This window comes from Eublepharis macularius, chromosome 6 (assembly GCF_028583425.1).
Source record: "Eublepharis macularius isolate TG4126 chromosome 6, MPM_Emac_v1.0, whole genome shotgun sequence".
In the NCBI taxonomy this organism is placed as follows: Eukaryota; Metazoa; Chordata; class Lepidosauria; order Squamata; family Eublepharidae; genus Eublepharis; species Eublepharis macularius.
Window position 1 is genome coordinate 104672207 of NC_072795.1, and position 51920 is coordinate 104724126.

The 51920-nt window shown below is 44.1% G+C and overlaps 1 protein-coding gene across 1 annotated transcript; it reads right to left on the reverse strand.

Annotated features, from left to right (window-relative positions):
• Positions 1 to 21004: 21004 nt before the first annotated feature.
• On the reverse strand, positions 21005 to 50309 carry LOC129332714 (lipase member M-like). Its single transcript, XM_054983940.1, has 8 exons — positions 50211 to 50309; positions 47579 to 47672; positions 47034 to 47051; positions 43082 to 43280; positions 39844 to 39953; positions 38326 to 38462; positions 25257 to 25322; positions 21005 to 21043 (listed from the first exon to the last, which is right to left on the reverse strand). The coding sequence occupies exons 1-8, from the start codon at positions 50307 to 50309 to the stop codon at positions 21005 to 21007; spliced, it is 762 nt and encodes a 253-aa protein (XP_054839915.1).
• Between the last annotated feature and the right edge of the window lie 1611 nt (positions 50310 to 51920).

A 51920-nucleotide genomic window follows, 5' to 3' on the forward strand; every position in this document is an offset into this window, starting at 1 on the left:
TTGCTCCCCCTTGGACAGAATTCTCGGATTCTGACCTTGGCTTAGCTTTTGGACTTTCACCTGCCTGCCTCTCTACTGGACTGACTTGCCTGTGCTTTGACCGTGACTGTTGACTTCCTCTTGGACTGTCTTGCAAGTGTATGCCTGACCAGCTGGTGAGCTACCTTGTCTCCCAGGCGCCCAGGATGAGTGTCCTAGACCTGAGCACAATATTGAGGTTCTGCAAGCCTCTCTGCAACAATAGGGTGAAGCATGTACAAAGGAAATATTAAACACCATTAACAGTTACACATTTCAGAATTTTACACTCACAATATTAAAATTCAATCTTTTACAAAAATGTTTACATATATGCATAATTTGGTTCAGCAAAACCTTAACCTTTCATAGGTTCCTAGAGAGTGCACCTGCTATGATGTTCTCCTTTCTGTGAATGTATATAATGATGAAATTGTAATCCTGGAGTTGTAAGCTCCGCCAAATTAGTTTACTGTTAGTGCTCTTTACTTGGTTCAGCCACCACAAAGGCAAGTGATCCACGTACAAAGTGAATTTTCTTCCCCACAGGCATGGTTTTAGTTTCCCTATGGCCCATACAATGGCTAAGCGCTCCTTCTTGATAACTGCAATAACTGCAATTTACCTTGTCTGGTAAGAATTTCTTAGTACACTCAAAGAAAGGTGCACCGATAGAACTGAAGTGAGGAATGAGCCTCCTATAGTAATCTATGATCCCCATGAACGCTCTACTTCGTCTCTTATTTGTGGGTCTAGGCCACTCCTGTAGTAATTGAATGCTCAGCCTCTGAAATGTGGTTGGTTTATTCCGCAGACCAAAAGCTAGTACAGTGAACTCAAAATGTACCTCCATGGTTACAAGTGCAGTCTTTTATTGGTCTTGAGGATTCATAGTCACTTGTCAGTAAACTTTAGTCAGATCTATGGTGGCAATAAAGTGGGCAGCCCCAATTGTTTCCACTAATTCATCCACCTGTGGCATTGGATATACATCTGGCACAGTGACTTGGTTTAACCTCGGTTGTCAACACAGAACCTGATGATGTCATCCAGTTTTGACACTAAAATTTCTGGAGAGGCTCAAGGATTTTCTGAGGGTATTATGTAATCTGTGCTCTGGACAAGAAGCTACAATTAGGACAGAATATGGGGAAACAGAATGGTTTTCAATTGGCAAGGATGTCAGACAAGGATGCTTATTATCTCCCTACCTGTTCAACCTCTATGCAGAGCATATCATAAGGAAAGCTGAATTAGATTCAGAAGAAAGTGGACTGAAAATTGGTGGAACATTAACAGTTTAAGATGTGCAGATGACACCACATTAATGGCAGAAAATAGTGAATATTCCTCTTACTATAATAGTGCAATCCTATTCATGTCGATTCAGAAGTAAGTCTCACTATGTATAATGGAGCCCTGAAAAGTATGCATATGATTGCAGCTTAAATCTCTCAAATACATTTCCTAATGCAGCCATAGAGGCATTCTTGTAGCTGACTCAAAATAGCCTTTGTTTAGTTAAAGATTTCAGATTTTATTCCTCTGGTACATTGCTTTAGTGTGTTCCACCACACATGCACATTTGCATGTAAAAGGGATTGCCACTCCACTTCAATGTTTGGGTGAGCTCTGAGTATGCCTTCATTGTTCATGTTGGCATGAAAAGGGAGGGGTTTATTTCAATGTTCTGCATAAACACAGGAACTCCTGTCTAACAAAAGGAGTTGTTAGCAGGAGTGCTGAGTTCACATGTGCATGAATTAAAAAGAAAACTGAACCAGGAGTTTTGTGGTTCATGGGTTTTTCACAAACCATGAACTAGCATGGAACTGGCCCAGTTACGAACCAGTTCGTGGGGGTTTAAATACCCTTTTCCAGCTGCTTAGCAGCAGCAGGGAAAAAAGCATTTAACAGTTTAAAGGGCCCTTTCCTGCCTTGCAAGTGGCAGCTCCTTTTAAACTATCAGCTGGCAGGCAGCAGGGGGATCCCCCCTTGCTGTTTGCCAGCTGATAGTTTAAAGGGACCTGCCGGTGGCAGGTACTTTTGGTTTTGCACAGTTTGTAAACTAACAGTGCAATCCTACGGTGAATCAGTGATCTTAAACTGGATTAACTCTCCACAGGATGGCACTGTAAAGCTTCTCAGTTATCAAAGAAGAGATACTTATTCCCTGAGATCATAGTTGGATCATTTATAAGATCTATTTTCCATGCACAAAGTCACTCACATTTCATTTTGTCTTGTAACATGTGCAACTTAACTGAATTCTCTAAATAAACTTACAGAGGACATGTTATCTGATTTTGCTCCTTCTGCCAACTGCATCTACTGTGAAATGATCCCAAAAAGTGGTTGCAAGATGAGTTACCTAGGTTCAGAAGTAGTTTTCAGAAGTAGTTGCTGAATAATGGAGTTAGAAGGGACACAGAGACACCTAAGAAGTAAATCTCAACTCAAAAAAACTTAATGCCTTTTATTTAAAAAAGCAAACATGACAAAAAAAAAACCACAGTGTGCAAAATTTCAAATTCTCCAGAAAATTTCATCATGTTGGATATTAAAAACAAAAAGTGGGTGACAAATCTCTGAGGTCTTAAGGCCTTCTTGAGAACTTGAAAGCTTACGAATTGGTTTTTGTCATCTTATTTAGTCTTAGTAAAAAGTCTTATATTGCTTTTATTTTGGGATTTTTCAAGAGCTGTCCTCAATTTTATGTACTTTGTAAAAATCATTTTGGAAAGTGTTCAAAGAAGATGTGTGCATTTGTAAACTAGGTGCTTATTTAGATCACAGTCCTATGGCATAGTACATAATGTATGTCTTCACTAATCTAATCACACAATATAGAAAAATAATCTGTTTGCACACAAACCGTCAGCAATGTTTCAGGTAAATGTAGCAGCTGCAAAATAGGACTTATATTATAATGAAGTGTACAGTATGTACAGGTCCCAAGGCAAAAAGCATCTTAACTTTTGAAGCAAGTTGAGGCAGTACAGAAAATGTCAACAAGACAGGAAAAACAAGGAACACTCCCCTTGGCACGCTTTTACAATAAATAAATAAACAATACACTAGCTTAAAAACTCAGTTTAACAATGTTAATGTTCAATGCAAAAAATATTCATGTATGAGGACTGAAAAATAGAAATATCTACTGCATACAGATTTTCAAATGACTCTATCAGCTATTGACTATCTTGGTCTGCCAAAATATGCAGAAGCCGTTTAAGAACTGGGATAGCCAATGCTCCACTGATCCAGATCTTTGGAGTACAACAGACCTCACAACAGTTCCTCTCTCTTTCTACTACCTTTGATCTATAGTAATAATGAGTAGGGTATAGTCATAGCCAGCAACTGATAAAACATTCTTTTCCACACAGGTGTATGCTCTTCACGTATCTATGGTGCTTCCCTCAGCATGGGAAACACAATAGATTTTTTTTGTCCACTTTTCTACAGAATAAAACCTGTTAAGGCTGAAAGACCATAGATTCCCATTTCATGAAAACTAAGAACAAAAACAAAACTAGAGAGCCTAGTATGTAAGAAATGCATTCCTGATTTTTCTTCAGACACTCCGTCTCCAGAAAGCACCAAAGAATCCTATTAATATAACAGAAAAAGATGATTAAGCAGATTCCTACAAGTTCTCATAGGAAGTGGGGAAGCAGGTTTTTCCATGACACCCAATGGTTTCTGGCTGCAAGAAAACAGATTAAAGTAGCAATCAAATAAGCACATGTAGATTAGTTTAGAGAAACATGGTAGAGCCAAATTGTACAGCTTACCCTGGAACATAAAACATTAGTCTTTAAGGGACAGAGGCCACATGTTCCAAAAACAGTGGTTAATCTTATCCTCTCTCCTTCATATGCTGCTTTTGTAGATAACGTTTCCTCAGATGAACCCTCTAATATGAGAATCTATCTCCTTCACTTACGAGATCCTTAAGTTCATATAGCCCAGAAAGTTTTGCCTCTATTTTCAGCTTTTGCTGACTGAATGAAGTGGGCCGTTGCCCATTAAACTAAATGTAGCTGGATTTCTATTTTGGGATGCTTGTGGAGAAACATTTCTATATTGGAAGAGGAGATAAAGAGAGGAAAGGGCCTGGTGACAGAGGCCTAGTTGTTCACTGAAGCCTCTGTCCCACAATTAGGCTCAAACTCTGAGTTGATTGCCAGGCACATGCCTAGAATCCCCAGGAGACTTTGGTGGGGGGGGGCGGGCATGGGGAAAAGAACATCAACAATATATCAATGTCACACCCAGATGGAACAAGGAAGGAATGTCACCTGTGCTCTAGGATTTTCCTCGATCTCTAGGATAAAAATCAGAAAGATCAGAAAGATTCCTAAAGAGCACCAGTGGGAACTAGGGTTGCCAGGTCTCTATACCTTTCCAGCGGGAGGTCATCTTCATGTGCGCTTTGCACATGCGCGCTCCAGCACTTGCATGATGATGTCACTTCTGGAAGTGATGTCATTGTGCCAGCCACAAGAGTGTTCCCGTGCACTGTGCAGGGCCAATTTGGCCCTACTGGGGCCTGAATCAGCTCCCAACGAAGCGTAGGAATGCTCTCATAGTTGGTGTTTGTTTGTTTGTTTGTTTGTTTGTTTGTTTGTTTGTTTGTTTGTTTGTTTGTTTGTTTGTTTGGTTGGTTGGTTGGTTGGTTGGTTGGTTGGTTGGTTGGTTGGTTGGTTGGTTGTTGTCTTTCCAGAGAATCTACTAAGGTTTTTAAGCAGAATTGCATTTATACATGCATGCATGCAATTGAACCCTCTGTAGTGAGCCCCTGCACTGCAGGGTTCCCAGGCACATGGAAGTGCATGCATGCATAATGGCTCACTTTAGATATTGTGCTATTTCTGAGAATGGGGACAGCAATAGAATCCTGCTCCCCTCTATACAAGTATTTTAATAATAGAACAAGACTGTGCTCTTATTTAAGGCAAAGACTATCTTCACACCATCCCTTCCTATTTCCTAACTAGGTACAGATTATTTGACTCACTGGGACATTTCCCACTCTCCAAAAGTTCCCGGTTCCCAAGACCGAGTGCTCCAAGTGCAACACTCACTGGGGCATAGAAGAGCAAACCTATTGGACTTTTAAAGCAAAATTCCTACTGATTTTCTATGTTCACAGCGAATAGGAAAAAAACTGTTGAGGAGGAGGAGAAATGTAAGAACCTTTCCTCTGACTGTTCATAGATTTTCCTAGAGATCAGATTTTAATCCAAAGAAGTTTGGCAGGGGAGCAACATTTTATCACAAATATACCGTAATAACATTGCCTATTTCAGTTGATTATATCAAGTTGTCTTGTGAGTAAGATTGTTACTCCATCAAGTTCAGTATTGTCTAAGGCTGTCAAGCCCCTGGTGAGAGTGGGGCAACCCCCACCTAAAGCTCCCATTGACCACCACAACTCCCAGCAGTGGGGGTGGGGGATAAAAAAGGGCAGTGGTGCAAACATGATGAGGAAACCCCCAATAGTGATGGCAGGTTATTTTAGGAAACAGCAAAAATTTGGGAGTTTACCATACAGTTTACAATGATTTTTCCTGAAAGTGACTTCATCACACAACAATGCCCCCCCACACACACACACACGCCTCAACCCCCAACCATCCCATCAGTTGACAGGCTCAGCCAGGCTCAGCACTAGTATTGTCTGACTGGCAGCAGATCACAAGCTCATTCAGAGACAGTCCTCCTAAATGCCTCTTAAATGAAACTTTTCAGCCAATGAACATCTACATGCAAAAACCATGATCTTCTTCAAGTGGGTCAGTAATTCTCTTGCAAAAATAGAAACTTGGTATGTTACTTCTCGTATATTTTATTATTTGACTTTATTGATTTTACTTTCTTCAAAGAGCTCAGGGTAACATACGTGGCTCTCCTGCAAAACAATGCTGAAAGGCTTTTAGTAGCTGAAGGTCACCAAGTGAACTTTTAAAATGGTTGGGTCAATTTGACCCATTTATGTTTCTGTGGGGTTTTGATGTTTTTTAATTAGGGGTATTTCCCCAATTCCAAATTTTACTCTTCTTTGTCCTGCATTGCTGAAGAATGTTTAGGCCTGATTTTTCTCTTAGTAGCTAATGCCATGATTGAGAGTAGAGATGGGCATTTGCCTATGGACCGCCAGTTCGGGGTTCGTGAGCTTCCACGGATCATGGTCCACGAACTTTTAACAGACCAGGCCCGGTTCAAGAAAAGGTTCGAGTCAGAAAAGGCCTTGGTTTTCCCACAGATTTTCACTTCAGTCGACTTTCCCCACCAAAGGTTCTCATGTAATGCTCCTCGATTATCACTTTTCCAAAGAGACAAACAACAACTTCCCCTCCCCTATTCTGACTGACCCTTACCCACCCTTGGGGGAAGGAGAGAGACTTGTGCTCCTGTCCAGGAGAGGTGGCTGCCCACAAAACCCACCTACATGGGGCTGCATCAACAAGAGATGCCCTCCCCGGGGGCGGGGAGACCAACTCCCCATGATGGGAAATGAATGGATGTACTTGAGTGAAAGCCAACTCCGCAACAGGATCATGTAGCAATTCAAAGGCCCCTTGCTGGAATGGAAGGCACGGGAGGGATGGAAAGGGTGTCTTCCACACCTTGAGGGAAGGAAACTTATGCTACCCTGTTCAGAGGGAGCCTCTTTGGGCAGTGGACAACGAGTCCCACCTTAGTGACGTGGTGTGTCAGCTTGCTTGCTATCAAGCAAGCTGACTTGGGCCACTGTCCTACTTCTCACTGGACTTTGGGGATTGACCCTCAGAGGGGCCCTTGCGCTCGCAAGAGCAGGACGGTCGCCGATGAAACCCACTTCACCGAACGTGATGCAGTCCATCAAGGAAGCTCATCATGTGCCTTAGACTGTTTTGTCAGCATACAAATCATATCAAGAAAAAGAGGAGGTACTTAGAAGGTGCCAGGGACAGGGCTTGTCATCGGGAGGAGGATAATATATGTTTGTAAAGCTCAGTCATCATGTGCCTTACACTGTTTCGTCAATATACAAATACAAATCTACTATTTAGGGAGTGAAAAAGGCTTAGAAAGAAGTGAAGCAGACAGAGCCCCCCAAAACCTGCTGGCGGTCATCAGAGAGTGGGTGTTTCACAGAGCCTAATAGCACTCTCCCTCCACTTGCATCTCATCATCAGCCAAGAAAGAACGTGGGGGAAAGAAGACAAGAACTCAGGCAGACAATGCCCAAAGCTGCCTTGCACCCACTGTGGGTCTGTGAGTGGGTGGCGTCAGAGCACAATAGAACCCACCGGCAACCCAGAAAAAAGGAAGAGATTTGGGGGGGAGGGGGGATTAAGCCTGAGAAGAACCCAAGGACTCGAAAAATGCAGAAAGAAAACAGAGTAACCCGATAGTGTGGTAAAAGAATTTTTTTTAAAGTGCTCTCAAGAAAACTAGAATAAAAAGGAGGAGAAAAAAATTAAACAGGAATGGAGAAAAGAGTAAGCTGTCTTGCAACTGAAGCCCCAAAGCACCAAGGCACAAGTCGCGCTCTCACAAAAAAATAACCTTCCCCACAGCAAGCAGTTGCTAAGCTAACTCGCGTCCCCGCGCCGGCAAAATGGAGCGGAGCTTCGCGCGCTTTGTCTTTTATGCAGAAAGGCTGGTGATCTCTGTTTGGCTGACAGAGCTGCCAATCAAGGTTTCCTGGGCTAAGATTGGTGTGTTCCAAATGGAGAAGGTGGCTCCACACCGCTGCCGAGGAAATTGTTTGAGCAGGAATCCTGGCATGACTGGCCAATAGGGATGTGCGTTTCGGCATTCCGAATGCCGAAAGAAAGCCGAAACAAAAGTGTTTCGGCTTCTTTCGGATAAGCCGAAACATTTCGGCTTAGCCGAAAGAAAAAAGCCGAAACGTTTCGGCTTTCTTTCGGCTTTCTTTCGGCATTCGAGAATCGCCATTTTGTTTTTGCTAGCCGTTTGCCTTAGCAAGCGGCTAGCAAAATCCTGCTGGAAGCAAAGGCTTCCTGCAGGCTCTTAGAAGAGGGGAGGGGGGGAGAAGGAGTGAATCACTCACTCCTTCTGTCACCCCCCACCCCTCTTGCAAAGGAGGATAGGGAATCCTGCTTTGCCTTGCAAATGCAAGGTGCAAGCATTGCATTGCACTTTGCATTTGCAAAGCAGCAGAGATTCCCGCCAAAACTAACAGGTAGGGGAGGGGGAGCAGGAGGAGGGTGACTCTTGGAGTGTGGGTGGGGAAAGGCAGGGGAGGGGGGACTTTAGGAGTCACCAATCCCTCTGCTGTATTTTCATGCCAGCCAATAGATTTAAATCTTTGGCTGAGGCTGCAGCAGGGGGTTTAAATTTGGAGCTAGACTGTCTGGAGCACCTCTGTTGCTGCTGCTGCTGACCGAGAGAGGAGAAGAAGAGAGACTGCACTGCACCTGGAGCCTGGAGGACATCTGCCTGGAGTATCAACTGTGCTGCTGGACATCCTGAGAGGACACCTGGTAGGCCTCTTTAAAATTTTTGAAAATTTTTTTAATGCTGGGCAATGTGCTGCTGTGGCCTGCCTCTGCAAAAAGGTGTTGCAGTTTATTCTTGGCATGGCCTGGGGGACAGGTTGGGCAGACAATGTTTGATGGTGGTGGGGGGGTTCAGCATTGGTTGTTGTGCTTGCCTTCTTTAAGCTTGATCTACTGTTTTAAGATTAAAACAAGAGTGTGCCAGCTTTGGGCCTACACAGGCCAGAAGCTCTGCTGGGTGTCTTTGGTGCCTTTCTTCTGGCTGGCTCTCACAGTTATGCTTCACAATCTGGAATGGTGTGGCTTGTTTTTCTGTGTCTGGTCCCCTGCTTGCAAGGATTCCCAACAGGCTCCGTCCTGATCAACTGTGCCAGCCTGTGGCCCACACACAGGTATGCTGCTTTGGCTTTGGTAACCCTTTTTTGTTGCTGGCCTGGCACTCACAGTTGTGCTTCACAAACTGGAATGGTGTGGGCTTTTTTCCTGTGTCTGGTCCCCTGCTTGCAAGGATTCCCAACAGGCTCCGTCCTGAACAACTGTGCCAGCCTGCGGCCCACACACAGGTATGCTGCTCCGGCTTTGGTAACCCTTTTTGGTTGCTGGCCTGGCACTCACAGTTGTGCTTCACAAACTGGAATGGTGTGGGCTTTTTTCCTGTGTTTGGTCCCCTGCTTGCAAGGATTCCCAACAGGCTCCTGAACAACTGTGCCAGCCTGTGGCCCACACACAGGTATGCTGCTTTGGCTTTGGTAACCCTTTTTGGTTGCTGGCCTGGCACTCACAGTTGTGCTTCACAAACTGGAATGGTGTGGGCTTTTTTCCTGTGTCTGGTCTCCTGCTTGCAAGGATTCCCAACAGGCTCCTGAACAACTGTGCCAGCCTGTGGCCCACACACAGGTCTGCTGCTCCGGCTTTGGTAACCCTTTTTGGTTGCTGGCCTGGCACTCACAGTTGTGCTTCACAAACTGGAATGGTGTGGGCTTTTTTCCCTGTGTCTGGCCCCCTGCTTGCAAGGCTTTCCAACAGGCTCCGTCCTGAACAACTGTGCCAGCCTGTGGCCCACACACAGGTATGCTGCTTTGGCTTTGGTAACCCTTCCCGTTTGCTGGCCTGGCACTCACTGTTTTGCTTCACAATCAGGTTGTTTATCGTTGGTGGACCTCTTCTGGACTGGACTGCACTTGGTGGACATCGGCCTGCAGATCTCTGCGTGGAGGATCAACATTGCTGGACATCTGTAGTGGTGGACTGGTAGGGTTGTTGTAAAATTTGTTTTTTGAGCTTATGTCTGCTGCTGTGCCTACCTGCGAGCATATGCTTTGGCTCGGTCTTTATGGCTTGGGCTAGGGGGGGCATTTTCTGGTTGGGCAAGAGGACATTGTTTGGGGGTTAGGGGGGGCCAGCATTGATTGCAGTGCCTGCTTTCTTTCATGTTTCATTTGTCAAGTTTGAGTGTGGGGTGGGCTTGAACTACTGTTTCACAGGACTAAAAAATGAGTGTGCCAGCTTTTGGCCTGCACAGGCCAGAAGCTCTGCTGGGTGGATGTGTTTTGTTTTGCTGCTGGTTGGCCCTAGCCTTTCAGGGGGGGGCTGACTTGGCTTGTGCAACGGGGCCTTGAATTTTGGGGGTTGTGTGTGCGGCTTGTGGTGTTGACTCTGTTAACATTTCCAATTTTCTTGACAGTATCGCGGAGGAGAGGAGGACCAGCTGCAAGACCGCCTGAACATCGCTGGACTGCAGGACTGGTGTTAGTGTGAGCGAGTCCGGGTTCACATTTGGGTGGGCTTGGGGGTGGGTTCTTGCTAGCTTGGGAGGGGGGAGGCTCATCTTCAAAACACCACATCCACACCCCACACCGACATACCACAGATACATTGGTCCCGCTAAATAGTGTCTCTTAGGTAGGTAGGCCAGTTGGTAGGTGATCAGTGGATAATTGCCCTCAACATAATTATTAGGGAAACCAAGCCTAGTTTTTTTTAAAAAAACTAAATAGGGACTCAGCAGGGAAAGCATTAGTGAGTGAGTGTTAGGTTTGAATTCTATATATATACATATATAAAAAAATTTGTAATAGCTGTCAATAGGCTTCCCATTAGTGCCCCCATAACTAGGGTTCCACTGCCCATCTCTGGCACCCGTGGTGGTGCCAGGCCGGCCCGGGCATACTAGTGTGTGAGTGTTTAAGGCTTAGTCACCTCTGTTATTGGGGTTTAGGGCCAGCTCAATTCCAGAGGAATTCAGCTGATTGGCAAGCTCAGGTTCCCTGACATAAATAGGGTTGCTTAAAAAGGCACTTGATTGTTCATCTCCAAGTCACAGAGCCACTAGAAGCACAGATTTAGAGCAGGTTAGTTAGGTCTTGAAAACAAAGTTGACCTTTGTTTTCCAAATCTTTTCTGATTAGTTAGGGTAGATTTCGGGAGGGGAAAGTATGTCAGAGAGGAAAGCAGAGAGGGGCCCCGGGAGAAAGGCTAGGGAGAAATCTAGAGGGGAGGAGGGGAGGGGGAGGGGGACTGCTGCGGCAGCCCCCCCATCTGAGCGGAGGAGGCCCTCCCCTGCGCTGCTGCCGTTCACCAGCCTGGCTTCTGGTGACAGGAAGAGGGTTCGCAAGACTCTCTTTCCTGAGGCAGCTGCTGGAGGGCCACCCCCAACCCAGAGGCGTGAGGCAGGTGCTGGCACTGGGCGGGGGCCTGCTGCTGAGGCTCCTCCTCCTCCAGTGGCTGCGAGCCAGCTGCTGGAGGAGGGGCAGCATGTGGTGTCTCCTGGGATGGGCGCGGAGCACATGACTTTCCCTGCGCTCCCGCTCACCCCAGGAACCCAGAGGATGTTGGAGGAACTGCCCGTGAGACCCCCCCTGGGGCGGTCCACCCCAGTTTCCTCTGAGGCCAGCAGCAGGCCTCTCACGGCTGTGCAGGAGGAGAGGATGCGGGAGGAAGAGGCAGAGACTGTGGTGGAAGAGCCCACATCTCTGCCCCTTCAGCCTCGTCCATCCCCACCTGCCCGGCCGAGAGTGGGACACGGTGTGTCCGGCCAGAGCACCTCACAGGAGGTGCCTCAGGGTGATCCAGAAAGCGCTTCTCCTTGGAAGCGTGGGATGCCCTTTTCCTCCGAAATCTGGAAGCACTTCCAGACAGCGGAGGATCCCCGAGCAGCCCTGTGCCTGCATTGTAGGCAGCGCGTCAGCCGTGGCAAAGATGTGCGGCATCTCTCCACGTCTGGGATGAGGTACCATATGAAGAGGCACCACCAGGCGGTGCTTCTTCGGGAGGAGGGTTCGAGTGGCGCCGCACGGCCGCCAGCTAGCCAGAAGGAGGCAGGCTCCTCTGGTGCTCTCCCCCTAAGGGTACCTGCAGGAAAGGGACGCCAAGCCTCTCTCCCGGAGATGCTTGGTATGCAGGGCGCTAGTGTGCCCAGAGAGGAGATCCGGAGGGCGAGCAGGCGCATCACGCGCCACATCGTCAATATGATAGCAGTGGATGGACAACCGTATTCCGTAGTTGAAGACTTCGGCTTCTCAGGGCTGCTCCGAGATTGCTTTCCCTGGTACGCCGTCCCTGCTCGCACGTCGTTGAGCAGATCGGTGGTGCCCTCGTTTTACAGGGCTGCCAGGGATCATGTGAAGGCACAGCTGTCCCGGGTTGCCGGGAGAACTGTGCACTTCACATCGGACATCTGGACCTGCCCAAGTGTGCAGCAAGCATACCTCTTGCTTACTGCTCACTGGTGGGAACCCGAGTCGGTTCTGGGTGGGGGCCGGGGGGAGGTGCCTAGCACAGCTAGACAGGGAAGGATGGGAGACCGCCAGGCCGGCTACTGCAAGGCCTTGCTTCACGCCGAGGTGCTCGACGTGTCCCACACGGCGGAGAACATCGCTGCCACCTTGCGAAGACAGTTGGACGAGTGGATAGGCCAGGGACCCGCCACCGTGGGATGCATGGTGACGGACGGTGGCAAGAACATGAGGGCAGCGGCGCATCTAGTGAGCCGAGAGAGCGTCTACTGTGCCGCTCACAAGCTTCACCTAGTGGTGAGAGATGCGCTGGGGTTGGGCTCCTCGAAGGAACCCGTGGATACCCGGACCCGTGAACTCCAGTTACTTATCCAGAAATGTCGGAGGCTCACGGGTCACTTCTCGCGCAGCGTGAAGGCCACGCACGAACTGCGCCAGACACAGGTCAGGACAGGTGTGCCAGAGCACGCTCTGATCACTGACGTTAGCACTCGCTGGAACTCCACCTGCGCCATGCTTGAGCGCTTGGTGGAGCAGCAGGCCGCACTCCACGCGTGGCTCTCCGAGAACCGCGGTGCGAGTCAGGTGGGTGAGTTCAGCCGGGAGGATTGGCTCACCGTCACCCAGACAGTGGAGGTCCTGAAGCCCTTCAAGGACTTCACTGTGGCGGTCTCGTCAGACACGGCGACCCTCGGTCTGGTCATTCCCCTGGTGCACACGCTCCAGAGGAATCTGGCCACCTTTGCAGACCGGGTCGCGCCCCGTGCTGACCTTGTTCCAGCGGTGCGCGCATTAGTGAGAAGGCTGCAGCAGGGCATAGCTGCCAGGCTAACTCCTCTCACTAAGGAACAGTCATACATGTTGGCGACCGTGTGTGACCCGCGCATAAAGGGAACTTTCGCCGAGCGGGACGGGAACCTCACCCAAGCCAGAGACGGGCTCTGCTCTTGGGTGAGGCGCAGGCAGGCCAAGAGGGGACGCCTGTCGACAGGGGGGAAGCAAGAGGGGCCCTGCCGTACGGGTCCCTCTGACGCCCCCTCTGCGCAGGCCCCCCCCCGCGGCCACCACCGGAGTGCCGATGGAGATGGAGATGCTCCGGTGGGCCCTCGTCCCCTCTGGGGTCGTGAGGACCATGAGAGAGGATCCGGCGGAGGCGATGGTCAGGGACTACCTCGCGGAGCCCTGCGAGTCACTCTCCACCGATCCGCTCAGCTACTGGGCCAGGAAGGAGTCGGTCTGGCCGGACCTCTCCCTCGAGGCGCAGCGGCTGCTCTCATGCCCTCCGACGAGCATGGAGAGCGAACGCGTCTTTTCACATGCGGGCGACATTGTCGGCCCACATCGCACTCGCCTTCTCCCATGGAGAGTCGAGCAGTTGACCTTCCTGAAGGTCAACTCTCGCCTCTTCGATTTCTCAGGACTGGACTTCCAGAGTGACTGAGGTGAGCCCAACTTGTGGCCTGCATCCTCTGTGAGTCCAATCCTTTGGAATCGCGCTCTCCCCTGTATAAAACCCTGTATATACAGTTAAAACCGGCCAGTAGAGGGAGGGTGGTTAGGAACCAGTGGCAAAGGGAAAACACCCAGCAATTTGAAAGCCCCCCCCCAGGGTATTCAAAACATCTCCCATCACTGAGACAGACCCTGTGGGACCAAATTTATTATGAAAAATAATGCCCCAGAAACATGGATTGCTACTGGAGGGAGAAACAGGTTAGATAGGGATTGCTTAGGTGTTTATCAGCTGAAATCTTTGTAAAAAAAAATTTGAAGAATTGTTGTACTGTTTTTTAAAAGTTGATGTGCTGTTCATGTAAAAAAAAGAAAAAAACTCAAAAAAATGTTGTGATTATGTTTTTTAAAAGTTGATTGAATGTTCACGTTTAAAAAAAAAAACCAAAAAAAAATTGTTGATGTTAATGTTGGGTTTGCATGGTTGGGGGATGCGGGAAGAGTGGTGGATGGGCACCGGCCAATGATGATCTCTCGCAGATGTTCCCAGGTAAATTCTGAGGCTGGTGTGGGGGTGGGGGGAGACCTCTGCAGAACTGCTCCAGAAATACCATTGTCCAGTGCCTTGGAAGTGCCCAGTTCAGCTTTTTGTGTCTGAACTGAAAGCACAGCCACAGGAAATGACATAGGTTCTGCTGGACCCTGTTGCAGTGGTTGCCCCCCATTAAGTCATGTTATGGAGGGAGAGTTGTATTAAGCTGGTAGTTATTATGATCATCTTGTCTAGTGTGGGCTTCTGTTTCCATGCCCTGTTGTGCCCGCTCACTATGTAACCTGTGGAAATGTTCAAAACTTTACAGATTGTCCATTTCAAAAGAAAAATTGTTTTTAAGATTCTCTGATGTGTAGTTAATTGTGTTGTGTTGTGCTGTGAGGGACAATAAGTGTAATATGTTGTGTGATTTGTTGACCACTTGTAATTTGAAAATGATAAAATAAAGTTTTTTTTAAACTTAATGATTGTGTGTCTGTGTTCCCTTCTTTGATGGGAGGTTGGTTCCCAGCATAGGGAACAATGGGGCAGGCTGGCCAGCCTGTTCCTGGGGTACTGGGTGTGGGGCAGCTGAGGGTGGTTTTGGTTCTGAGAGGGGCTGAGTGGAGGATTTGGGTCTGTGTGTGGCAGCTGGGGTGGGGGAACTGGGTTTGTGTGGGGCTGTAAGGAGTGGACTATGGGGGATGAGAGCACTGGTTGTCCTTTGTGCCCAAGTAGGCCCCTGCTACTGTCCTGGTGTGGGCTTCCATGCCTCTATCAGTTGCTGGCCCTCCTTTGCCATCTTTTTCAGAAATTTCCCTAGGGCTGCCAAACTCCTGGTTGGGCTTGAGTTCAGGTTAGAGAGAGTAGTTCCCTAGAGAAACTGGCTGCTTCCAAGGGCAATCTCTTTAGAGGGCAAATGTGGACCATGGATTCTGGGGGAGATCCCTACCCAGATTTCCCTTTCCACAAGTCCCACCCCCAAATTGCCAGTAACTTCCAAGGCCAGAGTTTGCCACCCCAGAGAGATCCCGTTCCCACCCTCTTAGCCTTGGCATGAAAGTTGTAGCCCCCATGGAACACTTCCAGGTTCCTGATTCCAAGCTCAATGACACCAATGTAAGACAATCCAGACCTCCATCAAAAATGGATTTTAAGTAGCAGTGGGATTGGGCTGCATTTCAGTCATTCACATATCTGGTTGTGTACCCAAACATTTAGCTTATGTTTTTTAAATCAGCGTATGGCACTTAAAGACACTTTTAAATGGTTTTAAAAACATATTTTTATTATGAAGTATTTAATGTGGCATTGCTCAAGGGCAGGCCTTTTGGCCAAATGAGCAGTATCAGTACAGTAAAATTTAGACAAAGCTCATAGGAAGAAAACGCATTCATACTGTGAAGTGGGAAGAAAGTTTTAATTTACATGTACCATGGACTCCGAAAAAGACATGTAAGTGGCATCCAGACCAAATCAGGCCTGCTTTCTCCCTTGAAGATATCAATTGATGATAGTGCTTATGTCACATCATGAGAAGACAAGGTTCACTAGAAAAGACAATAATGCTAGGAAAAATTGAAGGCAGTAGGGAAAAGAAGAATACCCTAGATGTGGTAGATTGACTTCGGTTTGCAATACATGGACAAGGTTTTTGGGATATTTTGGAGCTCAATATAATTCTAAAGTACAACATAAGTGATTTGAATACATAAAACATACAGACACATACACATAAAATGTATATACCCCCTCCCCACCAAATTAAAGGTTTATCTTATGCCCGGGTTTTCTCCCCCATGGGAACCTATAGTGGTTTACACATTGCTGTTCTCCCTTGATTTGTTTCACCCTCATCACAACCAGGCTAACAATAGACAGCTGCTCCATGCCTCACATTGGGAGTGACTACATCCACCGATGGCCTTCTTAGTTGTAGGAGGGGGTGGAGGGGGGGGAGGAAGGAAACAACGCACTCCAGCCCACTCTATCTGGGGCCTAGGTGACCAAATTGCTTGGCCTTGGCAAGGAGCCAGTGGTGGGGCGGCACTGGTTCTGGGGCCCCGTCCAGAACATTTGTCCAGGGCCCCAAAATCACCTAGACTGCCTCTGGAAAACACAACACAATTGTTTACTTAGGCTGAGCCAAGAACATCCATCAAGCCTACAAGGCACAGAATCAGAGTCTGCCAGATTCTAGACCAACACTCTAGCCATTGCACTACAGTGGATATCTAAAAATTGTTCATACCCCCACCAGCAACTTGAACATTTTTCTCCAAAAGGCACACAACTTGGCTGGGTCTCAAAAAGGACTATGATGCATGGGCCTGTCAATGCATACTGTTACTAAGGCTCTGGCCGGGGGGAGGGGGTCATTGTGCCAATGCCACCCTGGCTTTGGAAGGGGACAGTAAAATAGAAGAAATAATCTAGGTTCAGTGCCTCCCCCCCTTCTCTGTCTCTCTCTCTCTCTATAATGTGTGTGAAAACATTACTGACAGACTATACCATCACTGAAGCCTACAGGATACTTAGGGTCTGTTCACACACGCATGATCATTTCATGGCAATGCTCTGGCATGATGATGTCTGTTCTAGGAAGTGATGTGATCATCACACAAGGCTGGGGAGCACACACAATACACAGCAGGCAGATTTGGGCCACAAGGGATCCTGCTTTGGCCTGTAGGGCCCAAATCAGCCCACTGCAAAGCACAGGAATACTCTCAGGGCAGCCAGATGACATCAGTGACATCACGGCAGCAGCCCCAGGAGCGTACCTTGAAGGCTCATTCCCTGACTTTCCCCCTTCCAGCCAGGTAAGCAGTGACAGGGGGTGATAGGTGAGAGTGGGGGATCCCCCACCAAGGGGAAACGGATCCCTAATTGTGTCTGAGGTTGTGGAAATCAAATGGGTCATTACCTCCATATTGCTTCTGTCTTTGAGGGACTTACATGCACATTATATTTAACTCCAGATTTCTTGATTGTCAAGGAATGCATGTGGTGGGGGGTGGTAGGAAGGGTGGGAGAAGGGCCCCTGAGGGTAAGGGTGGCATTTGGCATGCAAAATGCCACCCCTTGCAAGACAAGCCTCCCCCAGCTGTCAGAGGTAGAGATGGGAGCACCTACTTGGGGAGGCCATGAAATGGCCCCCCCAAGTGGGAGCAGGCTGAGCCTTGGTGGGGGGTGGGAGGAGGGGTGGGAGAAGGGCCCCTGAGGGCTGGGGGGCATTTTGCATGCAAAATGCCACCCCTGGCAAGACAAGCCTCCCCCAGCTGTCAGTGGTAGAGAGATTAGAGCACCCACTTGGGGAGGCCATGAAATGCCCCCCCCCCAAGTGGGAGCAGGCTGAGCCTTGGTGGGGGGTGGGAGGAAGGGTGGGAGAAGGGCCCCTGAGGGTAAGGGGGCATTTTGCATGCAAAATGCCACCCCTGGCAAAGGAAGACTGCCTCTTCATTTTTTCCCCATAGGAAATAATGAAGAAAGATTAGCAGCAGCATGCTAACAATATGCTGCTCCTTCGCTTTCTTATGGGAGGATGGGGGACCTGCTTTGGGGGGCCATAACATAGCCCCCCAAAGTCCAATCTGTCTGAAACTTGGGTGGTTTTTAGAGAAGGGTTAGAGGAAGGTCCCCACCAATTTTGGGCTTATTCGGTGGTAAAATGCCTCCTCCAGGCGTCCTGGAAGACGGAGGCATTTTCCCATAGAAAAAGCCGAAAGAAAGCCGAAAGAAAGCCGAAAGCCGAAAGCCGAAAGCCGAAAGAGATTCTTGTTTCGGCTTTCGGCTTATTCGAAAGAGATTCTTCTTTCGGCTTTCGGCTTTCGGCTTTAGCCAAAAGTTTTTTCCTTGCACACCCCTACTGGCCAATGGACACACGGACAGAAAGTCCCAATGTTCGGTGGCTTCGTGAGAAAAACACGCGCCCACGGCCCACGTGTTCGCGAAGGACAAACTGGGTAAGTTCGTGACGAAATTAGGTCCGTTATGCAGACCGTGCCCATCTCTAATTGAGAGAGATATCAGGTTTCCATTTTTACTGTAATTTGGGGTAATTTTGATCCCCAATTTCAAAGTACTCAGTAGGATTTTTTTTCAAAATAGAGTTAATGGTAGAATGTGACTTTGAACATGGGTCTCCATGGGGCCTAGCTTGACTTTCTACCTTCCATGACACAATGACTGTCCTACAATTGAATAACATATTTCTACTGAAAGTTTGAGTTGAAGAATCTTCAATTTCACATTTGATTTGCATACCTAGAAAAACGAAGGAGGAGGTGGAAAGGGGGATCTTTTTCAACTCTAGACTTATATGGTCATGTGAACTATTTTTTCAAACAGAGAACCATTTTAGTGATTCAAAAATAACATCACATAAATGCCATTAGCCAACATAACAGCTGCCTGTCAAGAAAGTACACACTTAGTTTTGAATGAAGAGAATAAACCTATAATGGCATCCTGAATGGGATATTTCACTAAACTTACTTAAAATCCCAGAATTCTTTTTTGTCAACTGTAAGATGTTGGTGTCTTCTAGATCATGAAATCCCTCTGCTATTTTCAGTCCACACATCATACCCTGCATCAGCTAAGATGAAACCCTGGCTATTGTTGGGCAAGTTTTGCTGCCCAACTACTTCCCTCTAGATCTAGGGTATGCAGCAACAATATAGCAGCCTTTGAACCTGAAAAATACAATCAATATCCCTGCAGTGTAGTGTGATCAATGTCAAGATGGGTCCTGAAGTACTCCTGGAATTACAACTGATTTCCAGACTACAGAGATCAGTTCCTCTGGAGGAAATATTGGATTCATAGGGCAGATGTTATGACATCACCTTACACCTGATCTCACTTCTGAAAAATTTCACCCTTCCACCACAAAAAACACACTCACAGCACACTCCTAAGCAGATTTCAGTGGGCTTAGACTGGAATAACTCTGTTTAGGATTTCACTGTAACTGTGGCATGAAACTAGTATTCTCATCTAATTGTTTTCTGACTAGATAATTTCATGCATTGCAAGCAATTTCCCACTCAGGCTGTGCAAAGTAGGCACAGAATTACAAATATAGTGAATGCACTCCATTCTGCACATATAAATTAAAATTTGGAAATGTAGAGTGTCCAGTTCAGCATGACATTAAAAACGGCAACATCCAGAAACCAGTGGGAGAACACTTCAATCCACCAGGACATTCCATCAAGTACTTAAAGGTCACCATAGTTCAACAGAAACCTTTCAAAAACAAAATGCTCTGTCTTGCGAGACAAGGGCCCGGCAAGATTTGCTTGCTTTTCGCCGGGCCTGTAAGACAGAGCTATTCCACCAGGCATATGGCTAACGCTGGGCAATGCCCGCCCCCCCCCCCATGAAGGGGGGGTTAAACCATCACCCCTATGCAAACACAGAGGCATGTATGAACCACTATGCAGCATGAATTGTTATATTTAATGTTTTTAAATGTTTTTAAATGTATTATTTAAAGTTTTTAAATGTTTTTAAACATGTTTGTATTTGTTATCCGCCCTGAGCCTGCGAAAGCGGGGAGGGCGGAATATAAATATAATAAATTAAATTAAAATTAAATTAAAAATCCAATGGGAAGGTGCTGAATTGCAATTCATATGTAAACTTGACTCAGTCAGACTTGGATTGCATAGAGACTATGAATGGTTTTCTCATTATCAGAAGTAACTTCCTTTCAGGCATTCTATTCAGATTCAGCTATGGAGGGGAGGGGTCACACCCAGCCTGAACTGTACACTCCACCACTTCCATGACTTTTGAAACTGATTTGCATCTACTCTCTCCCCTCACCACCTATATATATCTGGCCAGTTTCTTCTTACCCTCCATGCATCTGACGAAGAGAACTGTGGTTCTCGAAAGCTTATGCTACAGTAAAGTTGGTTAGTCTTAAAGGTGCTACTGGACTCTTTACTTTTTTGCAACTACAGACTAACACAGCTAATTCCTCTAGTTTGGCATGTGTTCTTTTTCAACTAAGAAACAGAAATGTAAAATAATTGCTTTCTTTTGAGCTGTCCTGTCATATGCACTGACTTTCTCTCATTGGATTGGTGTTACTTACACATGAAGGGTGCCTGCCCTGTACAATATTTTTAGAAAGTGCACAGGTAAAGCACTTCTGCTTACCCTATGGATAGGAAGGTGCACATTTTGTAAAATACTGCCCATATTGGCACCATTCTCTTCGTCTCAGTCCCTGTTGCTGCCATTTCCCCTTTTCCTCAAGACTGGAGGGTTTTTTCAAGTTTTTTAAAATTAGCAATTGCTAGATCAGTTGCAGTGCAACAACTTTCAGGGCAGCTGAGAGAGGAGAACTGTGCGAACAAAATTTCCAGGGCCCAGAGTCAGCTTAAGGGCGTGAACTGGGGTTCTTTGACAGCTGACACAGTGCAGTTTAGTTTCTCTGGATTGTCTCTGATCTTCCAATTGCTGCTAGTGTGCTGTAGAGATGGATGCTGGAGGTTGACTAAGCTTCCCTTGCCTGCCTCCATCCAGCACCTGTGTTGCCAGCCAGCCTCACGTCTGGGCTGTGTACTGGGAAGGCAGCACATGCATCCTATGCTCCTTTTTGCTTGTACGATGATCTGCACAGCAGCAGCTAGTCCTTAGAGGTCATCCTCCTCCTCCTTACATCTGCCATGCAAAAAGCCCCCATTTCCTGCTTGTTCCCTGACGCATGTCCTCAGCTGCATGGAGAGGCTTCTCTACTCCAAGAACAGGATGGTCATCTGGTAAATGATCTCCTAGGTGGAGGAAATGGAGGAGGTTAGGGAATGGGGAGTTCTCAATTTATCTCAAGAACCACTCATTCAGAGCAGTCACTGACCAATGTGAACAACAGAAAACATTACAGTACTCTCAGGAAAAAATGAGCACGCAGAATCAGTAAGACTCCCCAGTAGAGATGGGCACGGACCGCATAATGGACCTAATTTCATCACGAACATACCCAGGTCATCCTTTGCGAACACGTAGGCCGTGGGCGCGTGTTTTTCTCACGAAACCGCCGAACATTGGGGCTTTCTGTCCGTGTGTCCGTTGGCCCGTCATGCCAGGATTCCCGCTCAAACAATTTCCTCGGCAGCGGTGTGGAGCCACCTTCCCCGTTTGGAACACACCAATCTTAGCCCAGGAAACCTTGATTGGCAGCTCTGTCAGCCAATCAAGAGCTTGTCAGAGATCACAGCCTTTCTGCATAAAAGACAAAGCGCACGAAGAGCCGCTCCATTTTGCTGGTGCAGGGATGCGAGTTAGCTTAGCAACTGCTTGCTGTGGGGAAGGTTTTTTTTTTTTTGTGAGAGCGCGGCTTGTGTCTGGGGCTTTGGGGCTTCTGATGCAAGAGAGCTTTCTCATTTCTATTCTAGAGCACTTTAAAAAAATCCTTTTACTGCACTATTGGGTTACTCTGATTTATTTCTGCATTTTGAGTCCTTGGGTTCTTCTCGGACTTAATCCCCCCCCAAAAAACCTCTTCCTTTTTTCTGGGTGACTTGGGGGGATATTTCCAGCCTGGCTTTTGAGGTGCAGGGAGAAGACTGCTACTGGCCTCGGTGAAACACTCACCCTAGAACCACTGGCAGCAGGTTTTGGGGGGCTCTGTCTGCTTCACTTCTTGCTAAGCCTTTTTCACTCCCTAAATAGTGGGTGACTTAGGGGGATATTTCCAGCCTGGCTTTTGAGGTGCAGGGAGAAGACTGCTACTGGCCTCTGTGAAACACCCACCCTAGAACCCCTGGCAGCAGGTTTTGGGGGGCTCTGTCTGCTTCACTTCTTGCTAAGCCTTTTTCACTCCCTAAATAGTGGGTGACTTGGGGGGATATTTCCAGCATAGCTTTTGAGGTGCAGGGAGAAGACTGCTACTGGCCTCTGTGAAACACCCACCCTAGAACCCCTGGCAGCAGGTTTGGGGGGGCTCTGTCTGCTTTACTTCTTTCTAAGCCTTTTTCACTCCCTAAATAGTGGGTGACTTGGGGGGATATTTCCAGCATAGCTTTTGAGGTGCAGGGAGAAGACTGCTACTGGCCTCTGTGAAACACCCACCCTAGAACCCCTGGCAGCAGGTTTGGGGGGGCTCTGTCTGCTTTACTTCTTTCTAAGCCTTTTTCACTCCCTAAATAGTGGGTGACTTGGGGGGATATTTCCAGCCTGGCTTTTGAGGTGCAGGAGGAAGGCTGCTACTGGCCTCTGTGAAACACCCACCCTAGGACCACTGGCAGCAGGTTTTGGGGGGCTCTGTCTGCTTCACTTCTTTCTAAGCCTTTTTCACTCCCTAAATAGTGGATTTGTATTTGTATATTGACGAAACAGTGTAAGGCACATGATGACTGAGCTTTACAAACATATATTATCCTCCTCCCGACGACAAGCCCTTTCCCTGGCACCCTCTAAGTACCTCTTCTTTTAATTGATATGATTTGTATGCTGACAAAACAGTCTAAGGCACATGATGAGCTTCCTTGATGGACTACATCACGTTTGGTGAAGTGGGTTTTGTCGGTGACCATCCTGCTCTTGCGAGCGCAAGGGCCCCTCTGAGGGTCAATCCCCAAAGTCCAGTGAGAAGTAGGACAGTGGCCCAGGTCAGCTTGCTTGATAGCAAGCAAGCTGACACACCACGTCACTAAGGTTGTACTCTTTGTCCACTGCCCAAAAAGGCTCCCTCTGAACCGGGTAGCATAAGTTTCCTTCCCTCAAGGTGTGGAAGACACCCTTTCCATCCCTCCCGTGCCTTCCATTCCAGCAAGGGGCCTTTGAATTGCTACATGATCCTGTTGCGGAGTTGGCTTTCACTCAAGTACATCCATTCATTTCCCATCATGGGGAGTTGGTCTCCCCGCCCCCGGGGATGGCATCTCTTGTTGATGCAGCCCCATGTAGGTGGGTTTTGTGGGCAGCCACCTCTCCTGGACAGGAGCACAAGTCTCTCTCCTTCCCCCAAGGGTGGGTAAGGGTCAGTCAGAACAGGGGAGGGGAAGTTGTTGTTTGTCTCTTTGGAAAAGTGATAATCGAGGAGCATTACATGAGAACCTTTGGTGGGGAAAGTCGACTGAAGTGAAAATCTGTGGGGAAACCAAGGCCTTGTCTGACTTGAACCGGTTCTCGAACCAGTTCTTGAACTGGGCCTGGTCCGATAAAAGTTCGTGGACCGTGGACCGTGGAAGCCCATGAACCCCAAACCGGCGGTCCATAGGCAAATGCCGATCCGTGCCCATCTCTACTCCCCAGCTGAGGGACTTAACTAGAACATTGCCATGCACTATAAATCGAACGTACCCAAGGCTCACGTCACAACTGGGAACAAACCCCATTGAATGTAGCGCGACATAACACATAAAGATGATTCTAAGATGGAGTGGGCAGGGCTATGAAACCTCACACTGTGATGATGGAAAAGCAAAAAAGCTTTCAGAATGAGCAGCAGGACTGAGGAAATACAGACTGGTGCCTCCGAAACAATGAGAGTTTCAGATAGGTTGCCAACTGGCCTAAGAAGAGGCTTAGTTTGCCCCTCCTCCTTTAATGAAAACCTGATCTACAGAAATCAACCATTGGAACTTTTGACAAAACAGAGCAAATGGTTATTACTCTTGCATTCCTGCAGGTCAAACTGCTGTTAAAAGGCACAATAGCAGCCAGTAAGAAAAAGGTTGGCAACCACTAGATCTAGGGATAATTGCTGGTGTGAGGGTTTGGTGTTGATGAATGTTGCTTTCAAAACACTGTGATGCTTAAGATGTAAACCCCCACCAGTAAGAAAATATTAGGAAACACAAATATCATAGTTAATCATATAAAATATTTATTAGTAATATTAGTATTAGTATTTTCCTTTATACGCCATCTTTCTCCCCATTAGGAACCAAAAGCAGCTTTCATTATTTTTTTCTTCTCCATTCTATCCTCACAATAACCCTGTAAGGTAGAGAGGCTGAGAGCATGTGACTGCTCCAAGGCCACCCAGCAAGCTCCCATGGCAAAGATTCACACCTGGATCTCCTAGATTCTAATCCTTTTTTATTATTTTTTAAGCTCAGGAAAAAAGATGAAATTGAGGCTTGAACTATGAAAGCTATTCAATAGCAGATAAACTTACACTTGCAAATAAAAAGAATATGAATTACAAGATGAAGCAAATAGGTTACACAATAATTAAAAAACAATGATACAATAACAACTTCAGTTATTTCTCCATCAAACTCAAGATTTCTGAGTACATTCTCTGAGGAGCATCAATTCCCCAAATAAAATCCCAAAAGTTCCAGTCGGTAAAATGCTTGTAATGGATGATATTTTTCAGTCGAGATCTTAACTCTTCTGTATCTTGTGGCCGGGAAATCCAGTCCTGACCTCCACTCCACATCGCTATTGGAATGGTGATCTCTTCTATCCTGTACAGGGGAGGAATGGTCTGGAAAAAAGACAAATAATAGAAGAATGAAATTGCTGTATTAATAATACCCAGGGTGAATCATCTGAGAAATTTTTGGAGAATCCAAAAGAGGTTTGATAAGATTATCAAAATGTCTCAGAGAAGTTCCGCACATAACTATGTGTCTATGAATCAACTGTGTTGCTTCATCCCAAAGCAAAATTTAAAGTATATTCGGAAGTGAAACATCTGAGGACATTCAAGGGAAGGCTTTTCATTTGACTTCTTACACAAAAAGGTGATCTATAAAGAACTACATGTTTATAGTAGGATCACTTCTCGTGTGGAGCAGCTCTTAAAGCTACAAAGTGACAGTTAAAATGAATGTGTAAAACAGCTATCTACAACTCAACACAGCAGCCACAGGCAGTTGTTGGGGTGGGGGGCACTAATGGCCCCTTAAACATTAACGAATCTCAAAAGAAATATTCACCGGTTTGTGCACCCTTCATTCAAAACACAATGCGCCCCCAATGTTTATTCATACCCCTCCAAAATACAAGCGCAATGATCCACTACATTCTTACCTGGTTGTATTTCTCTATGTTCAGTGAGCCGTAGTCAAAGTACCTAGGTTCTCCTGTTTTAACTAACTAGAAAATGAAAAAAAAAACCACTGAGGAAATATATTGAACGCTCATAATACAACAGGCAAACTTTACTTCATAATTGACAATTAAGATAATTTGTATTATGAGGGCACAGTTTATTCAGGCAGCACCTTTAACACAGATGTCAGTGTTTGCAGTCTTCATGTGACTGTGCTGCTGTACAGTTTATTTCTGCTGTTGAAGTTCTCTCCTTTACGAGATGGACACTTAGACAGGTCCAGTTACCAAGCAAAAATTCTATAATTGGAGTCTTTCATTATTTGGAACCAATATGCTTTTGGTAGGTACTACCTGTGTAGTGCATTTCACATGTTTGGGGATTCAAATTAGGCATGTTGGCCAAGGGGTGCTCCGTCCATCATTGTGCCAGTGATGATAATATAGGTTGGATCCAAAGGCAAAGGGATGAATTACTTCCAAGATAAACCAGTGCCAGATCTAGGGTTGCCCGCACCCGGGGCAACCCTAGGCTGACTTCATTGCGTGCGCGCGCAGCGCGTGCGCTCCCCATGCTGCATGATGACGTCACTTTGGTGACATCATCACACAGGACAGAATGGTGGAGGCAGTGTTCGGGGCTGGGAAGCTGCCCGTGTCATTCGTCTCCCCACAGGCGAATGGCGTGGGGCAGCCTTGCAGCCCCTCACACTGCTTTCGCCTGCCCTGCGGGACAGGGGGAAGCCGGCTTGCCGTGCACCCCCTGTTCTGCAGGGCAGGCAAAAGGCAGTGCAGGGGGCTGTGGGGCCGCCCGCGCCATTTGCCTGCCCCCTGCTGCCTGCGCCCTCTGGCAGCTGGCAGCTGGCAGCTGCTCCCGGCAACCCCTCCCTGGTGGCGCCAGGGGCAGACTAACCCCCTGCCCCCCCTTGATCCGGCCCTGAGATAAACTATTCTTCTCCAATTTCTGAGGCTGATGGGAACTCTGCACATGTCTGATATCTATCTGTGTGCATGTGTACTTGATTGCTTCACAGCCATCCTCATAAATGAACTGATTATTGTAATCAGATACTGTCTGTTCCTCCAGGATTTGTGCTCAGGTGTCTGTATTTAGAAATAGTAAGTGAGGAATCCACCTGGAGGGGTGGTAGGAATTGAAGTCCTGTTCCCCTGTTTACACCTCCCCACTACACCTCCTCTTTCCCTCTTCCAGACACTGCTCATATCTTCTCTTTTTCTCAACCACCAACCAACCAATTTTTTATCATTCCACCTCACAGTTTCAATTTAACAACTTCATTCATAATGCTTTCATATATTGTTTTCTTGTTTTCTCCATTTTATCCACACAACAACAAGTAGACTAAGCTGAGAGTATATAAGTTGCCTTAGTCCACTGGGTTAGGTTTTATGGAAGATTTGGGGGATTCCGACATGGTTCTCAGAAGACCCTATCTTCTACACCATGCTGTCTCTTAGTGTTCCTTCCTTTCCTGCCCCTGGCAGCCTTTCCCTGGGAAATGTGAGGTCAACATGCAAAAGTAATGAGATGATGAAGCAATGATTTGAACTATGTGGCTTTTAAATTTTATAAATTTCACAAATTTCTGCAAACTTGGAGCTCATGTAAGTTTGTAGAGAAATCTCCTGCTTTCCGCCCCAGCCCTTTTTGTGGATTAACAATGAAATCCTAAACAGAATTACTCCTGTCTAAGCCAATTAAAATAAATGGCTTTAGACTGGAGTAAGTCTGATTAGGATTTCACTGTTAGTGTGTTATACAGTCTAAGGAGAGTTTGGAAAGTAGATACTTAATGATGTTTTGGAATACAAGCTATTTATTCTGCTGTAAGAGCGCCTACTACAAAATAAATGCAGACATCTGTGCTCTTGTAGGAGGATAAATGGTTTACATGGCCATTACGTTAGGAAAGGATGATGTAGTCTGCAGTCACGACTAGAGATGGGCACGAACAGAAATATGAACCAAAATTAAGCACGAACCAGGCTGGTTCGTGGTTTGTGAACCACAGTTCATCAGATCCCATTTCTGATGAACCGCCACGAACTTTTAGGCTGGTTCATTTGGTTCATTTTTTGGTTCGTCACTGCAGACAGACTGGTGCCAGTCAATCAGTTTCCTAGGCAACAGGGGATGAACTTCCTGCAGACCTTCTGCTGACCCGGAAGTGAACTTCTGCTGGCCCGAAAGTGAACTTCTGCTGACCTAGAAGTGACAATTTTCTGACCTGGATGTACCGTTTTCATGAACCGGTTCATGAACCAGGGGCAGGTTTGTGAAAGTTCATAGTTTTGACAATTCAACAGATTTGACAAACCATGAACCACATGGTTCGGGTTTTTTCCAGTTCGTGCCCATCTCTAGTCACGAGAATTAGTAAGGGTTACTGTGGACCCTGTTGGAAATGTCAAAGCATGGACACAACAGCCAAGGCCAAGGAACCGGGAGGATCAGCAGGATCAGCGAGGGCCTGATGCTGCAGAGCCACCTGCTGACCACTCTCCAGCAGTACCAGAGGCAACGCGGTACAGGTCAGGCCCTGGAGTCGCTCCTGGACGTCTGCCCCGACCTGTCTGGGTGATCCACCAATTGTCCCAGGGGTGAGCCATCCATCATATGGCTGTGACCTGGCTGGCCTGGCGAAGTGGTGGTACAGCCCCTTAAAGCTCCCCCACATGGCTGTCAAGCTGCAGGGGGGACCGGCTTGTCCGGGGGTTCCCCACCAGAGCATCTGACCTCACAACTGGGCTATACAGCAGCAAGGCACTCATGACGGACCCCAATTCCCCACCAATGGGGATATGCCAATGGTGGTCACCGGCCCACTCAATTTTACCCAACTTCTAACCTGCCATGGGAGATTAAAACTTGACCCACCTTAGCCAAATACCCCCTCTCCAGACAGTGCAAGGTAGGTGGAAAATTCCTTCCCCCAATGGCAGAATGCAAGAAAGGAGAAAAAATTCCTACCTGGCCCTGATAAACAGCAACTGGCTAATCCTGCACTGAACTAAGGTGAGGTGGGTAGGCCAAGCACAAAGTGCAACTGAGAAGTTGGGAGGGCAGAGTGGCTAAACAGAGCTGCTGTCTCCACCCCCGCCGCATACCCAGATGGCTGGGAAAGCACTGCTGCCTCTCCCTCCTTCCAGGGCGGCAAATCTTGGCCCCTGGGCATAGTGGCTGTGGCCACTGGGCGGGAAGTGCTGCCTAGATTGAGCAGATAGGGAAATAAAATACCTCTTGGTCTCAACTTTTCTAATTGGAATCCTTTCTGTTTCTCCATGTTCTGTCTTAACAGTAACCTCTTGTCCAGAGTACAGGTCGCACATCAAAACAATGAGATGCTGTGGCACCCCCATTTCTTTTAACACCCTCCATAGCTTTTCATGGTCCATACAGTCAAAAGCTTTGCTGTAATCTATAAAACACAGGCTGATGTTTTTCTGAAATTCTTTGGTGTGTTCCATTAGCCATTGTAAATTTGCAATATGATCTCTAGTCTCTCTTCCTTTTCTGAAACCAGCTAGAACATCTGGCATTTCTATATATGATAAGAGTCTCTGTTTTAGAATTTTGAACAATTGTGCGATATATCCTTGAATCTCAATTAGAAAGGCTGACTATAAATAAACAGACAGACAGACAGATAAAGCACATTTCCCATTCTAGCCCTTTGGGGTCAGAGTGTTGTAAAGATATTTCTGCTATGCCTCCATTTTATTTGCGCAATGTGTTCTGATGGATATCAAAGACACTTCATTTTGCTGTTCAAGATGATTTAGCAGAACCCTTGGTATCCATTATGACTGTTCATGAAGAACTTTTAGTACAAGAAATAACTTTTGTCCATTCTGACTTGGCTTAAACAGATTTTTCCCTCAATTGCAGTGAAATGTAACTGAAATTTGCAACCAAAATAAAGTTGACAAGAAAATTCTTTTACTTCTTTCTAGTATCTTTGCTTCAGTTGTTTAAGAAAAGTTTCATTTTTCATTCTGGCACCTAACTAGTGGAATGCTCAGTTCAACCCTCCAAGCTTTTTTTTTAAAAAAAACCTTTGACTTATTTTGAGGTCTAGTAGACTCGCATATCAGACTTTTTTTAAAAAAAATGACAAGGGTCAAAAGTAGAACTGGATTCTGAACACCAATATTATTCTGAGAGCTAAATTGCATGTATTTATTTCATAGTATTTCTTACACCAAAAGAGTTCCTATCTCTTTTCTTTTAAATTACATTGATGCAGAAATATCTAGGCTCTTTCATTTATGTTTAGTGTTTCATTTCCTTTGATCCAGTCTATGAAAATAACACTCTGAATAGCAGGATACTGTCTAGTTCAATCTGAAATTCCTACGGCTGAATTTGACCATATTGCAATGAAAATCCAGAATCTAGAGCTGTAGGACACTTTTGATATTTTCTCACTAAACAAAATGGAAGTGATGGTTGTTGTGGGTTTTCCGGGCTGTATTGCCATGGTCTTGGCATTGTAGTTCCTGACGTTTCGCCAGCAGCTGTGGCTGGCATCTTCAGAAGAAGATGCCAGCCACAGCTGCTGGTAAAACATCAGGAACTACAATGCCAAGACCACGGCAATACAGCCTGGAAAACCCACAACAACCATCGTTCTCCGGCCGTGAAAGCCTTCAACAATACATAAAATGGAAGTGATTACATTGTACTAAACAGAGAGCCAATGTGGTGTAATGGTTAGAATTTTGGATCATGAAGGATATCTGGGTTTAAATTCCAGTCTGACTTATAGTGGGTGACCTTGGATCAATTACTTTCCTTCAGTATAAGCATCCAAACAGGATTGTCGTGATGATAAAATGAGAAAGGACTAAACTCATTAGTTAAAAATTTAATAAATGAATCCATTTTATAGGCAGTCAGATACTCAGATTTGTTCAAGAGATACATTCAGTAACCTACCTGGCTCCAATGGAGTATTTGCTTCACAGAAGAATAATCTGGAAATCGTGATAAATACACATCAGTCCGGCTCTGTAAGGAAAAGGTTATTTAGAATGGCTTTCAGGTCACATGAGCTTTTGTGCCAGGAGAGATAAGAAGCTGCACTGCAGTTTCTCATGTATTGCTTTTGGTTTATATAAAACAAAAAGATTAATAGCATTTATTTCAATCTGAGCTTTCATGAATCATAACTCACTTCCTCAGATTTTCCTACCCTTTGGCAATCATTTTGGTCTGTATGGTATGATTTTCTGAGAGAAGTCAGCTGTGAGTTGTGATATGAAGGCCACAGTGTTATTTTTTTTTAATTAACTGTTCAGGGCAATCCCTATCAGTTGGACCATCTTTATTGAGGAACAAAATATAATGGGGAATGCATTAATGTGTCATCAATTACTGGATGAGTCTGAAAAGAAGAGAAATTAACCACATGCACACAACTGAATATGATTAAGAGCTAGCTGTACTGAAAATAGTTCACAATCATATCAAAGCAGTAAATCTAAGGATCCTACTTCAGTTGAGCAAGAGCCGGCAAGTGCTCATAAATAAGAGGGAGGTCTTCAACAAGTCATCAGCCTCCTAACACCTGCAACTCTAACCAAACTGACAGGGAGATAACATCTCCCATTCACATTTAAAGCAGAGTGCAGTGAGGCAAAGGCCATTTCCACACGCTGTTAAAGAGACGGGCCACTTACTGAACGCTGGCAGTTTTTTTCACAAATTCCAGATGCCTCCAATTTCAAAGCGGAAGCAGGCAGTATGGCTTCCATTTGTTCAGCATCTTTTCTGAGAACGGGATTTCCCACTCTTTCCTGTGCCTGCTAAAACACGCTGAACAAACAGAAGCCAAACTGCCTGCTTCACTTTGAAATTGGAGGCATCTGGAATTTGTGAAAAAAATGCCAGCATTCAGTAAGTGGCCCGTCTCTTTAACAGCGTGTGGAAACAGCCAAAGAAAACAGTTTTGCTCACTTCATTTGCAACCACTGCAGTATTTAAACTGATCAGCACCATCAGATTGGCTCTTAATCAGCAATTACAACTGTTGCAAATTGCCTTAGATTTGCCTCTGGAGCTAGGGTTGCAAGATCTCACTTGGCAGGAGACATATGCACCCAGAAGAGTTGCCAGGTCTCACTTGGCAGGAGACATATGCACCCAGAAGTGAGCTTTGGCACATTGCTGATGTCGTGTCATTTTTTTGCAAAATCTCTAGTTTTGTTCTATGGTTTTACCATAGAGTTTTGATGAAATTATAGAGCATCACCTCTGATTTAACCCAGAATTGGTACTGGCATGCCAGTGAGCCTCCTGCATTCCATGCCTTTGCCTGCCCTTCGCCATTTTCAATTTCTCCCCCAGTGCCTTGGCATTAGTGGCCATTGGAAGGAATTGGTAGGAGATTGCCCACCATAAGTGGGAACATGGCAAGCCTACCTGGAGCCTTCTTTTGCAGCTAATTAGTGGACAGATATATTTCATCAAGAAATTTGCATTATAGAATGACAGCTGAATAAACAAAGTTTGTGTTTCAAATGAGGTTTTCTTGTGTTCAAAGGAGGAGACTGAAATGCTCATAGGCGAAGCTTGAGAGTTTTGTAAATATGAAAACATAAGAATAAGCATGCTTGATCAGTCCAATAGTCCATTCAGTTCAGCATCCTGTATCACACAACAGCCAATTATTATGAAGGGCCAACAACATGGCATAAGGGCTAATACTTTCCTCAGATGTTGCCTCTGAGTACCGGTATTCAGAGTTTTATTGCCTCAGAGCATGGAGGGTCCCTTTAGTCAACATGGCTAGCAATCACTGATGAATGTATCCTCCATGAATTTGTCCAACCCCCTTTTAAGGCCATCTATACTTGGAGCCATGGCTACACCTTCTGGCAATTAATTCCACATTTTAATTGCTCAAGTAAAGTACTTCCTTTTCCCCATCCTAAAACTTTTGTTCATCAACGTCATTGGGTGCCCCCAAGTTCTATCATTTTGGAGAGGTAGAAAAAGTTATTCTTAACCACTCTTTCTGCCCCGTATATACTTTTATAAACCTATTTGATGTCCCCTTTCAGTCATCTTTTTTCTAAGTGGAAAATTTCCAGATTCTTCAGCCTCTCCTTATAAGAAAGCTGCTCCAAACCGTTTAATCATCTTGGTTGCTCTTTTCTGTAAATTTTCCAGCTCTGCAATGTACTTTTTGAAATAAATCCCTCTTTATTATTCCCACTAAAATATATTTTAGAGACATTGCATCATCTCATTTCTAAATTTACATATTTTGTTGACACTGCAAATCTGTTTTAAAAAAATTAAATTACTTGCTTTGTGAAAATACTGCTTAAGTAATGAATTAGTCCATAACATAGTATAGAAAAAGATTAAGATATTATTATAGATAACTAACAGAGACTTAGCATGAATTCCTGAAGGAATGCAAACAAAGTTTGCTTTTTGCTGGGGAAATTTACAAAGACTCTGCAGTAACCAACAACAAACAAGGACTCACTCTTGTTAGTTAATTGGCCATTATCTACAAACAATAAGAAACCACCCATTCAAGTTTTAAAAAATGATCATATACATACACACACACACCCTCAAGAAAGACAACAAAAAGAAGAAAACAGACTGTCAGGGTATGCTTGAATAAATAATCTACCTTGAGTGTCAAAAAAGGGAGACAGTGATGTCATTATGGACCTCTCTCTTCCTCTCTAACTCTGAATAGGAGTCATATATTTGATTGCTGAGGATCTATTCCAGTGCTTAAGAAGGAACCCATTCAAAGTAACAGGTTTTTAAGCCACCATGCAAAATTCATTTACATCCCTAGTCAAGAGATTTGCCTTCACAATCATCCCCCATCTTTGCCTCATACAATCCTTCACTGTACAACAGGAGTCTCAAACCTTTTTGAGCCTGCAGTCACATTTGGAATTCTTGTACATTGTGGTGGGCACATCTACAAAATGGCTGCCACAAAATGGCTGCTGCAGGAGGCGGAACCAGCCACAAAATGGCTGTCACAGCCTATCTTCAGTCATACAGTGAAAGTCCTTGCACTGTGGAAACAGATTCTGCCAAAGAAATGTTTTTAAAAATCTGCGCAACCAATCAAATCTTCAATGGTCAAAAATCCAAGCTTGGAAAAAGCCCACCTGGCCCCATCCACTTTCTAAAAACACTTGGCAGGCACCAGGGAATATGTCAGTAAGTGCAATGGTTCCCACGTACTCCACACTGGGGACTCCTGCTCTAAAAGAACCACATATGATACACTCTTGAAAAAGGCCTTCATTTCCAACAAGGGAAGTACCCACACTCTTTGATCCTTGTAACTTCTCTTTGAGTTCATACTGAGCACTAAAAAATAAATACCTCATTTAGATTTTTTTCATTGAATCCACCAACAAGAAAAAGAGCTTGCTTGCAGAGTACGTCTATCAGTTGGTAGCTGCATGTTTGGGCCACGAACGCTCTCAGACTTGGGCTTAGCAAACATAACTCTTTCTCACCAAATATAATCTGTAAACAAAGACAACACAATCATATGCATATCTACTCAGAAGAATGCCGTACTATGTTCAGTGGTACTTACTCACAGGTAAGTATGCTTAGGAGTGCAGCCTAAATCTCTTAAATGTATGTCTTCAGTTTTGCAGCTGACTTGAATGGCTTTTGTTTGATAATACTTTCAGATTTTATTCCCCTAGTACAACGTTTAGGTGTACACATACCACACATGCACAGTTGCAAGGAAAAGGGATTGCCACTCCATTTCAATGTTTGGGTGAGCTCTAAGCATGTACCTCAATTGCTCATGTTGAGCTGCCTTAAATATTGGCATGATTCTTATAAGGAACAGACTTGGGTGGAGACAGAGAGACACCTGCCTAATTTCCCTCAAAGAGATCACCAGAGCCTGTAGAGAATTTACAGAACATCCTGTTCCACCAGCGGCAAAGCACCAAAGGAGGAAAGGAGGCTAGCTTCAACCTCCTCCTCCATCCCCGCCAGTCCTGGATTAATCAAACCTAACATAGGTTCAGGACAAGAAGGGTGTTGATGTTCTGTACTAACTAGAAGCTTTGGGCTAGTTGCCTCTTTAGAAGAGGATGATTTTAATGGTACCAGCTGATCAAATAAAATCAGAGCTTTAGAGGAATCAGCCATGTCCACTCTGATCTGGTTTATTGCCGACTTCTCTACAACTAATTTTTTTGTATTGGAAGTTTGTGAAACTAATTTCTTTATTAAAGAATTCCTAAAATGCCTTTGAAGCCTAATCCCAAATTCAATGTAATCAGAGGCATGAGCATGCATATATACTGGTATACAATTTAAGTGAAAAAAGACCTCCAAAACATCCTATAATTAACAAACTTGCTCAGATCCTACAAACTGGAGGACGTGGCTTCTTTTTTTGAATCAAGCCATCTTGTTTTAGGTCTTTCTCTTCTACCAGTTTTCACTCCACCTTCTTCTAGATCTAATCTAGCTTTCTTTATGATATACTCTACACAGAGGTTGAACAGGTAGGGAGACCTGTTCTGACACCCTTGCCAATTGGAAACCATTCTGTTTCCTCATATTCTGTCCTGACAGTAGCCTCTTGTTCAGAGTACAGGTTGCGCATCAAAACAATCAAATGTTGTGGCACCCCCATTTCTTTTAACACTATCCATTAAGTTTTCATGATCTACACACAGTCAAAAGCTTTGCTGTAATCTATAAAACACAGGCTGATTTTCTTCTGAAATCCCCTGGTATGTTCCATTAGCCATCGTAAATTTGCAATATAATCTCTAGTGCCTCTTCCTTTTCTGAATCCAGCTTGAACATCTGGCATTTCTCGTTCCATATATGGTAAGAGTCTTTGCTGTAGAATTTTGAGCATCATTTTGCTTGCATGGGAAATTAACATGATAGTCCAATAGTTGCTTCACTCTTTGTCATTCCCTTTTCTTGGAATTGGAATGTAGACTGAGCGTTTCCAGTTTGTGGGCCATTGTTTTGTTTTCCATATTTGTTGACATATTCTTGTTAAGATTCTGATGGACTCCATTTCTGTAGCTTAAAATAGCTCTATTGGCATTCCATCTACTCCAGGTGATTTGTTTCTCCCAATTGCTTTGAGTGCAGCTTTTACTTCACTTTCTAGGATTTCTGGTTCTTCATCAAAAGATACTTTTGATGAAGAATCTGTCATCCTTCCATCTCTTTTGTATAGTTCTTAAGTGTATTGTTTCCATCTATTTTCCATCTATTTCCATCTACAGATACTGTATTTCCATGTTGATCTTTCAGCATACCAAGCCGTGGCTTGAATTTCCCTTTGATTTCTCAGAACCTTTTGAACATATCTCTTGTTCTTCTTGTTTTGTTCTTCTCTTCTATTTCTTTGCACTGGTTATTATAATTTCTTTATTTATGCGTGCAAGTTGCTGAAAGCTGCATTTAGAATTTGACCCTATTTCTGTCACCTTTTGCTTCTGCTTCTTGTCTAACTTTGCAATTTTAAGAGTTTCCTCAGTCATCTTTTCTTTTGGCTACAGAAATAGTTTTTGCACATTCGTCCTTGATAAAATCTCTGGTTATAAGTGTGTAGGGCCTGGGATTCACTCCACCTTAACAAGATCGATAGTAGATAGAGCCATTTTAAGAAGAAAAGCCCAATGCTTTCTAGCCCACCATTTAGTTGACCAATTAATATATTTTCCATGATACAGGAAGATACTTACTACCACACATTTGGAGTTTTAAGTGAATGAGAAAACAGCCGGTGTTTGATCCCTAGGAGCAGTTACAGGTTCTCTTTCCTGTTTCAAAATCAATTCCAAAATCTTCCTATCACTTTTGGAGTAATTGAATTTACCAGACTCTTAATGATTAAACAACTTATCCAAATTCAATGGGCAACTTCTTTCACCCCTCAACAGAAAATCCATAATCATCTCAAGCTTTCCCAAAATTTTTTTGGAGCATCTCTGCAATTAAATTAGTTTGATTTGCTAACATGCCTCACTTCAGTACTTTTCTAGCATACTGTTGGAGAGGCGCTGAGTGCATATCAGGAATTATTGTTGCATCATTATGAGAGGCAAAGTCTATTCCAAAGAACATGTATCCCCATCCTCATCCACAGCCAGACAGTCAAATACATTTTGCTGTTTAAAGGGGGTGGAAAAATCCTCTAATCAGGTCTCTTTACTTGACATCAATTTCGCCTCATTCTCAAAAGGATGTGTTCTTTTCTGCCCCATAGCAGTTCCAAATTCAATTCTAGGTGTTTAAATTCCACACAAGGGAAGAGAGTCTATTGAATTATATTCCTTTTTCAAGAGCTTTTGATAACAATTATAGCATACAATCCTCCCTTCGAGTAATTACAACCTAAGGACCCATTTCACAAATATGGCAGTCATCAACTGAAAACCCTGGAATATCCAAAATACCCCCAAAAAGGAAATTAAAATAGAACTAAATTACCAAAGTCTTGTAAGGAAGCTTCTTACCTATCATCAGATAAATTCCGTTCAGTTCAGTAGAATCTCTCCTCTCATCCTTTTAGTAAGCTTTTAATTTCTTTCAGTTTCTTCAACTAGCATACCTCAGAGTGGCAAATAGCTCTTTGTCTCAGAGCCAAGCTAGAAGTGACGAATGACACTTGAATGGCAAGTGAACGGACTCACATGTATTCCTCCCTGTTCACTTGTGCTCCATCGACTGGAGCGCAAGTGAGCAGGGAGGAATACATGTAAGTCTGTTCACTTGCCATTCAAGTGTCATTCGTCACTTCTAGCTTGGCTCTCAATTAGCCTTACTACAAAGAACACTTCTATTTGGTGCTAGTTTTCAAAATAGCTCCAAGAAAAAAACCCAACTAAAGAGAACTCATTTAGCAAGCTTATTAAAACTTAACAAAAACTGAAACTTAACAATTTAACAATTTAACAATTTAACAATTTAACAAAATAACAGGGGAACAAAGTACAAAGCTCGGTCTTAAACAACATCTGTTACCGGTTGTCGGTTCTGCATGTTTCTACAGACTCTGCCAGGACTCTTTTTTTTTTTTCTAAATTCACTTGAAAAGAATGCCTAAAAATCCTGTCTGGTCTTCCTTATTATCACCTGAGTTGCCAGAATTTCTGTACTTTGGCTTTCCTTAGTAGACTATATATATCCACACTTAAAAGCTTCCTCATGTCTTAACATTTTCTCTCTTATTCTTTAATGCTGAGGTTTCAAAAAAATGCTTTTCAATTTTTCATACTTTTAAGAATGTGAAGTTGTGATGTTTATTCCTTCCAAAGGCCAAATTAGATGACTCGCTTGGCCAAGAGTTTTTAACATCCGGTTCTGGAGAACTCAAAAGCCTGCACACTATTTTGTTCGTTTTGATTTATCTTAATCAATGGAATCGCCAAGTTTTAGTTTTGGATTTGGAAATCATTCCAAATTGTTCAGATAAGATATATGTGTTTGTACATTGGGGGCTTCTTTGGATCATAACCCTATGGTGTAGTACATAAAACATGTCTTCACTAAGCAACTACTGGTGGTCCCCACCCAGCCTGAGGGACGTTCATCTGGCCTCAACCAGGGCCAGGTGAAACTCTCGTCCAATGGAGACCCAGGTCCTGGGGGATCTGCTACAGTTCCACAGGACCTGTAAAACAGAGATGTCCTGCCAGGCCTATGACTGAGGCTTGACAATGTCCCCTCCGATTGTCCAGGCCCCCACCATGCCACCCTGCTGCCCTGAAAGTGATTGTTCCATCCTTCCACTATCTGCAGTTTATGGTTTTAGTTCAGCCTCTTATGTGAATGTTGATGCCTGTATTTATTTGATTGGTTTTATGTATTTTCCTGTGGTTCTAGGTGTATATTTTAAATTCTGTATTTAAACATTGTTGTGAGCTGCCCTGAGCCTGCGTGTAGGGAAGATGAGATATAAATGTAATAAACTAAAAGTAATAAACTAAACTAATCCAATCACAATATAGAAAAATAATCTGTTTGCACACAAACCTTCAAAAATGCTTCTGGTAAACGTAGCAGCTGCAAAAGAGGACTTATACTATATTGAAGTGTATATACAGGTCCCAAGGCAAAAAACATCTTAACTTTTGAAGCAAGTTGGGGCAGTACAGAAAATGCAAACAAGGCTGAAAAAACAAGAAACACTTCGCTTATCATGCTTTTTACAATAAATAATGAAACAATATGCTATTTTAAAAACTCAGTTTAACAACGTTAACATACTATGCAAAATCTTTGTTTATAAAGAATGTAAAATACAAATCTACATTGCATTCAGATTTTCAAATGAATACATCAGTTACTGAATATCCTGCAGCCATTCAGGGGCTGTTTAAGATTAGACATGGGCCTTAATGGAAAAAAACCGAAATGAGAGTTTCGTGTTTTGTCATGATCCACGAATCACGAATTATGAAATGTCATGAAACTGACACATTTACTGAAACAATTCGTTAGCTTCATGATTTGTCAGAACCCAGGGCATTTTAATGGCCCCCTTCATACCCAGAGATACTAAACTTGCACGGATACTTCAGCAAGCTCTCCTCCAACCAACCTCCCAGTTTGCAATACATTGATCAGGAAGGTCAATGGGAAGGGTGGGAAGGGAAGTGCTGCCAGAGGCCTCAGAATCAAGCTAGGCCCTAGAGCCAGGCAAAGGCCTGAGAAAGGGGGAAGTGGAGGGGAAAAGGCACCCTCACCTAAAAAACCTTCCCAGCAAGCTCCCAAATCCACTCTCTCTCTTCCCAAAAAGCTCCCAAATGCTTCCCAAAAGATCTCCACTCTCTCTTTCCAAAAGCTCCCAATTCCACTCCCTCACTCCCAAATTCCAGCAACAACAGATCCTCCCGTTCCTCTGTCTGTGCTGAAACTGAAAGTACGAGACAGAGCTGTGCCTTAAATAAGAAATTCTCACATAGAGCAGAACAGGAGCTCTCTTGTTGGCAGACAGACCTGCCCATCAGGGTTTGGAGGGAAGAGATGGGTGTTCCCATGGCTACAGAAGGCTTTTCTTCTCAGTAGCCATCCACTGTCCCTTGCTGTATAGGGCAAAATGAGAGCTCTCTCCAGCTGGCATAGAGAGCTGCCTATCAGGGTTTTGAGGGCTAAGATCGGGCAATGAAAGATCTACAGACGTTCCTGCCCTCTGTTGCGTAGGGAATCAATAGATTGGCGCCAGCCTGTGTGGCATTATGAATCAATCACGAAACACACGAAATGGCCCAAAAGATCATAGATTTCATGAAACTTTGGCCCCCCACAAAATGCATTTCTTGAAGCTTAAGAGGGCCAGTTTCATCACAATATTTGTTTCATATTTCGATTCTTGCCCATGTCTATTTAAGATATGTGATATCCAATGCCACACATCTTGATCTTTGGAGTGTATAGCAAACCTCTCTGTTTCTACTTCATTTTATTTATATTAATAGAATCTAAAATATAGACATAGCCCTCAACTGATAAAATGTTCCTTTCCCATACAGGTGCATGCTCTTCACATACCTATGGTGCTTCCCTCAGAATGGGCAACACAATAGATTTGTTTCTGTCCACTTTTCTGCAGAATAAAGTCTGTTAAGGCTGAAAGATCATAGATGCCCATTTCATGAAAACTGAAAACAAAAGACATACACCAATGAGTAAGAAGTACATTCCTGATCTTTCCTCAGGCACTTTGTCTCCAGAAAATACCAAGTAATTATATTAACATAGAAAATATGATTAAGTAGCCTTCAAATTCCTACAATTTGTTCACATGAAGTTTTCCCTTTGGACCATCTGGTTCTGGCTGCAAGAAAACAGATTAAGGAGACAATCAAATGATCACATGTTGATTAGTTTCTACACAGCAGAACCAAATTGCAAATCTTACCCTGGACTTTAAAAACATTAGGCTGCAAGTGACAATGAGTTGGATACTCACTCCAAAAAAAAAAGAGTCCTTGCACATTTAAAAACACACAAAAAACCAGGACATCAGGGACAAGACTGATCTGAATATTTCTCATTGGCATGCTGCTTTTATAGGCCCAGGAAATATTTCTATGAGAAAAACACTCTAACACAGGACTCTGCTCCCTTTCCTTATCAGATCCCTGAGTTCATACATCCCAGAAATAGTTTTATCTCTAGGTTTTGCTGACTGAATATAATGGCATATTGTCCATTAAATTAAATGTAGTTGGATTTGTACTGTAGGATGCTTGCAGGGAAAAGTTTCTGTATTGGAAGAAGAGATGGTCAAGGTAGCCTTACAGTGGCTAGTCTCCTTTCTCCACGGTCGGTGACAGAGGGTGGTGCTGAGGGAGCAGTTATCGTCATGCCATCCACTGGTGTGGTGTTCCCCAGGGAGACAATACTCTCCCTGATATTATTTAACACCTATATGAGCCCCCTAGCCCAGCTGGTGCAGAGTTTCGGGTTGGGATGTCATCAATATGCAGATGACACCCAACTTTATTTGTTGTTAGACGGCCAGCCAGATACTTCCCCAGATGATCTGGCCAAGGCTTTGGAGGCCATGACTAGATGGATAAAGCAGAGCAGACTGAAGTTGAATCCAATGAAGATGGAGGTCCCGTACCTGGGTCGGGGGCTGTCAGATGTAGGTATCCAGCTCCCATCTCTCGATGGAGCATCGCTTATGCCTACTTCGACGGTGATGAGCCTGGGTGGTGGTCCTGGATGCCTCCTTATCAATGGAGGCCCAGATTATGGTGGTTGCCACATTGGCATTCTACTAACTCCATCAGGTCAGGCAGCTTGCCCCCTACCTTTCGCCCTGCTAGCTAGTGACAGTTATCCAGATTGGACTATTATAACTTGCGCTACACTGGGCTGCCTCTGGGCCTGCTCCAGAGACTACAGCCAGTCCAGAAAGCAGTGGCACAACTTTTAACCAAGACTTTATCTTGTAAAGTGTATATTGTGCAAAAGTGCAAAGTGCAAAAACTTACATCCAGTCAATAAATTAATAATAAATAAATACATGCAATGACTATCAACTGTCCCAAGTCTGTCTGTCCAATTTCCACAAATTAATTCAACTCTAATGAGTCGTCCAGCAACCAGATATATCCAGCAATTGGGTATCACTGCACACGGTTGCTTAAAGATATACTTACACGCTCGGAATTTAAAGACACTGACCCAACTGGATCCATGCCCTTGGGTCACTTTCCATGCGGAGCATGCAACATTTGTTGCATGATGGTTAAATTGGACACCTTAATGAATGATAACAAGAGATCTTCAAAAAGCTTTTCCACCTGTAAGACCCCAAATGTGGTCTATGTGTTCAAGTGCAGCTGCCATATGTTTTATGTGGGTAGTACCACGCACCCTTTGAAGGTGCGAGTACAGGAGCATATTTCCCGCATTAAAAACCAAGTACAGGAAGCTCTGTTAGTATCCCACTATTGGACGAAACATAAAGATATAAAGGAATTTAAGATCTCGGTGCTAGACGTGGTTGCTGACGCTTCCGTCTCCGACTGCTCCAAGAAATTGTTGCAGTTGGAGATGAAATGGATTTTTGAATTGAAATCTCTGGCCCCGCAATGTCTGAACAACGAAATGGACCTTTCCTGCTTTATTGGGTAGAGTGATTTAGTGTATGTTCTCCGCTATATTTTATCTAGGGCCACATAACATTAGGTTTTATGAATAGGTTACAGGGTATGTTCCCTTTTAGAAATGGCGAGTTTAAGAAGCACGTGACTTTTCGGCTTTACATATAGAGGATTTTGTTTAGCACGTCATGGTCTGTTAATTTTACTGCCCATTGGAGTGTTGTGGGAGTAGGAGCGCTGGTGACTGGTGACTAGTGAGTAAGTAAATTATTGTTAACATCGACTTTTACTTTGTAAACCTGTAAAAGTTACTTATATATATTTTTATACTGTAATTATTGTATCAAATGTTTTATTCCAGTCCATTATAAGCTGCCCAGGAAGAAGTAGATCACGAAACAGGAACTGAAAATTGCAAGCTAAAGCCCGTTGGCAAACATGCCCCTTGGCACCTTTATTTCCATCTTGGACTGTTGATCACCCACCAGAATATGCACCTTCTAGTACTCCACTTTCTTCCTCATTGGACGACTCATTAGAGTTGAATTAATTTGTGGAAATTGGACAGACAGACTTGGGACAGTTGATAGTCATTGCATGTATTTATTTATTATTAATTTATTGACTGGATGTAAGTTTTTGCACTTTGCACTTTTGCACAATATACACTTTACAAGATAAGTATTGAATATTGTGATATACTGTAGTTTCCAGTTTGGTATCAGTTGGTGTGGTCTACAGTACCGGAGGAACTCCCCTTGTTCGCACCAGTTGCCAGGCCAGGCCCGACTACCCTAGTGCAAACCTGTCAGACTTTTAAAAGAAAAAATCTTCTGTTTACTGTTTCCACATCCAATGGGGATAAACTAGGGAGGGGGGATGTGTGGTCCCTGCTCCGGTCTGTTCATCAATCCTCCTACAGATAAGATTCCAATCTAATAAGCTGGGGTGGGAAGAGCAGACCAAGACTTGATCAGAAAATATAACCAAATAGGATTTCTTGGTCATCCCCTTTTAAGTCAGACAATTCTATTAAGTTTGCTTTTGTCTACTCTGACTGGCAGCAGCTCCCCAGGATCTGTTGAGAATTGCTGGCAATCAAGGAAGAATATGCCTCGGACAAACAAAATACAATGGTTCCTTGAATTCTATATCCCAAATAAACTTACCTAAAATCCCAAAATTCTTCTTGGTCAATTGTAAGGTATTGGTGTCTTCTAGACCATGAACTGCCTCTGTGATTTCCAATCCACACATCATATCCTGCATCAGCCAAGATGAAGCCCAAGCTATTGTTGGGCAGGTTTGCTACCCAGGTACTGCCCTCTTTAATCAGGGCATGAATCAGCAATACAGCAGCCTTCGATCCTGAAAAATAAAATTAATATTTCTGCAATATAGGATGTAAAATATAAAATTCTACACCATAGACCATGGTGCAGTAGTTAGAAGGCTGGGTTTAGATGTGAAGAAACTCAAGACAAGATATACATTCCAACCCCCAACAAAAAGAGAGATAAGGTAATTGACCCCTAACACCTCATTTTCTTACTTTATTGTCAGGAAAAACTATTTCAGAAGGATAATTTGGAATGGATAAACTCTTTGTGTATGCTTAATCGTTTTCCCACCTGCCCCTCCCCCCCCCCCCACAAACAGGTTTAATAGTGGCATAAAAGAGGCATGTTCAGCAGGTGGAGCTTTTCTTGCTCCAGGTCACCAAAGCGTGAATGTCAGAGCCTAGTAGGTATGAGAAACTGAAGCAAGGATAAAGAGAAAGAAGAGAACTGAGTCATGCTGAACAAAAAACATGACTCCAAATGAATCAGAAATAGTTGAGAAAAGTAGATATCGTTTGGGCCATGGGTTTTAACGAATGCATCTTAAGGTTAAAATATCACATCCTGTATTGCTCTCTTTGCTGCAATACACTGGTGTGCATGTGCTTCCATAATGTTTTTTTTTAATGAACTATGTAGGACATTTAAACAAGGGTCAATAAACTAGAAATGTTATTCAGCCACAATGAGATTTCATTCAATATTGTGGGGATCCTCCTTCTTCAACTCAATCCACCTGGAGGCTCCCCCAGGCCTCAGAATGCATGAAGGAGGGGGGTCACATCACTCTGTTCCTTTTTAGCCCTGGGTAGTGTTGTAGACCCACATCCAGCTTCCTCCCTTTCATAAACCTCTGCTCCCTCCTCCCTAACCCCATCTGCCAATCCAAGCTTTCCTCCCAAGGCAGGGAGAGTTCCTTTTTGCTGGCTGGCTACCTGGGTTTGGGTTTTTTTTGTATTTTTAAATCTTTTACAAATAACAATAAATCTTATTCAAACTTACACAAATGAAAATTATAATAGTAGGACTTAATATAACATTGCACTTCATTTTGCAAAGAATGTGTTCATTAAAGACAGTTCTACTATAACAAGTATAGGAAAACATCAGCTTTTAAAAACCATATATTTTACCTTAATCTTTAAGGTTGATCATGTTATATTTCAAACTTAATAATTGTTTGATAGGGCAATTTTGTTAAAAGTAACTCATTTTTGGAGAAAAATTCTAAAAAAAGGGGCTTCGTTTCACAAATAAATCAGATACAAAAGACAGGTGCTTTCTGTTATTCTTTTCCATAATCAATAGGTCCTGAATTTTTGTATACCATAGGTTGAGAGATGGGGGTAACTGTGACTTCCATCTCGAGGCTATTGCAGTTTTGGCCACAACTAATAAAGTTGTAATCAAGACACGTCTGATTTGTGGTATAGATTGATTTTCCCAGTAATCCAAAAAGATTAGTTCTGATTTAAGAGGTAAGAGTATGATGTGATAAGATAAATTTGATATAAGACTTTTCCCCAAAATTCTATTATATACTTGCATTTCCACCAACAATGAGAGAACATGCCTATCATGCCACAATTTTTCCAACATAATGGTGATCTCTTTGAGAAGATAGTTGCTAGTTTTTTTGGTATAAGGTACCAATGATGGATTATCTTATACGTTTGGAGTCTGGTACTTATGACTGGAGAATTAATTAGTTTTGATCGCCATATTTGGTTCCAATCTTCCTCTGATATTGCTATTTCACATTCATTTTGCCATTTTGTTTGTATTGTTAAATCCTGTGATTTCTTAGTTTGTATATTATAAATTTTAGAAATACGGCCCTTTCAAATAAATTCAGATGGGTCAAGAAGTTGTCTTAAAGCTGTTTCGGGTTTCATTATTTCCTTTATTTTTAAGTTATTTTAAAAGTATTTAAGTTGAAAGTAGAGGAACTAAGGGATGTTTAGGGAAAATTTAGTTTCTAATTCAGTTTTCTCTAATAAGCCATCTTTAGTAGCTAGATCTACTGGCTGGCTACCTGTGACAGCAGCCCCAGCCCCTGTGAGAATGTTGCTGGCTGGTAGAGGGTTCCTGCCAGCCTCATCCCAGCTTCCACAAGCCCACCCTTGCCCAGGGTCAGAGTCTGGGGCTGCAGCCCCTTCCAGGAGTGTTTCATCCAGCTCAGTGGAAGGGAGGAGCCTCAGAAATGAGAAGGTGGGTTGTTGCAGCCCACTGGTCCCGCTCTGTCTCCTGCACCTGGTCCTCCCGCACTCCTCATGGGAGCAACCTCATCCTCCTTCCTTGGTTCTCCTTCACCCATCTTTTTAAAATACCCCTGGAGGCAGGTTAAGACTGAGCTCATCCTCCCTGCCCTCCCCTTGGATGGTGGTCACCTGTCTGTCAGGCCTTGGGCTCACTAAGACCCCTAATTCTCTTTCCAGCCTTTCCAGCCTAATTTCTTTCCAGCCTCTTTCCAGTCTCTCCAGCCTAATTTCTCTTGCCACCCTTTACAGGGCTTGGAACGAGGGTTGCCAGTCTCCTGGTTAGGATGGGGATCCCCTGTTCCCAGACTGTGCCCCCCACTGCTGCTCACCTGGCTAGTGGGGGGGGGAAGGCCTGCACGGCAGGTACACTCCCCACAGGTGTGATGATGTCACTTCCATAAGTAAAGTCATCATGCCTGGCAGTGGGCATGCTCCTGCCCTTCACAGAAGCCAAAATTGGCCCTGGTGAATGTTAGCAGTCAGACCCTCTCTCCACGCTGACAGGGCAGTTTATGAATGGAATATTATAAACCACTTTCTCATATGCCGTAAGCCCACTACCTGGCCCAGAGCAGATGCCAGCTGGGCAGGAGGACTAAAAAGTTACCAGAACATGAGTCAGAGGTGGGTGACTGACTGTCTGCCCCTCCACACCTATGAGAGAAGTGGAGATAATGAGGCTTCCTGAGAAAACTCCCTGCCTAATCTCATTGATGCCATCCTTTACTTCCCCTCACCCATTTAGCCTAATCAAAGTTATTCAGCACACCTGATAGCCCTCCCGTCTGATACTTACCAGGTCATCAAGCAATATTTTCACCTATAATCCATCCCAGATAGTCACTTCAAACCTTTCCCAACTTATTGTTCTACCTCCGAACAAACCATCAAGTTATTGTTTTGAGAGGAAGTTTCCCATTTTGCCCCAGGGCAAAATTATTGGGCTCCCCAGCCATGTACCATGTGTTTGTGTTCTGGATCTATACACCCACCCTCAAGCTTGCTTTAGACTCTTCTCTATGAAACACTAGTCGTTTTTGCTGCTGCCTCTGAGAACCCCTCCTATCTTCAAGACTGGTAACTATCACCCTCCCTAACTGCTTGCTCCCACTTTCCTCTCTGATTTTCCGAGTTAGCCTTGTATGTGTGCTGTGTATTATTTTCTGTACATTTGCCCTTTTTATTTTCTCTTTTATAAAAAAGTCTTTCCTGTTGAACATCTGCCTGAGTCATTTGAATAATCCCCATAGACATAGGTGGAGAATCCCAGTCACCCCTCTTGCTCTCTCCTTAATGCTAATTCCCCCAACTAATTAAGGAGACCTCCTATTTGGTTAACATGAAAAGCAGAAGCATGCCCACCATCGAGTGCAATGGCAGCACTCCCAGAAGTGACATCATCATGTCACGTTGGGAGAGTGCGTGCTTTGCGTGTGCACAAGGAAACTCTGAAGGTGAGAGCCAGGGTCCCTCTCCTGCTAGGAGGGTAAGGGGACCAAGCAATCCTACTTGGGACAGACCTTCCATTGGCCTCCTGCCTCCTGGTCATCCTCCCTCCTTGTTGGGTCCTTTCCAGGTGTTTCTTTCCCTGCTGCCACCAGGCCCCATCCTAGGTCTATCAGCCCCCACTGATGCTGCAGCCATCTTTTATGTGCAGAGCCTGGCTGTGGTGTTCCTGTTGCTGACCCAGCAAAAGTTAAATTCTGAACCTGTATCATACACTTGCAAGACTCAAAAACCTACACAGCTAAGTTACTAAGCCTAAGGAAAATTTCATCTTGTGAGTTTCTAAAAGCACCTGGGTAGAAATTTGCTTTTAAATCTGCAGGGACTCACAAAATTCCATTTGTTCAATGATCATTGATTCAAAGATCATTGATTCAATGATCATTGATTCTGACCTCAAATCCTCAGGTATGACTGATGTAGGCATTGGCTCTGTGCTTTTTCCTTCCCACATTTTGTTTGCACTCCTAAAGAATCACTGTTCATTTAAAACACAGCATCATATTATTTGTTTGGAAATAACAACAGTTCAATTGTGCATTTCAATTTTTCCCTTTACCTCCTGGAATTCTGTTTAGGCTCAGGTAATACCCATCAAGTGTTAGCACTTCATATTCTTCAGAAGGATATCCCCAGTACTGAATTTTCTCACTCTGAAAGGATATCAAGACAAACATGAGGCCAACATTTTTCATCAAATGTAGAAAACAGATGTAGGAAGCTGAGGAGTTTCTCCAAATGCTAAGTTCACAGTGTAAAGAAATCATAGTCCACCAGGCTACATCCAATCTCTTCTAAAAATATAGATTGCAATTAATATTTATATTTGTGTATCTTTCCATTTATATATTTGGGAACTATTACTGGGTTCTCCAAAGCTGTCTAGCAAAAGCAGTCAACATCAAAACTGAAATTATCTAGGACCACTCTACATCTATCCCTTCACGTGCTGGAGAATACGTGTGCCAGAAATATACACCCGTCATGGTACCTATAACAAATAGTTCATTTTGAGCTGTGTTTCTCATGAAGAACATAAAGTTTTAAATAAAGTTTTCTTTCCTTTAAAGGATCCCTGTCTGGAACTGTCCATCTGCTTAATGCTGAATATGAGCTTATGGGCCCCAGCCCTATTCTACAGTCTGATCAGCCCTGACGAAGAAGGCAGGGGGCCATAGGTGTAATTTTGTACTTGATACATATTTAGTCTAAAAACCAAAGAATATTCAGAAATCAAGAACATCTCTGGAGAGGCAGCATATAAGTTCCCAAAGTAAATAAACAAATAAAATACTCTTATAGGAGAAATTGAGCATACACAAGATTGCACATTCAGCAAGGGCTTAGCATGGTGAAGGAATAGTGCCATTCTGCAATAAACCAAGTATATGAATGAAGTGCAGTTCACATGAAGCAGGTTTTTGCACAGAACTCGTGCAGAGAGTCCATCACTTGATCCATGGCAGGGTGAAGGGACTCAAGTAGAGATGTAAAATATCCACACCTCCAGTTTTTTTTCTTTTGTGAAAAAAAAGAAATTTTGTTCAGTTCAATTTGTTGCAATCCTCAATCAGTCAAGGTGCTACAGGCAAGTCAACAATGCATAAAAATAATACATAAAGGAATACTACATACATACTATAAGTGATTCATGGTAGTGTTATTAATAGTGGTGAAATTAGATGTTGCAATTCCCTGCAAATTTCTTCCCTGGTGCTTTTAGAAAATCACGAGATGAAATTTTCCTTAGGCTTAGTAACTTAGCTGTGTAGTTTTCCTCTCTGATTTTCCTAGTTAGTCTTGTATGTGTGCTGTGTGTGATTTTCTGTACATTTGCCCTTTTTATTTTCTCTTTTATAAAAAAAATCTTTCCTGTTGAACATCTGCCTGAGTCGTTTGAAAGTTCTCTAAGAGAATAATCCCCATGGACATAGGTGGAGAATCCCAGTCACCGCTCTCGCTGTCTCCTTGTTGCAATAGAAAAGAGCAAGAGTCCAGTAGCACCTATAAGACTAACAGCTCAGCTGTGACTCATGAAAGCTCATATCCTACCACAAATTTTGTTAGTCTTATAGGTGCTACTGGACTCTTGCTCTTTTCTACTGCAACAAGGAAATGGTCTGGTAACAGTCTACAGTCTACCACAAATTTTGTTAGTCTTATAGGTGCTTCTGGACTCTTGTTCTTTTATACTACTACAGACAGACTAACACGGCTACCCATCTTAATATGTTTCCTTGCCGAACATGCCAAGGCACAAAATATTGCCACCTCAATATTGGTTTCATCCAAATAATTTTAGGCAAAATTGAAACATTACTTTCCTATCAAAACTAAACCTATTTTGCTGCTTTAACATAACTTGCATCATTTATAACTTAGCATATACAATCAACTGGCACATTTATAGAATAGAAACGTTTAATTACCTTAGGTGTTTACAAACAAAGTAACAAACACAATGCCAAAGCGAGAGAACCCTGCAAATGGTTGCACCACTACTATCTCAGTGCACTTCACTCATTTAAAAAAAAACATTCATATGAGTTTTTTCAGTACTCCCTCAAATTTCCCATTTTTTTCATTGGAAAAAAGGAATGGTATACATTTTAACAGAGTAAAACCTTGTCATAAAAATCAGTGCACTCATTCCAATGTTTGAGAAAGGGGAATGTCGAGCACACGGATGGGTTCTGGAATGGCGCTGAAACGCTTCCCCACCCCCCTTTAGAACCAGCGCTACTAACTCAGGAGCAGATGGAACAAATCCGCCCAGAATATCGGGATCTAAAACAAGTGTTTGAGGAGGAAGAAGCCAATGAGCTCCCCACCACCACCACCAATTTTCCAACTGGGGAAGAGACCTCAAAAATGGGGGGGGTCACTCCCCTCCATTTAGACAGGTTTCACATATCTAGGCTCAAGCTCTTTTTCCATAATGCTTTCAGTTGTGTAGCCATGTTGGTCTGCAGTAGAAGAACCAGATTCAAGTCCTGTTGCACCTTAAAGACCAACAAGGTTTCCAGGGAGCTCCCATTGATTTTCAAATGCTTTATACCCTGGAAATTTTGTAGTTCTTTAAGGTGCCACTGGATTCAAATCTTGCTCACAGCACTACTCTGAAAGTATGAACCAAGGCTAAGTGGTCAATGCTGCTATCAGCCTCCTTTGTCCAAGCACATAATGCTTACAATATTCATAAATTGTTCAGGATTCAATTCTGTTTTGCTTTTAGCTTCTTCTAGACTCACAGCTTCTTGGACAGCCATTACAATGAGAAGAAGCCACATCCTGGAATACCTGCAAAATAATAGAATATTTTAGATATTGAAGGAGATTTACTTTATCTTTGAGATTTCTGTGCGGGTCCCAAAGGGCAATGAGTTCTTTTCAAATTCACATGCAGTGAAAGTACTTGAATAAAGCAGAGAATGAAGAAAAGAGGCTTCTCTACCCCAACTCATTAGTGGTTTGTGTTGCAGCTGGGGAGGGGAGGGGAGGCAAGGCGGAGGGCTGGTTCTTTGATAGCATGGTGACTACCATTGTGAGGGGCTGAGCAGGGAGGCCTCCTAGGCTCCAGTGCTCCATCAAATGTTCTATCAGGGCATATGGATGAAGTGAGGAGGTAGAACATGGCTGCTGGGCTCACAGTCTTTCCTGGGTCTCAGAGCTATTCCATGTGAGATTGACGGCTCACATGGTAGCAGCACAGTTGAAGAAGGATTTGGATGTGGGCAGGGTGGTGGGTTCCTTCAAGTTGCTGCCCTTGCCTAATCTTCTGATCTTGCCCCTGGGAGTGGTGCCCAAGAAGGCTCTGGTTGAGTATCAGCTTATCCATCACCTGTCTTACCTGAAAGGTTCCTTACGCTTCCATCAACCATGTGGTTAGCTTGTTGCAGTCTTGCAAGCTGTGGGTGATTATGGCCAGGTGTGGGATCCAATCTACTTTCCAACTCCTGCCAGTTCATCTCACAGACCACTGCCTGTTGGGGTTCAAGCTGGTGACTGATAATATGTGGACAAGACCATGCCTTCACCATGCACCGTGGCCTGCACAGCCTTCAAGACCTTTAGAACTTGCTTGGCATGGGCAGCGAAGGAGTGATGCAACTCCCTTCACACCACATCACACACTGTCTGGTCCTTTTGTTCACTGGACCAGTGGGTGATATAGCATGCAAGGTTCAGCTTATAGCCTTTGTGGGGCTCACCAAGGAATTGGGCATGCTGCTGGCGCAGGAGAATACCAAAGGCCCCCCAGCCTCTGGGTATTCTCTTGGATTTTGTCATGGGTGTTTCTTGCCTTCCTACTGACTAGTTGACTACCATCAGAGCCTTTATTAGCAGAACTGTTGGGGCACCTGAATTTTGCCTGCAGAGTGGCAGCCCAGGGCAGACTTCTGTGCTGATTTTGTTTGTGCTGGCTTTTTTACTCAGAATTCTTAACAAGAATTCTTAACAAGAATTCTCCCTCAAAACACTGGCATTAGAGTTAGGGCAACAGATTTCTTTTCCCTCACACCAGAGGGGAACCTGTCTGACTTTCCCTGTCACGTGCTTACTCACGCTCTCCAAAAAATCCTATCAGCAACCCTCTCATCCTGAAAGTGAATTCTGACTGGCCAATCAGAGGCAAGGGAGAAGCCCGCCAATCAAACTCTCACTCCAGGCCATTGCCAGCTCCTTCCCCTCCAATTCTCCAAGTATTGCACTTAGGAAACTTTGTTTTTACAGTGCTTTCTGTCACAACTGTGTTTGGTGCTCAGCAGGTAGGCTGGGGGGTATACCATCCAATTGCAGGTGGGTAATTTAATACCATGGATCTATGTCTTATGTTGTACCAGTGTTCTAATGGCTGTAATCAATAAATATGTGGCCAATTTTCTCCCAAAGCATATGTA

Excerpts from the sequence above, each read along its gene's own strand:
- LOC129332714 (XM_054983940.1), bottom strand. The coding sequence starts at position 50,309 with ATGTGGCTTCTTCTCATTGTAATGGCTGTCCAAGAAGCTGTGAGTCTA. Across the intron at positions 38,463-39,843 it reads TTCTGAGGGAAGCACCATAG|CCTTGTTTGCATTTTCTGTA; the intron begins GTATGTGAAGAG and ends TTGTTTTTTCAG. Across the intron at positions 21,044-25,256 it reads ACATAGAGAAATACAACCAG|GAGATCATTTACCAGATGAC; the intron begins GTAAGAATGTAG and ends TCCTCCACCTAG.